The 69,880-nt window shown below is 47.9% G+C and overlaps 3 protein-coding genes across 5 annotated transcripts; 1 reads left to right on the plus strand and 2 right to left on the minus strand.

The window, feature by feature from the left end:
• Nucleotides 1-26,121: 26,121 nt before the first annotated feature.
• Nucleotides 26,122-27,460, minus strand: LOC148054208 (forkhead box protein D1-like). Its single transcript, XM_087770812.1, has one exon. It carries the CDS (start codon nucleotides 27,458-27,460, stop codon nucleotides 26,252-26,254), a length of 1,209 nt encoding a protein of 402 aa, XP_087626938.1. The 3' UTR covers nucleotides 26,122-26,251.
• A 9,294-nt stretch (nucleotides 27,461-36,754) lies between these two features.
• Nucleotides 36,755-43,873, plus strand: LOC104008551 (transcription factor BTF3). Of its 2 annotated transcripts, XM_087770731.1 has the most exons (6): nucleotides 36,755-36,887; nucleotides 37,218-37,286; nucleotides 39,946-40,059; nucleotides 40,267-40,468; nucleotides 42,918-42,983; nucleotides 43,502-43,873. In XM_087770731.1, the coding sequence occupies exons 2-6, from the start codon at nucleotides 37,218-37,220 to the stop codon at nucleotides 43,546-43,548; spliced, it is 498 nt and encodes a 165-aa protein (XP_087626857.1). In that variant the 5' UTR covers nucleotides 36,755-36,887; the 3' UTR covers nucleotides 43,549-43,873. The 2 variants fall into 2 exon arrangements, with proteins under 2 accessions (XP_087626857.1, XP_087626856.1); XM_087770730.1 differs by lacking the exon at nucleotides 43,502-43,873 and having other exon boundaries at nucleotides 42,918-43,365.
• A 14,262-nt stretch (nucleotides 43,874-58,135) lies between these two features.
• On the minus strand, nucleotides 58,136-64,893 carry LOC148054209 (transcription factor BTF3-like). 2 transcript variants are annotated; one of them, XM_087770733.1, is made up of 5 exons: nucleotides 64,723-64,876; nucleotides 61,950-62,063; nucleotides 61,541-61,742; nucleotides 59,026-59,091; nucleotides 58,136-58,507 (listed from the first exon to the last, which is right to left on the minus strand). In XM_087770733.1, the coding sequence occupies exons 1-5, from the start codon at nucleotides 64,789-64,791 to the stop codon at nucleotides 58,461-58,463; spliced, it is 498 nt and encodes a 165-aa protein (XP_087626859.1). In that variant the 5' UTR covers nucleotides 64,792-64,876; the 3' UTR covers nucleotides 58,136-58,460. The 2 variants fall into 2 exon arrangements, with proteins under 2 accessions (XP_087626859.1, XP_087626858.1); XM_087770732.1 differs by lacking the exon at nucleotides 58,136-58,507 and having other exon boundaries at nucleotides 58,526-59,091; nucleotides 64,723-64,893.
• Nucleotides 64,894-69,880: the final 4,987 nt, after the last annotated feature.

The raw sequence follows: 69,880 nt of genomic DNA on the forward strand, positions 1-69,880 counted from the left end.
AAAGAGATTATATTTCTTCCAGTTACAAGAGACTAAAAAAAAAAAGAGTTTTAGTTTCCTTTTTATGGCTATGTAACAAATCTGGACTGGGTAGGTTTTTTTCATTACAGCCTCCTAGAGAATGATTATTTCATGTTGTAGATTAGTCAAGTATAAAGTACTTATAAAGATATTAGCCAGTTCAATATGAATTATTATTGTTCATGCACAAAGAGAACTAAAGACATTTTAGTAAATGAATTTACTGAAAGTTGGATGTGGTGTAATGTGCAACAGACATGATTTATAGAGTTTGGATGAGGAAATCATATAAATCATGTTCTGTGCACAGGTAAATCAAGTACTATATTCAGCAAATTCACACAGTAAAACATTTTAATGTTTCTGTCAGTAAACTTAACTCTAAGCTTAAGCTACAGAAATGGTCTGAGATTATCAACATAAAGTATGCTTAAGGAAATTCATCATCTAATGTAAATTTTAGAAAGGAAGAAAATGTACAGTTGAAGACAAAAACCTCTACCACTTTGTATTGTGGACAACATTTGTAACTTCACTACTTCTTCTCTCTTGCACCTAGAATACCGGAATATTTCTGAAGCCATTTTATTCACTTAATGCATAGGAATTGTATTTTTTTTTTACTAGTGATACCATATGAGAAGATGAAAGGAATTTCAATACAAAGCATCCCTTCTCCTATCCTTTCTTGCTTTGCTCAGAATTCCAACAAAATACTTTCTTCAGCCTGTAGCTGCATACATCTGGCTATAGTCTGAATGATTTGTGGACATGCATGTGTACATGTGTGTGCATAAAAGTGCCCATGCGCACAAAATCATAGAATCATTAAGGTTGGAAAAGACCCTTAAGATCATCAAGTCCAACCGTTAACCTATCACTGCCAAGTCCACCACTAAACCATGTCTCTAAGCACCACATCTACTCTTCTTTTAAATACCTCCAGGGATGGGGACTCAACCACTTCCCTGGGCAGCCTGTTCCAGTGCCTGACTACCCTTTCCGTGAAGAAGTTTTTCCTAATATCCAACCTAAACTTCCCCTGGCTCACCTTGAGGCCGTTTCCCCTCGTCCTATCACTTGTTACTAGGGAGAAGAGACCGACCCCCACCTCACTACAACCTCCTTTCAGGTAGTTGTAGAGAGCAATAAGGTCTCCCCTCAGCCTCCTCTTCTCCAGGCTAAACAACCCCAGGTCCCTCAGCTGCTCCTCATAAGACTTGTGCTCTAGACCCTTCACCAGCTTTGTTGCCCTCCTCTGGACACGCTTCAGCACCTCGATGTCCTTCTTGTAGTGAGGGGGCCCAAAAATGAACACAGTACTCAAGGTGAGGCCTCACCAATGCCGAGTACAGGGGCACTATCACCTCCCTGGTCCTGCTGGCCACACTATTCTTGATACAGGCCAGGGTGCCATTGGCCCTCTTGGCCACCTGGGCACACTGCTGGCTCATGTTCAGGCAGCTGTCAACCAACACCCCCAGGTCCTTTTCCACCAGGCAGCTCTCCAGCCACTCCTCCCCCAGCCTGTAGCGTTGCATGGGGTTGTTGTGACCCAAGTGCAGGACCCGGCACTTAGCCTTGTTGAATCTCATGCAGTTGGCCCCGGCCCATCGATCCAGCCTGTCCAGATCCCTCTGCAGGGCCTTCCTATCCTCCAGCAGATCGACACTTCCACCCAACTTGGTGTCATCTGCAAACTTACTGAGGGTGCACTCGATCCCCTCATCCAGATCATCAGTGAAGATGTTGAACAGGACCGTACACATAATGCTGATCTACACATATGTACATCACATATGATGTACATGTGTACACATATGATGTACACATATGTACACATAATGCTGACTAGAATCTTCTATGGGGCTAAGAGCAATCTATATATAACCCTCTATTGAGTCCTCACAAAATCAGGTTATTTTCACAAACAAGAGGTACTATATTGGGAAAACTATTGACATCTCTGTTTCACAGTTAACAGAAGAAAATACAAGGTGTGTGCTGAAATTATGATGCATATTGTCAGTTGTTGTTTGGTGCTGGCATGGCTAAGTAGTGGAAAAAATATAATCAAGCAATCAGGATACTTCACTGAGAGCTGTGTGACTGTTGCCATCTGCCCTGTGGGGAAGCAGAAAGGGTGAGATTTCAAAATTAAGTCAATAACAAACAAAATGGTAGAGGAGAATCCTTGGGGACTCCATCTTATGACTAGCTAAAACAAGGCAAGCCTGAAACAAAAATGCCCCCCCCAGCTAAGAAGGTCATTCAGATACCAGGATACCTCAGGGTGACCTTCAGAAAAATGGGAACATGGGGCAGAAAAAGGACAGCAGAAAGAACACCCAGGGAAAGGCTGGGATATTACCCTGTGCAAGGGATGCTCTTGGGACTTAGGACCCTGAGAGCCCCTTTGGTGATCCAGTTTCCATCACCTCCTATCTCCAGATATTTTCCAAATTGTCACATATATCTGTTGCTCTACAACTCAAAATGTAAGATAGCTAACTCACCGGCAGTGACTCCAGAGAGAATAAATTCTAGCACTAGTAGTGTTAATACTGTTTAGACTTCTGATCTCAATAAATTAACAGTTGGGCTCCATTTAATATCTCCTGTTGTCTGGAAAACGACCCAACACAATTCCAACTTTATAAATATTATTGCCAAGAGATTCTAGTAAACATATATGCATACACACACACATATATTTATATATACATATATATACACACTATGCTTAGAAAACACTTCAAGTTGGTGTAAACATATACAGAGGATACCCAAATGACAATATACTCTGTAACAATTGGCCATAGGTGTTTATAAAAACCCGTGCTGTCTGAACTAGTCTCCCTGTCTATACTGATCTGTTGCTCTGTCTGTGGGGCTAGAGCCTATCTGAAGGAATTATGGAAGACCCCCCGCAAGACATAAATAATTATCAAAGCAATCTTACTGGGCAAAACTGTTTAACTGATGGCAAGCTGATTCACACTGTGCTACATTATGTTTTACCAAACAAATTCCTCAGTGGTTAAAATTAATTCATTGACCTCCACATGGATTAAACAGGCTAGAGCGTGCTCATCCTCTCCTTACGCAAAAGGAGAAGGTTTGGTTCAAATGTTGATTTGCAACATGTCTGGAAATGTTTTCATCAATTAAGTAATCTCATTTTAAAGTTAGCTCTGTGCCAGAAAAACAAACAGTACAACTTTCCTACATATGCTCAACAGTTACATGCAGGATACAATCTTATGATTTCTGGGAGGCTGCTCTTGAAAGCCAAGGAATTTATATTTATAATGGTCTCAAAACTACAGAAGTATTAGGCAAATTCTACTTTCATTGCATCCGTATACATCTATTGTAGTCAGTGCATTTCCAGTGGATGTACACAGATTTAGTGATCATAATAGAAAGGCTCTAATGCGAACCCACGTATTTCCTATTGGAGCTCTTCAGTAAAGACGAATCAGTCCATAGACTTTTCTTTGCACAACCTTCATTATTTATACTCCTTATATACAGCTTAATTCCTCACAGAAGTTTTTTTCCTCAGCTCAGAAACTAATTGACTGCAATAAAGATAATCAGATAATTATTACTAAAAATAACAATAAACATACCTTTCCCGGTCTTTACTAAGGAGATCAGAGATATAAGATACTCGCACTCCATAAATGGAGCAAAACAAAACAAGAACAGCCCCACTATCAGACAAAAGGAAGCTACAGAAAATTGTGTTCCATCTGGTTTTATCTCAGCTTCAGGCCCAATGACTGGGAGTTGACCACACTCATCCCAAAGTTAATGTAGTTACATCAAAGCTGTTTTTTGGCCTTATGACTGGGAGTTTGGCACAGCTAAACTAGACCAAATGAAAATATTTTCACAGAACTTTGTGATGGCACAGATGATCAAGAATTATTTTATGAATTATTACTACTATTACCCCATCTGAGAGCACAAGCAGCACACTGTTATGCTGCATGCCAGGTCTCCTGGGAACACCGAGGGAAGGGCAGCTTTGCTTCCCATCTTTCCCAGGCCTGGAATTTGCACAGATGCTTTAACATGGACAGGTATTGAACCACTTTGGACAGGAGGCAAATTTGAATTCAAGTGCAGGAGGAGGCTTGCATTCATATGGCAAGCTAGATGTAGTGAAGTAGCCAAGCCATCCTCCAAGAATGAACACAAGTATTAGTGACAGTATCTAATCAATCTAGTTATGACTTTATGTACAATTACTTAATCACAAAATTATAATGGATTTTTTAATGAAAGTTAAAAAATAGTTTTGAAAAAAAGTTTTAGATTTTCCAGACAATGTGGGATCTTTGAATTTTAAAGAGAGGTAATAGCTTCTTCATGGGAAAAAGAATTAGTCCCTGCTGGCTACTCCAGTGAGAACTGGATTCAAGTTGGTACCGCTGCCCTGCACAAGTAATCTGGCTAAAGTAACACCTCTCTTTGATTCTACTTTGCCTCCTATCAGAGGAGGCTGAGCAAAGTCAGTAGACTTTTCTTCCTACCTGTGACTGGCTGTTTGGCTGGAGGTAAAGCCTCATTTTCCCTTCTGTGCATAGGATTTAATTTACTCTAACCTTTCCCACAGAGACGCTGCAAGGGCTAAGTGTTGTTTTGTGCAGCATCACATGAGATCTAAGTAGGATCCAGTTAAGCAGCTGGCAGTGAACAGCGCAGGTAGTGCAAATAAGACAAGGCTGGCTGCCCCCTAGCAACCTCTTTCCCCATCAAATTCCTACGTTTTGTTCCAGACAAGTTGTTGGATGCAGAAGGTACAGTCTTGTGAAGTTCACCACATACACACACATACACTTTCCATTTCATTTGCAACACTGACACTCTATTCCTACAATTTGCAGACTGGGATTTGTTTCAATGGTTTTAACTGGTCCACTGCTTGTTTTCAGTTTCCTGTTCCTTTGATCACAGGTTTCCAGCTCTCCCCGAATAAGTTGTATCCTCCAAGGTGGACTAGATGATCGTTGTAGGTCCCTTCCAACTGAAATATTCTATTCTATTCTATTCTATTCTATTCTATTCTATTCTATTCTATTCTATTCTATTCTATTCTATTCTAAGGTGGATTTTCCCCTTTCCTGTGCTGGGCCAAAGCATCCAAGCAACCTTTGATTTTTTTTTCTTCTTCTCTCTCCTTCTTTTCCATTTGCTTTTGTTTTGATTTGTTTTGTTTTGTTTCTGACTCACAATACGTGAGATAATTGTGCCCACAGGAATTCCTTTCAGAGTGCCTAAGCACAAAAGAAAAACACCCAGCCAGCTATTTTTCTAGAGCAGTAAAAACATTTCCTTAAACCTAAGTGTCTCAGGAGGGGCATTGACAGAAGGCTCCTTTCACCCAGAAGGCCTGCTCTGTGCTGAGCTGCTGGTGAACCCTCAGCCACCTCCTGCATTTTGACGTCACTGATGGAGCAAAAGTTTTGCCAATAAAAGCAGTCGCGTTCTTTTATTCCAGCTTTATGACAATGGAAAGGAGGCCAGAGCCAATCGCTCTGTGGTGGGTTTTATTAATGAAAAAAGGCAGTGAGAGCCAGTAACTCTTTTTGCAACTTTGGTCCTTCGATTGCTGTCCCTCTGCATTGCACTTGGTGGATTGAGAGCTGCAGGCTCTCTTGTGCAGTGATAGCTTTTCCCATGCTAATAAGCTCTGCTGTAAGAAGCCCTAGACTAACATCAGAAACTTACACAGCTTGGGGAGGGCAAAGCGGATCTTAAAATGATCCATGTTATTTGATGGCTGCAAGGAACCATGCTAAGAAAATATCCCTGTACTCTGAATTCACCTTATTAAGGGAATAAATTTTATTTCTTTGAGCTCTCCTCCCCTGGGGACTGAACTGTTAATATCTTGGTTTTAACAGATGAGTTATGTCCCTGGACAACGAAACACAAATTTTAGTCGTATCTTCAGGAGTTTCCGAGAAAATGAATTGTGCTTTCTTCCCAGCATAGCTGTGCTTCAGGCTGCTTCTGCCCTTCACTGCACTAACAAGAGGCGGGGTTGCCAGGTAGCTTATCAGGAGATAATTTTCCCAGGTTCAGCATGGTTGTGTGGTGAGGAAAAGGGCTTTTGAGCCTGAATCCTACTTTGTGGAAGAAGCAGCTAGGCATTGCCCTTTCTCCTTCCCTGCTCTGTTACTGTCACTGCCAGCAAATGCCTGGAACTTGTGCTCCAAAGCAGGAATGATCCCCATTCCACAAACCACTGCATAACGATAGTGACAGGGGGGACACCTTCTGCTTCAGTGGCCAAGGCAGCTTTAGGGAGGAGCAAAATCAAAGTAAGGAGCGAGAGAGCCCAGAGCTTGTCTGTCAGGTGAGAAAGAAGGGGAAAATGCCAGCTCATTGGGAAAGAAGCTGATAGAGGGGCTAAGTGGCTCCTTCTTGCTCCACCAAGCAAGTTGCAGAACAGACTACAGTGCAGAAGCCCTGGGAGCTCCTTCCCTCTCCACTTTGGGATGCGAGGCTCAGCACCAGACACTCTCAGCGCAGTCAGTAGTCACCCAAGTTGGCCAGTTGCTCACGGACCTTTGATAAGCACCAGCGAGGAGGCAAGCACATAAACCATGTCCTGAGCAGTACGCTCCTGAAAGCACCTCCCAAGGAGTCTGTAGCCATAGAGGATAGAGCAAGGTCCCTGTTATTCTTTAACACCAAACCGAGTTAATTGAGTGATTGTGGGATTAGCAACCAGTATATTTAATTTGGCAAGATCTTTGTCAAATTGCCTAATCAAAATTAGATCCAGGACTTTTCTGCTCTCAGACCTCATCTGGACTGTGTAAGAGACCTTCCTGCCTGGCATGGTTCAGAAAATTCATAACATATCTACAGTAAGTTGGTGAGCTTTTATATTGCTTCATCTGGAGTATTTTTTCACTTCAACAACTACCCTCCCACACACACACTTCTATTAATTACCTATCTCTTGGATTTTTACCCATTGCAGAGCAAAAAAAAACCCCATGCTTTAGGACATGCTTTAAGTGTGATGTTTTTATCCCTGTTTGTACAAAAAAGGAAAGATTTCATTTGAGCTAAACATCTCCAATATTTGCAGTTGTAGAAAACAGATTTCAGAAGAATCCTTGCAAAGAGACTTTTCAGATAAGAAAACAGCAATTTATTACTCTCTTTGTCTGAGAAGGAATAAAACATCTCTCTCCCTGAAAGTGTAACACTTCAGATAAGTAAATCTTTTTAAAAGTACATAAAAAACCAACTGCATTGAAATATGATTTATAAATTGGCATTTGCGGGGGGGGGGGGTAAATGTCCAGGGATTTGGAATTTTTATGACATGGAGCCAGATTCATACAGATAAGTTTGATATATGTAGTTTTTATATTGGGGGGGGGGTAAATGCTAATGTTCCCAATATGCCATTCAAGTTAGTTATTGCAATTCAAAACCGGAATTTAGAGAGCTCTATTAAAATGTCTTGGTTGTGTTGGATCTTGATTGCAGCTGGATTCGTCTTTATTTTTTTTTTTATAGGATGAGGAAGAATGTGCCTGTGCATCCCAGCACGTGAGCAAATTTATCAAATACGAGGCAGGAGCCAGAACAACAGGAAATCGTATTAGAGTCCAACTTCTGATTGGCAGAAGCACGTTAACCTCTCATTCATGTCACTGGGTTTAATACTCCAACTTTGTAGTAAAAGCGTCTTCCCCGAGCCCGGGTTCATAAAAGCGTTAGTGGTCCTTGATGTTCCCAGCAGAGGATAGTAAGGAAAACACAGCCCTGAATAGCTCACATTGATTGCAGCAAATACAGAGCAGGAGGGTCAGCACCATTTCCCAGCCCAGAGCCAGTGTTGTAGAACTGAGCAGCTATTCATAGCTACTGGACCCTCTCCAAGTCGTGAGTGTAAATTTACTTGTATCATCTTTGCAGAGAGAAACTGTAGTCCCCAGTGCCTCTCGCTTGATTCGGATAGGCTGTTTATTTGTTTAGTCCTGTAATGATATTATCCACGGGGCTAGAACCACGCAGGGAGGATCAGGAATTCTTGGAGGAGAAGCTGTGTGTTTATTACCGTGACAGCCCTGTGTGACACAAGCCAACAGTTACTTGTATTTGTTCTTACCCTCTCTGAAAACGTGGAGCTTGCAGCCGAGGGGCCAGGGTGTAGGATCGATCTCGCAAAGGCACAAGGCGAAGAAGCTGTTACAGGGAAAGTGGTGGGATTAGTATGCTGGAAACTCCTTCCCTGGCTATCTGCGAACAGCTCTATCTCAGAGTGCTTTCAAATTTAAATGACGGGGGGGGGGGGGGGGAACGACACATCAGCGACTGAAGTCTTTCCAACAGTTCTAACACTCCCAAACCTGTGCGTTTAACCCGCCCTTCAAGAACATTTAACAAGCCATGTAACTGAGATTTTAGCCTTTTCTAAAAGCTCTGTGTTTCTAAATTAAAACACCGGCACAAAAAGCTCTTGCAGGTATGTGCTTCAAGCCCAGCAAAAGGGGAAGAGGGGGAAAGGAGGAGGAAGACTTTTTTCCCTTTTGTTTTCCTATTTTTTTTCTTTTTTTTCTTCTTTTATTTCCTATTTTAATAAATATTTAGCCATGGAAAGGGAGGGAAGGGCCAAAAGTAACAAAGAACCGTAGGTTGTTTAGATTGCTTGGGAACTCCCTCTTTACAGCTGACCATTGCTACATATAGGTTAATTTCCACACGGAGCTGGAGAAACTCTGTCCCCGGTTTGTGAAATATGGGTCAGCCGAAGCATGTTAATCTGTTTAGCACGTGTGCTTCGTGGAGGTGCCAGACCACCACCGTGCAAGAGCAGCAGCCGTGGTCCTTGGGGGGCAGTTAATAAAAACTTTAAGGGAAATAAGTTTATAAAGGTTTCAGTTTGTGTACCATGCCAGCTTTGGACATTTAAGGCTTCCAGCCCTGCGGACCAAAAAGCTCTGGGTTGTTTATAGCAGCCCTGGAAGGGAGAGAGCCGGTGCCGCAGTCTGTTTGGCTGGAGTGCAAGGGGGGACAGCCCGAGTGCTTCTTCCCGGGGGCAGGGGGAAGCGGCATCAGCCGAGCCCGAGCCCTCCTCCCACTCCGGGGGCACCTCGAATCCCCCGTGGCCCTGCACAAAAGGGCATCTTCACCACCTTGGGCAGCCCGAGATGTTTTCGGGACCTTGGTTTTAATCCGCGCCCTTCCCGATGCAGAGCCTCAAAACCAACTGGAGGCTTGGAGCATCGTGCGAGCCGCTAAACGAGATAATAGCAAATAAAACTTTATGAGTTTATTCCTATAGCCCCACACAATGCAGACTAATCAACGTCTCGTCTCTGGCTCGGAGATGAGCTGCGAGGCATGTGGCGCTCGGGCTGATTCTCTGCTTCTCTCATCGTTTTTTTATTTTCTTTTGAAATGCTAGACACTTATTAAAGCATTTTTAAATAATCGAAATATTTGCTGCTCAGTATTTATTTGCTGCTGAGTATTATGGCACAAGGGGTTTGGTTTGGCTTTCGACTTCCTGTTCAACTATATAGACTGCAGTATTAATTTACTATAAAACCAAATGTGGTTGAGATTCTGCCTCGGCTCTGGAGATCAGTCATCCGGGAGAAGTTTCTCTGGTAGATTAAGTGAACAGTCACAAGCACATCTCTTTCCATTTTCCGGTGTGCTTCGCCATGTGTTCCTCAGAGCGAAAGGAAGCTGAACATTGCTTGAGAGGAAAAATGTCCCGCGAACACATACATCCCCTTGTTGTATCCAGAACACAAGGACATACATGCAGTCTGGTTTCCCGATCCTTGCCGTATTTAAAGCACAATGGCCAAGCGGGCGCTGCACGTCGAGGATCAGAAAAAGCCACGAATTGGGATACGGGGGAGGCCCGGTACCGAACTGCTTCGCCCTGGCAGGGTCCCTGCGCGCTCCCCGGGAAGCCGCCTCTTCACTCACCGGGCACTTAGACCCCGGCCCAGGGAACTACCGGGCGGTTTGGGGAATCATTACCGAGCAAGACTTTTTCTTTCCTCCAGACCTGGGAGCTCGTTTCTGTTCTTTAAAACGTTCCCGTCGTTCAGGGTCACAAAGAAGGGGCCGAGGCCAGGAGAAACCGCAATATAACTGAAGCTACCTGGGGAAACGGCTGACGGCTTTCCCGGTGCCGGGCAGAACAGCTCTGGGCCGTCCTTCCAGGAATAAGGACATTCACGATTTTCCTTTTTTCTACCGGGAATTTCTTCTCTAACAGGAGACAATAGCAGTGATCACCCTCGTGTATTTGATCGCACCAGCTCTCTGTCAGGCCGGGGTCTCCCTTCTGAGCAAAAGAGCTCAACATCAAAAGAGCTCAAAATCCGCGACTGCTTAGGCCTCCTGTTAGGTTTCCTGCCCTTTCGTGACATCTGTATTAGGTTACTTTCCCCTGCAAAGTTTTTTCTATAACATTTTGGCCATCTTTTGTTTTGTTGGGGGGTGGGTGTGTGTTTGTTTGGGGTTTTTGTTTGTTTGTTTTAGAACCTTGCATGTATTTTTCTCAGCGCGCTTTTGTATTAATTGATGAAGGAATTATCCGGGATCTAAACCAGGCACTAGCTTATATCCTGGCACTCCTTGCCGCTCATTCTCACCTGTCCTGGAAGACATTTTCCATCATCTTGAAAGGGGTGATGACTCATGCCGTTAAGATCAAGGTTGAAAGCAGTCCAAGACACAAGTAAAACACACTGACACTGAACATCGAGTGGCCTGGGAAGATGTCAACTATTCCAGAACAGGATTTCCCTCCCAGTTTACTCTTGCTGAGCCAACACACGCACACTGACAAATATTTAAAGATTTTACTGGAAAAAGAAATGTGTGTATAAGGCCAAAAGTTTCCGGTACCGAACTGTGCCTCACTCTACTTTCCCCCTTAAAACGTTATACAAAGTGTTATTTTCTTGGGGAGCGTCGGGGGGGACTGTATCCCTGGATTAGCATCATCCCCTAGCATAAGAAGCCCTTTTCTATCTAGGGTGTTTAATGCTCTGAGGTACCCTTAGAAAGCAGTACAGTCCCCCTCGAAGAGGAGACGTCTCCTAAGCAATGTCATTGTTCCCGCCTTCCCGCAGGCCCGCTCTGTCCCTCCCAGCCGGGCACGGCGCACCGGCTGGGGCGACACCCTGTCAGTTCAAGCCATCAAAACCCTCTTTATTGCTATAATGACCTACAGCCTATTTTCTTTCCCCGAAGGATCCAGTCAGAGCTATTTAATTTGAAACAGTCGTTGTATAGCCTGACCGCACGCCAAGTGAGATTCATGTGAAATGAGTTTCGGCGAAATGTGTATTTTTAGCTTGAAATGTGCTCCTGGTCAGAAACCAGGGCATCCCTTACCCGACAGCTCTGCACCCGAACATCTCCGCTTCCTTTGGAGCAAGGCACTACCACTTTCACTTCGGTCAGCAATGCCAAATCAGGAAAATGAGGTGGCGCCTGTACTGGCTCATGCATAATCGCGATAGTTTAATGACGTCTGACTAACAGACCCGTTGTTTCCAACAGCCTGGTCTTTTCGGAGACCAGAAGCGTGGCAGAGTTGCGTGAGGATACCAGGCTGAATTTCCAGTGCTGACGATTAGGGAAGCTCAGCCGCCTTCAAGCAGCGGGTGAGGGCTTCGGCGTGCGCTGGTGAGTACCTGCCATGGGCACCGCCGCTCGCGTTGTGGAAAGGGGAAGCGGCACAAAGCTGCTTAGCGTTAAGAAAAATAATTCCGCGGTGATACTGGGATTTTCGTAAGGTTCCTTGAGAAGTCTGCGGGAAGCGCTGATGTCTGACCCGTCGTATTTCAGAAGGGCGCCAGATCGCCGGTGTATGGGCTGGAGGCTTCCCTGCTGGCGCGGCGAGCGCTGCACGGGCAGGTGAGCGACTGAGTCCTGCCGAGCTGTTCATCGCCGTCGGCGCTGAGGGGAGAGGAGGGGAGCCTGGCTCCCGGAAAGAGGCGGTGGCGGAAGGGCTATCCGTACACTTGGACTTTCAGTACAGTCCGGCAATACGCGGTTTCTGGGCAAACTTCGAGTCGGAGCACTCGAGCGGTGACCGTCTCGCCGGTACGCCCCGCTCCCTGGCGAACAAGGATGTTTGTAAACCGGTGCGGAAAAAAAACCCAACCAACCAACCAACCAAACAAACAAAAACCACCACAAGATCAGGATGTGAAACTAGGATTTCGCCTCAGGCAAGAGGCAGGGCCGCATATAGAGGCTACGAGCCCACGCGCTAGTCGGGGGCCGTTGCAACCCTCACGGGCCTCCCCGCATCCATCGCCCGCGGGGCTCCTGTCTGCCGGTCGGCTCCGCGAGGCTCCGCCCGGGCGCTGCAGGCGGGTCCCCCAATCCTCAGCTCTGCCCGCCGCGGTCAGAGGGCTTCCGTGGCGGGGCGCCTGGGGCGACGCTGCTGGGCGCCATGGGTCCCGCTCCCTCAGCCGCCATGAGGCAGCGCGTGGAGAAGGGCGGGCACGCGCTGCCGGCACCAGGCCAAGAAGCACTTTCCACGGTTTCTTCAAGGATCGGAGGGCAAACGGCATTAGAAAATAAAATGCCCTCGTCCAATAAATTCCCCCAGCGCAACGCGGAGTAGGCTTCCCACCTTAGAAGCTCTCCCCGTGTAAAGAGGTATATGGGTTGTCTCCAAAATAATAAATAAATAAATATAATCCCTGGCACACTAGAACACATGGTTTGCTTCAAACATGTTTCGTTTTGTCATGGCATTGAGTGTACAGTATTTCTCTTTGTGAAAGAGCGATTGATAGCTTTGGAAGAATTGTTTGTAAGAACATGAAAGTTACCAAAGCAAACACGTTGGAGGGAAGTGTGCAGAAGGGAGTAGATTTGGGTTTGGGGAGTTCACACAGAGGTGAGACAGCTAGAAGTAGAAAAAATAAAAACATTCTGCACACTTAATCTAAATAAAGTATATACAAAAAATGCCCTTTTGTAGACGATATCAGCACAATTACCACGCTTCCCTCATGCTCCTATAGAATGTGAGCTGGAAACCAACTTTCTTCAGCTAATGATTTGTAACTTTTGCTCCACTTGAATTAATCTATTGATATTTAGATGTCTCCAATTCTGCTCCATAAGAGCAGTCAGCATTGTTAAACAAAATATCTACGTTCTATTGTACGTGTCCAGCAGTGGCTTGCGTGGCTTGATGATGTACGTTAATAGGTTTTTTTCTTACGCTCCACTGCATCGGCCAAAGGAAAAACATATATTTTTATCTTTCTTTTTTAAAAATAATGCTTGAAAAAACTCATTAGATGGTGCAAACTTTGGGGTGTTAATTTAATAATTTCCATTCCTGAAGGACAAACATTTATTTTAATTCCTCTTTTATCTCTTTCTGCCATCAACATCTGGGGAAAGTCGTTGCTCTTGCTGGTTGAGATAGCCAGATCACAAGGGTACTTTCGCGAAAGATCGCGAGGGATGTCATGTTTTCAGACACGTATTTCCGAGGCAGAAACCCTTGTTTGGGCAGAACTCCGTCCCTCCGAAACTCCCTTTCGTAAAGCCCCTGACCCTCTGCTCCCCAATTTCACAGCGGCAGCCGCCCCCGGGGCCCTGGAAAGAGCCGTCCCCCAGCAGGGCCCCGGGGGGGCGGCGGCCGAGCCCCGTCGGGAGCGCGGAGCCGGGGGGGGGGGGGGGGGGGCCTCCTGCATCAAGCCGCTGCCCAGTCACTTTCTGGCCTGCTTCTATCTGGAGGACCCGGTGGAAAAAAAGCCTACAGCCCCGTACATCCTCAAGAGTTCCCACTTCCCCGGGGCTGAAATTCCCCGGCCGCGTGGTGGCTCTGACCATGCGCCCCCCCGGCGCGGGATTTTCACCGGAGACGGTATTTAGGAGAGGCTTACCCCTTTTCCTCCTCCCCTCAGCCTCCCCCGCTTCAAAGAAACCCACCCCCCCAGCTCTTGTCTTCCTGCCCAGCCCGGGGTGAACAGCACAACTGCACAAGGGATCCCTGGGACAAGGGCAAGGCTAGGACTCGCACGAGTTAAGGAGCCAGGGCACAGGTTTCAGCTAAACCTCTCAACCCGGAGCTTTGACCGGGTTTTTATCCAAATTTTCCATTTGAATAAAAAAAAATATCCCAGTGCTAGCAAGGAAACTTGCCATATAATGCCCACAAGGAAAACAATGTGAAACATGTAAAACGTAGACAAACAGCTAAGCCACCTGTTGATTGCAACGGACTACCAGGCACACAGCTGCAGCTGCCCTTGGATCTAGACAGGGAGCATCCTCAGCCCTCATCTACTTGTTTTCTGAAAGAGAGAGGTCACCAGCATCAGGGCTTCCCCTGGGGCTCCAGAAATGCAGATACTGGCCTTGGGAAGATCCTGCACTCTCTAAAATTAAAAAAAAACTAAAATTGAGCAAAATTCAGCAAACTCTCAACTACCCCTCACGCTGGCCTTTGATCCTGCACCCTCTCTTGACTGGCTATGGGCATCTCCAGAGCTGCGTTTCGTGGTGAAGGGCCCTAAAAGCTGTCCATGCTAGAGGGGTGCGGGCAGGGGCAGGGGCAAGGGACAAGCCCGCTGCTTGTGAGGGAGCCTCCTTTGTTACACCCTCAGCGCACAGGACGGTCCGCCAGACGGGGGGAGGGGAAGAGTAGCCTGCTCGTCCCCCATGGCCTACCCCCCAAACCACGGTTTGTGACCCTAGCCCTGCGGACCTGCAGAGAAGCATCCTCCGGGAGCATTTAATAGAGACATCCGATCTCTGCAGCCGAGCAGATCTGTCCTCTGGGCTGGGCTCGCTTTTGAAGGAAAAAAAAAAAAAAAGTCTATGTTCCTAAGGAAAATATTTGATCGGTTTTGTCCTTCGGACTTGTCCTGTTGAGTTCACTGGGATTAGACGTGATACAACATGAGCAGCTCCCGATCTGGTCGAGGGCAAGGGACAGCACTCCTGGAAGAGCGAGGCAGACCCGGGACGCCTCGGGGGCTGCCCCTCTTCCCACCTGCCTGCTCATCTGGGGCTCAGAGCCAGTCCTTCCCCACCGACTATTGACGTCTGTTTGCAGGGGCAAAGAGGAGCACACGGACCCAACCCTCCTAATTCTCTCCCGTTCCCCTCCCCAGCGGGGGGAGGGGGTCTGGAGAAAGGGGCTCTGGAGGCTTGGAAGAAAAGGGAAGATGCCACTTGTTTTTCCGTGCTTGCCAGTCCCGGGGACATCTCCGGTCTTCCTCCGACGAGATCCCACTCGTCAGAAGCTCAGCAAGGCTCAAAGCGGCCTCTCCTGGGAGAAGGCAGGGAGAACATGACGCAAATACTTTTCCCTGGCAGATACGACTATTTCTCCAGAGGGGTCCATCAGATCGTTCTTAAAACGTCAGCCCACCATACAAAAAAAAAAAAAAAATCATCCCATCTCAACTTTACCCCACCCTACTGACACGTGGTGTGCTGCAAACACCAAATACCCGAGGGGAAGCCTCCGCGCATCCCCGTCCTCGCCTCGGCCCCTCGGGCCGCCGTTCGGCGTCGGCAGGGCCAACGCGGGAGCCCCGGGAGGGATGCGGCCTCGGGATCGGGCCCCGCCGGCGTCAGGTTGAAATCCGCACCGCCAGCCCCAGCCGCCCTCTCGGCGACGGCATCGACGGGGCCGCGAACGCCTCCCGTGCCATTATTTGCGGGCACAACGGGGGTGTGGCCGCCCCGGGTGAGCGCCGTCTTCGGCACTGGCTTTCGGGGGTTCGTCGCCTGCCAAGTCATGAGTACGAGCTTTTTTCAGGCACTTCGGTCATATCTAGTGTGTAAACTAAAGCATATGTGTGTAGCAGACGGGTGTTTCCTCCTCCCTTCCCATGTCAGCACCAATCTTTTATTTGCGTTTATGAAGACAAAATCCCTATATCGTACGGGGAAAAAGCAGCACCGCAGATTTATGAGGTGTGCAGACACCGCAGTGCTCCGCCGGGGCTGGGCATCTCCGGGTGCGGGGCGCCCCGAGGGCTGCCCGCGCCCCCGCGCATCTCCCGCGGGCCGTGCGGCAGGAAACCCGGGTGTGAGCTGCTCCGGAGGATACCGGCCACGCCGGCGCGGAGGCTCGGCGGAAGGCTGGAGGATCTCCATGGGGCTATGAAGGAAGAGGAGCAAAGCGTGTGTGCGTGTTTGGGTGCGCGGGGATGTTACCAGCTCCGAGCTGGAGGCACAGGGAACCCCCAGGGAGAGCTTTCCAGCCGCCCTTCCCTCACCTCGCTCGGCGGCCCGTTGGAAACTGCCGCTCCTCCTGGGCTTCCCGCAGGGAGCGTTTTGGAGTCAGGAGCAGCCCCCCTGGCGGGTCACCTTTCCCCACCCGCCCTCCGCCCCCTTTTTACCCCGCTGGTGCTTTCGGACCTAGGCTGACGTGGCACAGCGGGGAGAGCAGCATAGCAAGGAGGAGAGGCCGGGCTCCGCACCTGCGCAAGGCACCGCGGCGGGGCGCGGGGCTGCGGACACCGGCCGCGGGGGCGCTGGGCTAAGGGGAGGAGGGCGACGGCCTTTTTCCCCTTCTCCGAGCTCCCTCCTCGCTGGCAGCAGCCAGCGGAGCAGGAGCGGGCGGGCCAGTCCAGACTCCCCACCCCTATCGCACTCCGCCGGAGTTGGGTGCAGCCCAGCCGCTGCCACCTCCCCGCCGCCCCGGGAGGGGCACCCAGCACGCCGGCGGCTACGTCGGGTCCCTGCGCGGGGTGTGCAGCCCCCGCCGCACCTGCGCACGCCGGGCACCTGCGACTCTTACTCTCGGCTCCTTCTCACCGCTGAGAAATCAGGCAGAAACCCCGAAGACGAAGAGCCTGGGGCCTGTGAGCAGGAAAGCCGGAACCAAATATAACTCTTAGGAAGGAAGACTTCGGCCTAACGCCATTTTTCTCTCCTCCGTTTTTATAGCTGTGTTATCTCTTTCTCTCCCTTTTTTTCTCCTTCTCTTTTCGAGGTGGAGGCAGGGTAGTGATGGAGAGAAGTTATTCTGCCGAACAGAAAAGCCAGGGCCTGAAAGGAGTTTCTTTTGACCGATCAGGGTGATCTATCCAGGCCCTCTAATTAGAGACGGATCCAGGGTGGCATTAGTTTCCAAACATTTTAATCGAGCTTTAAGCAAAGCTCTTTTCAATGGCAGGAGATAAATGCAGCAACTGTTGCCGCCCCCCTGAATGGTCACCTCCTATGGCGGGCATTCAGCCTTCCTTTCACAAGCCCTAAGCAGTTTAGTCTATGGGCCCAGGAACACTCCACATATCTTCTAATTAGTCTAATTAGAAAGGTGGATTGATAGATGCAAGGAAGACAGAGTTAAGTTAGGAAGATGCTCAATGCTGTCAATCTCCGCTGGGGAGTGGCTTATTCTCTGTGGAAGGAAAAAGAAATAAAGGAAAAGAAAAAAAGAGAAAAGAAGAAAGAGGGAAAGAAATAGAATCCCGGAGACTGACAAGAAGGACAAGTCCCGAGGAATCCGAGAGGCAGATGATTTTTCTTAATTGAGGGGGATACAAAACTCGGAAGGGGGATTGTCTTTCTGGCCGGGTTTTCCCTAGTGGGTTTGATACTTTGCCGCCCCCGGGCTGGAAACGTGCCCTGCAGCACAGCCCCGTGCCGGGCCGCGCCGTCGGGGACACCACTCTGGCTCCCACTAGCTCGCCGCTCGGACGTGGGGACCCGAAATCAACACGCTTAGAAAGGAAGGAAGGGAAAAGGAAAGGCGCGGAAAAGCGGCTTGCTTCCCGGGTCTCCACCTGCTCGGCCCCTCGCCTCCGAGGGAGGACAGCTCTGGAGGGAGCTGTCTCCGTCGGGCTGCACCAACAAACACGTGGTGGCCCCCAGGCTGCAGCCGGGGCTTGCCTCACTGTGGATCCCTGCTCCCCGTCCGGAGACCCAGAATTTACCGCTGAGGATCTGGGGAGGACCATCACACTCCACCCCCCCCTTACGTTGTGCTTTGAGAAAGCCCTCCCCAGACACGATGGAAAAGCCCCGATGTGCGCACGCCGGGGAGCGAGCTCTGGGACTCGCGGAGGCCCTGGCGAGACTGCGTTTGTGCAGAGGCAGGCGGGGGGCAGACGAGGGTCTCCGCTTCACATTCCAGCCCACCACCGCCTCATCGCAGGGAGGAAGGTGCAGAGGGAAGCAGCGCGGGTGGCTTGAGGAAGGCTGAACCTTTAATAAGGCGCTAAATCAAGGAGAGGAGCATGGGGTAGTGTGTGCAGGTGTCAAAACAGAGGAAAACTCCGTCGGCCAACACAGCGGGGCAGGGCCTCCTCGCCCCTTCTTCCGGGGAGGGGAGGAGGGGACAAGGCAGGGCCGGCGTATTGCGCGTCCCTCCGGGCGCAGACTCGGCTCTGCGCCGCGGCGGCGCCCCCGGGCCACGGAGTGGGGGGGGAGGCTGCGCGTGGGGTCCTCTCCCCGCCACGTCCCGGGCGAGCATGTCCAGCGATGGGCTTTCCCCTTCTCTCTCTTCCGTTAGATCGGCACAAAAAACAGCAGGAGAAGCATGGCGGAGGGAAAGGTCCCGATCTCTCATTTCGGCATCCTGCGGCAATTGAGACCCCACTCCTCTCCCCATCCACTCTCCTTTCTCCCTTCCCCCCGCCACCTGCTTTTTCCCCCGCTTGCTCGCTTTCTGGAAGATTTGGATTACAGACCAAATTGTGAGCGATTTCAAATTCAGTACTTCACTCGGGAATGGGAGTGTATGTGTGTGTTAAGACCCAGCCTGTCAAAGTCCCTAATCAAACTGCTAGAGAAAGGGGATTCGCAGACAAAAGGAAACAATGGAAGTCTCGTTAGATCATTTTTTTTTCTGGACATTGTTTATGGTCTGGAAGGGATCAATCGTTTCAAAATGTTACCAGTAAAAATGATCCTGTGTGGAATGCAGCTAATCCTTTTAGGTTCCTGTTAATCGTTTCCACTCAAGGAATTCGATTTTTCAAATCAAAGGTGCAGAACTCAATTGCCGAGGGATTTATAGCGCCGGGACCGGGCCCCTCGCCCCCCCCCCCCCCCCCCCCAGCGCCGCACAGTGTCTCCAAACGCCCCGTGTGGGTGCCGAAGGGCTGGCGCAGACACGGTGGCCGTGGCTTGTTTATCCGTGGAAGGGCCGGCCCTGGGCCACGGGTTGTCCCGGGAAGCAGAGCACCCTCGCACACTGGCCCAGCCCCTCGGGGCTCGCCTAACGCCCTCCGTGGCAAAGGAAAGAAGGGGCAGTGCCGACCTCCGCCGCGGGGCCGAGGGCCGCCCTGTCCCCCGCTGCTCACGAAGGATCCGGGGCAAGGCCTCGGGCATCTAAGCAGGTCTGCCCCAGGGAGCCATGCCCGCCCGCTTCAGCCGTTTTTTCGCCCATGAGGCCGTGCCCACAACCCTTTCCCCTCTGTCCCTTGACGGCCCGAGCGGTGCGCCCGCCAAGAGGCGCGGCCGCGGCCCACACTTGCTCCGCTCTAGGAGGCGCAAACAAGCCATTTCACAGACCGCTTCGATGATGCTCCGACGGTGTCCCGGGTCTGACCCCGCCGGCGGCGCAGCACAGGGTGGCACTGGTCAGCCCGCAACCCGCCCGCAGCCCGCTCCCCTCGCAGTCTGTGTCTGTTATCAACCCAGACGTGCTCCATCGACGGCAGCTGAGATCTGCTCTCCCGGCAGGCGGCCGGATACCAAGCCCGTCCGAGGTAGGCGCGGCAGCGTACCTGGGGCCGGGAGGAGGCACGGAGCATCCGGTCTCCTCCAGCCGGAGCTTGCGTGCTCCCTCCAGCTCCCCGGCTCCGTCCCGCCCGCTGCCCCGCGGAGCCGCGGAGATTTGTGCCTCTCCCCGGGCGAACCGCGCTGTCTCGCATTCGCAAGCGCAGCAGCAGCTCCGGGGCTGGGTTCAAAATCTCCTGTGGGTACGCTGGGTTTGGCCACCCGTGTCTTAGCAAGTTGTTGCGGGCTTCCTCTGGGTGAGGAGGAGGTTGGAGAGGAAAGGAGTCGGTTTAAAAGCAAACACATCCAGGTCGCTTGTCAGTAGCTCCGCTCCGTTGCGCGGGCCGGGGGATCTGCCTTCTGAGCGGCTGAGCGAAATGCCCGAAGGTCGGGCGGGACCAGGACCTCCCTTGCAAAACGTGTCCAGGGCACGGAAAGACAGATGTATTAAAACCTAGGGAAGAGCCATCGCGAGGGGAGTCGTGCTGAAAGCGATCTGAAGAAGTTAATTTCCAGAGCAGGGCCGCCCTTTAACTTCTCGTACAAAAGTGGGAGGCAGAGGGGAGGAGGTCTGTGGTTTGGTGTTACCGGGGCCGTCGGCTGCCGAGCGCTTGCGGGACAGTAAAAGGAGACACATTCGTGTGCGCTGTTTCTCCGTCTGCACGGAAAAAGAGAAGTTAAGGACTTCTAGGAAGGAGGGAGGGGTGGGAGTGTTTGACAGAACCTACCGAACTGCCCTAGACGGGATTTCGTGAAATCAGAGGCAGGTTGGAATTAATATTATAGAATTTTTTCAACGGGCCGTAATTTCCGACCCCATTCAGTTTCGGGCAAGCCCTCCCCCCCCCCCCCCCCCCCGCTCTGCGCTGAACAATTTTTTTCAACAATGGTTCCTTTAATCGTGAACTAGTGATCCGAAGAGACTGCCTTTCTTTACCCCACCCTTTGTGCAACCGACAGGTGGAATTTCACTGTATACACGTATATTAGAAAACTATCAGTTTCATCTAGTGGTTGCTGAATAAGCAGACTTGACAGTGTTTATTTTACGAAAAGAAAACCTGAGGAAGATGCCTCATTTATCTTGATTGTGTGTATTTAATGTATACAGGTATGCATGTGCTCTCCCGTAATGAACGTAAGAGAAGCAGACCCACATCCACCGCGGTAGGAAGAGCTATATGCCCGGGTATTACAAGTACTCTCCAAAGCGTGGGCATTTGCCGGAGCGACTACCGCAGTGCTACAGATGTACGGGCGCGGGTCAGTAACTGCACCGAATCCCAGGCACACATGCCTGAACATGCACACACGTTTCGATGTACACAGATGGTTTTCTGTTGCGCGGAGGGGAGAGAAATACCTTTGGATTAACCGTGGATAAGGCGTTCCCAGACTCAGACAACGAATTAATGCAACAATTGAAATCTCTATCCTTTTGCTTCCAACATAAATTGTATAATTTATCATCTAAATATGGGGCCCCACAGACTTCTGCATGCCGTTTTGCTCCATCAAGGGGAACTTAGAATCAATTCAACAGGTCTCTTGTGGTTTGGAGAAAGGTCAATTTTAAATATTTTGATTAAAAAAAACCCAAACAACTTTCCCGCTGTATTAAATTCAGCGATAGTATTTCTGAAATTGGCTTGGCACTTCATTTAAAAAAAAAGAAGAAAAAAGCCTTCCGTACAGTCCAGTCCATAATTGTTTCTACTTTCTTGGCACTCCGAGGCCTAGCCGGTACGTCTCTCTTCTCTTCCGAGGCGCAGACAGCGAGGTCTGCTCCCTGCCAGTCGGCCGGCGGATGCCCGGCGCGGGGCGTGCAGGGACAGCCGCCAGGAGCCGGCAGCGCGACCGGCTGCGAGCCCCTCTGCCCCTCTCCGCGGCAGTTCGCGGAGCCGGAGCCCTGCACTGAAGGCGCGGTCATACGAGGCACATCTTCCGCAGGGATCCCCGCGGTGATTCCCGCCGAGCCGCCCCCGGGTACCTCCTTGCTCCTACGGGCGGGCTCGGCGCGAAGCACCGTCGCGGCCGCGGAGGATCTGCAACCGCAGCTCTGCCCCGCAACCTTTGCCTCTCTTTTGGGTCGAGCCCGGAGCTGCGCGGCGATCCGGGCCGGGCAGCGGGGAGGGGGCCGCCTGGGCTGCGGGGCAGGCAGCCCGCAGCACCCCTTCTGGGAGGGGACCGACAGCGGGGCACGGCGTTGTTCTGCAAGAGAAAATCAGAAACAAGAGGTTTACCGATCTAAGGCTCGCTTTCTGGTCTCCGCCTCAGCCCAAATCGATGGACACCCATCTATGCAGAGAGACAACGAACGCGTTTGGTGCCGCAGCATGGATCCGAAAGCAGCTAGTTAGCGTTGGGAGTGCCATTTTCCTGCACACACGTACATACACATATGCATGTATCTTTACTCCGTATCTCAGTCGTGCTTTGCAGCGCAGGAAGGCGCAGCGAGCGGCGAGCCCGACGCGGCTGCTCGACGTTGCTTTCACGGTGGGGTTGCGGAGGGGAAAGGACTTACAGAGAAGGGCGCAGAAGCACTGCAGTAACCTGCGGCAGGTCACCAGGGACGTGCGGGTGAGCGGAGAGGTGAGTGAGGGGCGGAGGGCGAGCGGACACCTATCTGCTCGAGAGGTGCCCGGCTGCGGGCACACGGCGCCCGGTCCCTGCCGGGCACTGGGGGCCCGCCAGTGTGTGTGGCCCGACTCTGCGCCGAAAGAGAAGCGGACGAAACTTCGCTGCGGATGGAAGAGCCGCTGGTAACAAGCTGAAAATCGGATCTGCTTTGTTTAGCAAGTTCCAGCGCAGGGAGCGTTTGCCCATGATGATAATTTCCATGATTTCTGTCAAATACAACATTATCAGAGACTACTGAAGTACTTTAAGGGAAATTATTACATACAGAGTGGAGTCTGTGCCAAGGGGCCACCAAACCAGACCCACTTTCCAACAGATTCCCCGCACAGGACTCAGTTTCGGCATGGCTCCGGCCATCGGCCATCCGACCATCGGCCCCGTCTGCACAAGGCGGGAAGAGCGCAGTGTGCGGACGTGCAAACTAATCAGCTCTGAAACGGGGTAGGGAAGGGGAAATTTCTTTTATAGGGGATTTGGGACGGGACCTAACACAGTCCTGCTTGAGAAGAAATAATTTTTTTTTAAAACTAATTAAAAATATATAAATCACCCAACAGAAACAAATAAATATGTGGAAGGAAACGTTTCTGGATAGAGATACTGTGTGTGACATAAAAAGCGATTGAATACATAAGGGCTTCATTAAATTCCCAATAGATAACATTTGGCTAAATCTACCCCTACATTAAAACTCTGCATAATAGCACCATAAACTAAAAAGTTTCTTTTTGTGTGGTCCTTCTGGAGGAACTGATTGAAACATTAGCCCCCATATAGAGCAATCTCCTCCCATTTTAGCTCCTGTAATTCGTCTCTCAGCCCTACGGGGATATGATGAGAAAAGGAGACAGGTTAATGAATCCACACTTCGAAGTTGGGAGAAGGGGGCGACACCATCCTGTTTGTCCCACCAGCTTGTTTATTAAGGCCTAGCTTATTTTGGAGGGATTGTTCAACTAGACTCCATCCCTGCGAGCACTACACGTACCCTCTGTTCGCCTTGAAAGCCGGGGGGGGGGGGGGGGGGCACGGCGGGCCATTTGCATGCGAATGGGGAGCTGCGGCCCGACGGTGCTGCGAGCCCATCAAAGGGCTTTTGTGGTGGCACCTGCTCCGGCGCCGCGGCCGCGCTGCACCGTGCAGCGCAGCGGAGCAGGGTCCCGGGCCCGCCGAGCCCTGGGGCCGAGGCCAGGAGGTTTCTCAGAGGACTCGGAGAAAATAAGTGAAAGGGTGTCCCGCACCGCCCCCCCCCCCCCCCCCTCCCCCACCCCTTTCCTCAGCGCTTAAAAAAAAAAATCACACCACATATTGCAATTTCTTCTGCCGGCAAGTTTCCAGCTTGCCTACCAACTCCCAGGTGAAGGCCCTGTCCACACACGGTGCAGACGACCGGCATAAAACATGGAAGGAACAAGGGGCTTAGCAGTTTCCTTTTCATATACCTTTGAACAAGGTTTGCTTCTTAATAAAGCCGAGGGAAGGACGGCAGGCATGCTCGGACCTCGCCGCCTGCCCGGGCAGGGGACAGCCCACATGCACGGAACATCACCTTGTTCCCCAGGGTTTGCTGCGAGGAAGCCAAGAAAACAAATAACGGGTCGCCGGAACCTGCTCTTTATATTTAACTGCATGGGGGCAGCGCAAAGATTTGCATGGCCTCTCACTCCGAGCTGCTGCTCGAGCAGCCAGAAAACAGACCGACCACAAGCAGCACTCCTCCTTGGGGGAGCCCGGTACCGCCGCGGTCATGGCTAGATCCGCCTTTTCCCTCTCAAAACTTTTTCCTCTCAAAATTTTTCCTTTCTTGATTTTAGCCGTATCTCCGAGGGGTGCCTAAGCCGGGCTCGGTACCCCGCACTGGACCGGCGCGGCAGCCCGGCGCTTTCCCCACGGGCCCCGGCGGGCCTGGGGAAAGCGAGTTAATCGTTCCCTGGTAAATAACGATGCGTTCTCCCCAAAGGGCAAGTATGCGATGTCTCTGGGTTCTTTTCCCTTTTATTCTAAAAATTAAATGGGACTGTATGCAATTGTCCTCTAAGGATACCTAAGGAGGCCCTCCAGATGCATATTGCGAATAGAGCCCAGCAGAGATCATACGTCCAGTCTTTCCGCTTATTGAAAACCATTATTTTAACCCCGCATTGCTACAAACAAAACAGAAAAGCATCACTTTTCTATCCACGAGAATACTTAAAACCAAGGCGACGAGGTACTTCGATATGTAAAAGCATGTAACCACACAGCTTTTCCCTCCCCACTCCAAAGAACACTAAAAGACATCCCTCCTTTTTTTTTCTTTTACAAAAATTCACATAATTTATCTTTGAGTCTACTAAATTGTTATAAAAACAGTCGTATTTGAAAAGCGCCTTCCTGATTTGAAAAACAAGTGTTCCTAGTCCATAACAAGCAACCACTCTTAAAACGTACGATTCTCTTTTCACGTCTAAGCTCCGAATGTTTGAGGCGAACTTTTTGGTTAAAAAATTATTTTAGTCTATGAAATAGATATCATCGAGCTTATGCGTGTTAAGATGAGAGTTCAAAATCAGAAAAGCTCCTTTCACGGTTTGGTTCGTACACTTATCCTTACTTCAATAGCTCGTGCATTTTATCAGCTCATCACACGAGGATATTTCAATGCTCATTTTATATTATATGTATTGAAAAGTAGAAACACATGTCCGTGTTATCGCCATAGAAACATAAGAGGCTAGGACAAATCTCTCTGAAGTTCAGTACATGCCCCTTATTATTATTTTCCTTTGGGCCTCTTGGAAATCAAACTGTGATGCGGTTGTGATTTAGAACTCACCCAAAAGTATAAAAATAGTTTTAAACCGTCTTTTTAATCAATCCCCTGATTGGATCCTTGCAGAACTGGGTGAGAAAGACCTATTTATCTTTATTCCCTCTTTTGTCCTTGCTCTTTTTTTTGTTTGCTTTGGTTTTTTGGGTTTTTTTTGTTTTTTTTTTTCCACTCTCTGCTAGGACTAACAATGGTTTGATTGTGAAGATCATATTCTGATCTTCTTCCCGGTCAAATCCAGTCATAATAAATTTCAAGCTGTAAAATTCCTTGGCTATTGTGCTATTAATACCGAAGGAAAAAAACTATCAATATCGCAAAGAAGGGAGAAGTATTCAGGAGGGAACAGTCCAAAGCCAATTTTTTGGCTAGGCTCCTTTGGTCTTTTGGTTTGGTTGATTTGGTTTTGTTTTTAAATGAAAAAAATTATTTTTGAAAATGTGTAAAAATTTTACATTAAAATGGTACAATAATACTTGCCAGTAATTTTTAACAATAGTCTTTGTAAAGATTACGCATAAAGTACAAAATAAAAGCTCTGTAAGTCTATTATAATACAAAACACAGGTTAAAATAAGAAATTATAATCTTGACTTTCTTCCGTGTAAACATGTTAAACTTTTCTTTTCTTTTATAAAAGTACATGAGACAAGTGTACTAAAATGAAAAAGTATTGCTTTGCTGTCATCCCTCAAGCCTTTTTTTCCCTGTACATTAGTGTTTTTAAGCTCCTAGACCTCAGAATCTCTGAACTTTAACGGTTCAGAGACATGGGGTTTTTTTGTTGTTTGTTTGTTTGCTTTTTAAGGAGTAACGAGTAACTTGCCAATAGCATGACCGTCTGCCCATGCAGCATCTAGACCTGGCTTTGCATAAATATAGGTCCCGGGCGGCCCGCCGGCCGCGGAGGACGGCTCCCGAGCCCACCGCGCAAACTCCGCACAAAGCCCGCAGCTCCACTGCTCGCGCATCTGTCGGGCATCCGAGAAGCGAAGAAAGGAGATAGATAGCCCAGATCCTACCTTCGGAAAGACTCTGAAATCCTTAACTGTTAGAGATCCGGGACGCGAAGCCGGGGACGGCGGGCAGGGCAGTGGCGGGGGGTAGGCCGCCGCCGGCGCTCCCCAGCGAGCGGTCCAGGCCCGGCGCCGCGGTCGACTGCGAGGCGCAGCTGCTGCCCGTGCCGGGGCCGGCCCTGCCCCCGATGATACTCTCGATGGAGAAGGGCGAGCGGGCCAGCGCTGCGCCGTTGCCGGGCTTGGCGGTGTGCAGCGAGGCCGCCAGCGCCGGGCCCAGCGGGTGAGCGTAGCCGAAGGGCGTCCGTGCCAGCTCCGCCGCCGGCAGCAAGGGGCCCGGCGGCGCAGCGGCGGCGGGCAGCGTCGATCCGGGGACGCTGCCGGGGACGGAGGGGGGCTGGCGGGCTGGCGGGGAGGAGTGGTGGAAGGCGAAGAGGGTGGAGTGGGGGTGGTAGGGCTGGAGCTGGAGGCCGTAGCCGCAGCCATAGGGTCCGTAGGCGCAGGGCGGCTGCTGCGGGGGCTGGGGCGGGGGCTGCGGGAGGAAGGCGGTGGGGTCGACGGCGCGCAGCAGCAGCTCGGGCGCCGGGAGCTGCTGCCGCTTGAAGCGCTTTCGGCGGCGCAGGAAACTCCCGTTGTCGAACATATCGGCAGACTCGGGGTCCAGCGTCCAGTAGTTGCCCTTGCCCGGGTTGCCGGGCTCCCGGGGGATCTTGACGAAGCAGTCATTGAGGGAGAGGTTGTGGCGGATGCTGTTCTGCCAGGCGGGGAACTTCTCCCGGTAGTAGGGGAAGCGCCCGCTGATGAACTCGCAGATCTCGCTCAGCGTCATACGCTTCTTGGGGCTCTGCAGGATGGCCATGGTGATCAGGGCGATGTAGGAGTAGGGCGGCTTCACCAGGCTGTTCTTGCCGCCGCGCGCCCCGCCGCCGCCCGCTGCCGCCGCCTTCTGCGGGCCGCCTCGCGAGGGGGGCCGCGAGCCGCCGGGCCCATCCCCGCCACCCGCCCCGCCGCCGCCGCCGCCGCGCACGGGCGACCGCAGTAGCAGGGTGTCGTCGTCGTGGAGGTCGCCCACATCCTCCTCGTCCTCTTCCTCCTCCTCGTCCTCGGCGTAGGAGCGGCGGCGGGGGCGGCAGAGCTGCGGCTCCTCGTCGTCCTCGTCGTCCTCCTCGCCCACCACATCGATGTCGGTCTCCTCAGCCAGCATTGACGCCTCGGACATCTCCGAGCTCAGGGTCATGGCGTGGCGGCGGGGCAGCGCATCGGCGGCGGGCGGGCGGGCGCGCTCCCAGCCGCCGCCAGGCCCCTACGCCGCTCCGCGGAGAGCCGCCCCGTCGCCGCCGCCGCGGGCAGGCGGGCCGCTCCGAGCCGCGCCGGCCCCCAGCGCCGCCGCCGCCGCGCCGCGAAAGCGCTCCTGCCGCCCTCTCGGAGGCGGCGGCTGGTTTGGGTTTTGTTTCGGGGTATTTTTTGCGGCTTTTTAAAATTTATCTCTCTCTCTCCCCCTCCCCCCCCTTTTTTTGTCTTTTGTTTTTTGATTGGGGTTTGGGGGGGAGCGGAGGGGCTGTGCCGCCGCGCCTGGAAGTCGGTTCTCCCTTCTTTCTCCTCACCTCAACCCCCAGACATTAATGGATGCGGGGCAGGAGGGAGCGCGCCTAGTCCTGGGAGGAGGAGAGGGGAGAAGAAGGAGGAGGATGGTGAGGAGGGAGGGCGGAGGTGGGCAGTTTGCCGGGCCTTAGGAAAGACTGTGGCCGAGTCCCAAAGAGGGCGTCCTTCCTCTCCGCCTTATAGCGAGGGGGCCCATCACAGGACTCCCAGCATCAGAGCGCGGCGGGGCGAGCGGCGGTCCCGGGAGGCGTCCTGCCCTCTCCCCCCGCAGGGCGCCTCGTCGCCCGCCCCGGACCCCCACCCTCGCCCCACCAGAATGAGCTGTGCTGGGCCGCGGAGTGACCGGGGCCGTCTTTAGTGGAAAAGGGGGGAAATAAAAACACACACCCCCCGAAAAAAAAAAGTGTAGGTCTGTCCCAAAGTGCTGGAGCATCTCACCAGGAGCCCTCCGAAGGGTGCCGGGAGCTCTGTGTCTTCCTGGGCTGCCCCCGGGGACTGAGTCCTGCTTCCCGTAGGAAGGAAGAAAAGCGCCTTATCGCCGAGATTTCAGCGCCGCGTCGCTGTTTCCTCACCCGGCGCTCCGCGGCGGGGGACGGCGTGGGGCGGCGTGGGGCCGGCCTGAGGCGGGGGCTGCGGGAAAGCCCTGCCGGCGGGGTGCCGGCGGGGGTGGCCGAGAGGTGGCTTGGCGAGAAAAAGTATTTGGCGGGACATGTCTCAAAGCCCTCTAAAAGAAAGTTTTTTTCTCCAAAAAATCAGGCCGGAGAGGCAGGTGGTGATTTAATAAACTTCAGATGAAGACATCTGTCCGCGGGATAGTATAGAAACATCTCTCCCTTCTCCTTCCTCTTCCCCCTCCAGTTTTTAATTCATTTAAGAATGAAATCAAATATCTCTAGATGTCGACCTCGCAAGTTCTCAAAGAACCGCCTCCAAAGCACGCCACTAATATCACAGTTTATCTGTAAGGCTATTGTTTTTAACAGGAGAGAAGCAGCTCCCTCCATTATGGGAAACACTAACATAAGAATTAGCGTTACCTCTTTCTTATGCAAAGGAAAACAATCCACCGGCCTTTAAAATGCCGATTCTGCTTTGAGTGCAGGAGCAACAACCCAAAGAAAGAGACACAAAGGGTTACTTACTAATTATGCCTCACCGTTCCTAGTTTCAGGTGATACATACGAGGACAGCAGAAGACCAGGGACCCCCTTTATGCGAGGGCTCGCAGAGGAAAAAATTACCTTAGACATAAATATAATCACCGTGGTCTTAAAAAGAAACGTTTGAAAATTCCCATCGCTCCTAGTTCTGGCAGAATAACCCACAATCAGAATCCGATTAGAATCGGAGCAGCAGAAGAGCATTTCGTGCTCCGACGGAAATCGTCGTGAGAAGGGCAGACCGATGCCTAGCGTCCTTACTTCTCAAATCTCACTTCTCAAACAACTGAAACACACCATTTTCTTGAAATGCGTTTTCTATATATCGTCCTAATTCAAAGCTTCAAGCCACCCCGTTTCAAACCCAGTTTCATAGATTTACAACATAACCCTTTCTACTATTTCCAAATAATCCTATTTACATTTTGTTCACTACTAAGGCGCCTGCAGAATACCACCAAAAGTTACAAAAGCGAAAAAAAAAAAAAGAGCCCCCAAACCCAGTAACTCGCTACTATTTTTTCCTGTGGAAAGACTGATAATGTCACTCGAGAATTACAGCTCATAGGAAGTCAAATGCCCTTTTGAATTAGTTTTGGGATCCTAGGGCACGTTAGTAAAAGGATGGCAGGATGGTTCCTCTCTGAGAGGTTTTTCCTCTTTACAAAGAGTTAGTATTTTTCCTTTTTATGCTCTTTCTGTTCTTTTTATTCTTGCTCTTCTCCTGGTACTTGTTGATGTGTCCTGACGTTTAAAACCATCTTAAAAACAAAACCCCAAGCTCTAAATAGGAAGAACGGTGGACTTTAAAAATTTATAGGGAAGAACTGATGTAGCAACAAAGCAGAACCAGAAGAGTCGAATCTGCCCGTGATCTCCTGCTAAAACCCACACAGGACGCACGGGTGTTTCACTGAGCGTGTGACACCGGCAGCTCTTTCGCAGCACCGGGTCCCCGGGAGCACCGCGGCCCCGGCGTGCCGGGAGGGTCCCGACTGGGACGCGGGTCCTCCTGGACGTGGCCGGCCGGGGTGGCGGGACCCTCGGGGGGGCTGGGGACCCCCCTTGCAGACTTGGGCAATACTGGAAGCCCTAGTCCGTCGCTGCGGGGGAGGCCGAGGGGCTTGCTTTCTACAGGGCAGCTGAGCCAGCCCCCAGTGGGGACAATTAAGACCTAGTGTTATTGCAGCCTCTACGTGTCCCTGGAGATCGCGACTTGTCTTTGCGCTGCCAGCATAGCATCTTCCGCTTGTTCCCTTCCCAACCTGGCAGGTGCCTTCTTAAAAGGGAAAGAAAGAAAAGAAGAAAGGCGAGCAACGGCGGCACAGCCATGAGCGGCGGCAGACGCGTTTCCCGAGGTAGGACACCGGCGCCCGGCGCCCGCCGCCCGCGTCCCCCGCCCCGCCCCGCGGCCGGCCCCACTCCGCTCCGCTCCGGGAGATGTTCTCCGTGGACGGGGGATGCCACCTACCGGCAAGGAGGGCCAAGCGAAGGCGGGTTGGCCGGCTCCGGGCCGCCGTGTGCCGGGGCAGGGTGTCCGGCGTGGGCCCCCGACCAAAGCAGCTCCCGGGAAGGACAGGGCAGGACAGGATCACCCCGCCCGGAGATTGAGCGGGACCTCGAGACCCTAAGGAACAGCAGCGTTTTGGAGGGACCTGAGAACCCCCCCATCAGAGAAGCGGCCATGGGGCCGCTTTCTGAGCACAAAGGCTGAAACTGCCCCGACTGCCTCCCCCCGCACCCCCCCGGGGCTCCGCCGCCCCGCAGTCCTCCCCGGGGGAGCGGGAAATGGGGCTGCCCCTCTCTTGGGCGACACACCCACCCGCGAAACGGCCATCCCGGGCCTGAGACCTCGGGGGCTGTCTTCTGTGATTTCCTGCCTGTTGTGAATGATGTAACATAACATGCACCTAAAACCACAGTAGCAGAGAAGTGAGATGTGAAATATAGGTATGCAGGTAGGGTTTATTAATATTCATTATAAACTTTAACTATATAATATACACACAATTCCTGCATGCATATACAGAAAATTCCACATTTTATCAGTGTGGTGCATGCATGGGATCAAACCACTCTGGTAATCCATACAAGCAGTCCTGGTGGCTCCTGCCCTTTACCCGAGCCCATGTCCCTCTCCAGCACCAAGGCTGGGCCCCTGGTGTCCACAGCTCCTGCAGGGCAGTGAGGACAGGAGCTTCCCCCCAAGCCTCATCCCTCAGATCCAAACCTGAGAAGGGGTTGGGTATTTTGGCAGCTCTCCGCTGCTGGAGGTGGCCGGAGACCCCAGCAAGCCAGGGCATCCTGGCTCAGATGGTGCCTCCAAGGACTCTGGGCAGGAGCCAGACTGGATGAACCCACCATCACCTCCCTGTGATGGGCTCTGGGGGACATTGCCCCTTGGGACCCCTGCAGTGCCCCGGGGCACACACCCTTCCTACAGTTGGGGTGCCTGTGCTTGAGCAGGGCACCCAGGAGCCCATGTTGGGACAAGGGATAAATGAGCCTACAGAACCCCCCTGGCCCTTTATTCAAAACAAAAAAACACCCTGGGCACAGTTTGGGGCACTTTCATGCAGCCACACTGGCACACTGGCTGAGGTGCTGTGGGTTTTCTGGGGCTGCCCCTGACCATGCAGCAGGATGCCAGAGCCTTCTCCAGCACCACATGGGTTAGGTGTCTGGTGGTGGTGTGCATTCCTGGGTGATTTGTTGAATGTTTAGCTAGGTGCAGCCTGCGGAAAATGAGGTAGAGCCTAGCTACCAGCTATATGTGCTGGAGCTGAAGAGCCCGCTCTAGGCCTGCTGCACCTTGCAAAACTCCAACCTCATGTTGTAGAAGTCACTTTTTAGCTCAAATAAGGATCCAAAGACCTGTTGAAGCCTTAGACTGCAAGCTGTGAACTTTCACCTAGATACACTGACTGTATGCTGAACTCCTGCCTAGCTACATAAAGGAAGGCCCTGAAACCGGTGCAAACCAGGAAGATAAGGGAGCCACAACCATCAGCAGAAGCTGTAGCTAATCAAGATAAGAAAAAGAATTACCTGCCTGGAGACTGGGAAAGGATCCAATGAGGAACAAGAAGACCCCAGACCCAAGTATTACTATTGGACCGAACCGTTGCCTGAGGGGAAGGGAACATAGACTGTAAGGGTATAATTGCCCAGGGATTTCTTTGTTCAGGGTCCCTCTCCAGAGGCACCCAGCTCGAGCTGCTCTTCACTGCTGTACCACTCAATAAATTCACCTGGCATACGTCATGTCGGAGACTCTGCTTCGGGGAAACCTAGGGTCGAGCCTGAGGGGAGAGAAAGCACCCAAGGGTGAGCGTGTGTGTGAGCAAGGAGTCGAAAAGGGGCACCCGTCAGCTCAGTGGAGCTGCCCACTGCGAAGGGACTCCAGTCCTAGCAGTTAAAGTCTCAGGTGGTGTGTGTGCGACTCCCTGAATGGTGTGTGAATGCTCGGGTGGCTGCTGCTCCTTTAACACTCAAAGGCTGCGCTTTTTTTTTGCACAGCTTTGTACATCTCCACACCCAGATCCAAGTCTTACCTGCAGAACCAGACTTTCCATTATTGAAATAAAACCATTTCCTGAATAATTTACACTTTCTATCAATGTAGTTCCTTGGGCCAAAGATTGGACTGGATTCTGCGCTGCTTGCTTCATGGAAAGAAAAAATCCTCCAGCAATGACCCTGTAACAGGATGGTGGTGTCCATGACAGGGACCATTGCAGTCATAGCTGTGGCCTCCATTGTCCAATATCACAGTGACCATCAGTTTAGCCCCACATTTTTGTGGGTTTATCCCCCTCTTCCCTTGCTGTGTAGTTCTGGGGGAAGGTAACACTTCCCTTAAGCCTCCTGCAGAGGCTGGGTTTACAAACAGGGTCTGTGTGACCAGGCCAAAAAGCAATGCATTGGTGAGGGGCTGCATCTGAGAAGCTGAAGAAGGCTGAAGGAAAATCTGGGGCTTCCTGCCATACCTACTGCTGAAAAAAGTTTGTCACCCTTGGAGATGACCCTACTCCCCCCCCCCCAAACTTTGTTTTTTTCCTTTTTGACCAAGTTCATGTTTTGTTTTTGTTTTTTTTTTGTTTTTTTTTCTTCTCTTCCTTTCTTCTCCCCCCCCCCCCCCCTTTGTTCTATAATTCTTACAGGGCAGATACATTTGCTGTGACTGGTGAAAGTCACTTCCTTTAAGACCCTTTTGAGCCTTTACTTTCTGTAAAAATTGATTAAATGTTCTCAGGACCCTTCTGCACTTCTTGTTTAACAGAACACAAGGAGAGTTTATACCAGGTTACACCAAGACCCATCTAGCAGCATAAGCTGTCTTCAACAGCAGCCAATATCAGATGTTTAGGGAAGAATATAGAAACAGGACAAGTGTGTAAAATTGTTTCCCAGCTGCCAGAAATCTAGGTTTCAGGATTTTTTAAAGTAATATATGAGATGAAAACAGCACTGTATTTTGATCTTCCTGGGCTCCCATTCAATGTTTATATATTTAGTATCTCTTCAAAAGTTAAGAATTCTTTAGTAAGTCTTATGCCTAGACTTTCAGAGATGGTTTCTTTTCCATTCATCTCTCTCACAACACCTTTGCTCCTGTACCCCGTAATGCTGCTATTTTCCTTCATTAGATTACTAATATATATGAATATTTTTCCAAATAACTTAGTGTTTTCCCCCTAATGCCCTGGAGCATCTATATTGGGAATGATAACATTATTATTCCCTGTGGTACCCTGTTGATGTGCCATATACTTCTGCTTTCTTGACTGTTGAATACAGCATTCTTTTGAACAAACGTTTCCTAAAGAGACTCTGAATACCAGGCACATTTCCCTCACTGCCTGAAAATACATTGAATATGTGCTCTTTGTGGTCACTGGCAATCAGGACAAATATTACTTCACTTTAACCTGATCGCTTATGTTTATGACCTGTGATTTGTTTCCTGAATATGATACTAACTTAACACCTCTTCTCAAGGTACACTGTCATTATTTACGCAGCCCTGGCCATGTCTTTCAGGAGAGCTTTTCCACTGGCACTTCCACAACAACTTTTGTCATTCTTCTGCCTTTAAGCTTTCACATAATTTAGGAGACAATTTTTATGAGTAACCATTTTAATGGTCTTTTTCCATTCCTGTGCTGCTTCTGTGCAGCTAATGAACTTTGCTTTAGCAATGTATGTTCTTTGATGATTCTGAGATCCTAAGTTTCACCCTTTTTCAGAACTGAAAGGATGCTCGCTGAGCTCACACTCTGTTTCAGTACTACAGGCTTTGGATCTGTTTCATTTCTCAACAGAAGTTCTTCAGTTACAAGTAAATCCAGTTTTAGGTTTATGCTTCCCATGATACAATTACACAAAAAGGACTAGAGAAAACAAGCCAATAGTATTGTAGCATTCTAAAATACTTTTTCTCCGATGCAAAGTTTGTTTTTTGAAGGTCTGCTGTTTGTTCCAGGAAATGTAACCAAATCTTACAGAGTCCCTTAAACTGTAGTTCTTGAACTGCTTCAGTTGATTCCTGATACAACTTAGTGATGTGGTTTTCAGCATAATTTGTCTTCAAAATCTCACATGAGGGAATATGAGATCATACCTCCAGCCCAGTTAATCCTAGACTGACAGCTGGGACCGCACTTTCTACAACTTCTATCTTGGAATAATCTTTCAGTGATTCATTTTCACTTCAGTATTTCAGCCTATTAAAACATTTTGCATGTTTGTAATCATCAATTGGCCTCGTAATTCTGAAATCTTTCTTCTATATTGATGGCAGACTGATAAATCTGAAGCTGAAGTATTGATTGCTTTTACTTTCAACAGCCCACAGTGACTCAGTTGTTTTTTTTTTTTTTTTTCCATCTTGGCTCTATTCCCTCTTGTTACAGGTACATTGCCAATTTCATCCTGCAATAAATTTATAAGCTTTCTTTTTAGTTCAGAATGAACTCTGTCCTCCCCAAATCCCTCCCCAGATTCCCCCTCCCCCCCCGAATCTGGTTTGTTCCTTTCCTTCTGAATTAGATACTGGGTTTACTTGTTCAGATACAGTAATACAGGCTTTTTCTCATTCTTCTCTGAGCAAACCGATTCACTCTTCCAATTTTACAGCTATGCTGGACCAAATTTCCGCAGCCCCCCCCCCCCCATCCTTTATAACTGTTTGATCATCCTCTAATTTTCAGCTGTGATGCTAGTTTGCTGGGAGGCACAGGCTTCAGCAACACCTTTTTAATCATCACCTCTCTGAAACTTATCACCACCAGATGGAGTAATTTCGGGTTTATCATTCATTCTCACTAATTACAAAAGTCTCAATTTTAATAACAAACAAAATCTTCTGTATAAATTAACACTCAGCTCTGGTGTAGTGAAGAGATATCATGAGAGCAAATCAAATTTAAACACACACAAAAAGCACAGCCTTGGCAAAGCCTTGGCTCTGGAAATTACTAACATGGGAGCCTTAACATTAATGAATACAGAAGGATAAATTAAGTATTTACATAGTCTTACAGAAACAAGAACAAAGGGAATAGTTTATTGAGGATATTCCAGAGAAGAACCAATTTAAAAGGCATTAAAATACAGGATGAGATGGCAAGGTCAGTAATATTTATACTGATGCCAGGAGGCCCATTCCATTTGGTTGCAGTGATGATGGGGGCAGGATTGTGGAGCAACATGGCTTCTCCTCTCTTATGTCACTTAGTGAGCACATGCAGCACTGGGAGCACCAAGATGTCTCCCCCATAAATCTGCTTCTGCACCCTGTTATGCAACACAGGTCCAAACCCTGCAAAGACTGCTCAGCTTTCTGCACGGCAAAAGCGATCACTGGAGCCAGACACACAAGTTCCCAATAACCATGAGATTAGTCCCACAAGACTCCTCAGAGTGAGCAAAACATCACTACAGGAGAAAAGCTCTGACAGAACCAAAGAGAGCACAGAGTGTGTTCAACAGTGAGCAGAAAGCAGTTCCACGTGGGTGCCTGATAACATAAAAAAAGATGCAAAGTCAAAGCAAAAAAAACCAAAACCGAGGTGGAAGAGCAAAAGGAAACATGAACTACCATATAGGCTATAGTTATACATGGCCTTGCAAAAAAAAAAAAAAAACAACACAAAAAACCAAAACAAACCTCAGCAGTTTTGCATTGACAACGACGGCCTTGTAGAGTTTCACCTGAAAAGCCACGTTGCAGAGCTGGTGCAATACAGTATTGCCCGAGATAGATCAGAGGGAGAAAGGAGGAGACACACACAGGGGGCGGGGTGGAGCTGAAAGAAGAAAAATCATGGATATGGGGACGAGGTTTGAGTTCCATAAACAAGAAAGAAAATACAACGTTTAAATGTTTTCTAGAAAAAAAAAAAATGCCAGAACAGGGACGGAACCAAAAAAATACTGCCAGGTGAGGCTGCAAATGATGGAAATGATGCAAATGATGGAAAGAAAGGGAAGGTGGAGGGAGCAGAGACGGGCCACACAAAGAACTAGATCGCGAAAAGGACCAAGCCCGCCCTGGGGGAACGCAGGCTTTACCTTACACCTTACACAAATAAATCGGTTTTGTAGACGACAACGTACTTCTAGGAGTCCAGCACCCCCTACAAACAGAGCAACTTCTACTCACCTTACACCCCCGACTCCTCCCGCGGTGGCGGCTCCGCCCGGAGGAGGCTCTACTCCTCCAAGTCCCGCCCACCCAGGTCCCGCTGCAGCGGAGGGCGCCCCCTCCTGGCCGAGACAGCAGCAGTGCAGCGTGCCTCCTTTCTGGCCGCCATCTCGCTCCACCCGGCGTGCTGTGCCCGGTCCCGGTCCCGGAGCTTTCCCTCCCCTGTCCAGTACCGCTGCTTCTGCTCCAAGAAGGTACAAGGGAGATGGTGGGGGGCGACTGGGGAGGAATTTGTTGCGCGGCCGAGGGCTGCTGGTCGGTGGTTGGGGGAGGGCAAGGCCAGGCAAGGCGGTTACGGGCTGGGCCCGAGGGGAGCTGAGCTGAGCTTCGGCGGCGCTGCATGCGAGCAGACTTCCCTCCCGGCAGGGCTGGGGTATCCTCCCGCCGGGGGTGTGAGTGTGGTGAGGGGTAGCTGCAGAGCCCCTTGTGCACACCCACCCTACTGCCGGGCCCGGGTTGTTGTGGCCTGCGCCGCCGAGTGCTTCCTGACGCGCTTTCCATGGGCGTTCTTGTTGCTTCCGCAGATGAAAGAAACGATCATGAACCAAGAAAAGCTCGCTAAGCTCCAGGCCCAAGTGCGCATCGGTGGCAAGGTAGGAGTCGTCTCCCCTCCCTGCCTCAGGATTGTGCGTCTCTGCCCACACACTGGGCCTAGGACGCGGGATCCTGAAAACTCGGGTGGGGAGCAGCCCTAAGGGTTCTCAGCTTGGCTGGACCGTCCTGGGGGAAGCTGCACTGCTACAGGGATCTCTAGTCAGTTCAGTAGAAGCAGGATGTAGGAGCTGAACCTCCAGCCTTTTCTGTTTGGGTTTGTTATGTTATAGCTGACTTGTAGCCTATATTCTTGTATAGGCTATATTAGAAGGCACTTAAGATTTGAAGTAAGTAGACCTTACAGCATGTGATCTTGGGTATAGTTTTCATAACAGATTAGAGAGGGCTATGTTCCAAATTCTTGTCGCAAATCTTTAAGATGCCCATGGCTGTTTTCTTGCTCTTTAGGACAAAGCTGGAGTTTCTGTACTTGTCATACTCTTATTGTAGAATAACATGCTCGGAAGGCCTTTTTATTTTGACATCTGAATATATGTAGCTGTGTGATTCTTATAATCTGAAAATAAAAAAGTACGTTGAATATAGTTGTATGCTAGTAAACATTTTAATTACACTTTCAGTTTTAAGGCAAGAATTTGTTAGTAATTTTTTTTTTTATACCTGAGGAAACGTACACACAATATTTTAGAATACAAGCTATTCAACAGAACTCTTGCTGAGAGAGTTTCCAGTAGCTTTCATTCCTCTGTTGAAGTTTTTGCCTTTAGCTGGAGATTTAGGCAGCCTTAAATCAGTGTTAATCCAGTAATTAACTGGCTTGGTGATTTTGTGTATTCTTTGTATGAGTTACTAGTTAAGCAGAGAACTGCTGTATTATATTGATGATTATGTGCATGTTACCAGCGTGTGTGTATTGACTATAGAGGTTTTTAACATTTGTCACTGTACTGGGTTTTTTTCTGCCTTGTGAGAAAAGGTTGCACATTGCCTCTGCTGGAAGATTTTCATGACACTGCAAGGCTGCAGATCTTAAAAACAAGCTAAATATTATATTTAGGTGGAGGGCTATTGTACTACTTTTTATATGAAATTTGATATTTTTGTGTAGGATGTTGATACAGCTAAATGTCATTTTGTTTCTTCCAAACCTTTTTAGAACACTGGCAGATGAGTCTGTAGCATTCCGTTTGTGGCCTGCTGTACCCACTTCCCTTTAATATAAAGGTAGAGGGGTGTGAACAGCGTGTCTCAACATGATCAGGATGGAATTTGCTTTCTAAAACCCTGTAATCTTTAGAAGCTTAAATCTGTGGGGATGAAAGCAACAGCTGTTCATTTAAATTAAATTCATATTTCCTGGTTCGATATCCATACTTAATATGGGTAAAAAGGGGATACATGTTCCTATATAGCCTTTGATTCAAGACATCCTTTTTTGAAATTGGAGAGGTCTTTTGTCCAGAGAGACTTAACATAACCCTTATGCGGCTCAGTTCCTGGGTAGCCAAGGTACTTAATTTAAGCCATTTCTGTAATTTTAGTAGTTTTCAAATTGCTGTGTGTGCTAACCTGACAGTAGCAGGGAACGAACATCAGGCTTTCTAGACAAACAACTAAACTTTTGAGCTGTAGTCTTCCAAGTGTTAGTTTCATGTGAATTTGTCTATTAACATTTCTTGTTGTTTGTAACTGGATTATGTTAGAGGTGTTAGTGTCCGGCTAGTTTTCTGACTTCTACCAGTGGACTCAAAAGGTATTGCAGCCATTTATACAGCTGGGCAGCAACACATTTTCTTATTGCTAGCATGTAGCAGATGGGCAACTGGAGTAGGAGAACTTAGATTAGTAGTTATAGTGTGTCAAAAAGGAGCTTAGCTTCACCTATTCCTACACATTTTAATGTCAAATTTTACTGAAGCCTTATGATTGTGCGAGGAAGTATAAAATGACACTTTCTTCTTTTTCGTAGTTATAGATATCTTCTAATATGGGACAATTATTTCCCTGGAGAAATCTAGAGCTCTGTGACTGTAGGGGAACTTAACCTTTGCTTTTTTTGCTTTCTAAACAGGAGTGGTCTGGAATACTATGTAGAAGTATTTTTAAAAAATATATTTATAAAGTATTTTGGGAAAATAAGTGTTCTTCAAATTTGTATGTGCAAGTCCATCAGATGGAGATGTCTATTTGGAATAAAAAAATGAGTGTTTTGGGTTTTCTCATATTCATTTGTTAATGATATGTTGATAACTTTATGGTCTCTGACTCTTTATTATAAAAATTTGGCTACAACTTGAGAAAGATGATCTAAGGAAAAATTAATGGGCTTCAGAAATTACTGAAAACTGTGCTCAGTCTTCAGTTTTATGCCTATGGTAACAGACAAGGATAAGCTTGCAATTTTTCTTTTTGAAGTAGGATGCTGCAGAATCCCCATGAGAATTGTGGAATAAAGGTTCTCTGGTGCCTTGCTTCCTAAAATCTCACGCTTCTGACAAATGTGCAAAGCTTGCTTTATAGCAAGGGAAAGACTGCTGCAGTGCAGTTGGAGGGGTGGGGTTGTGTGTGCTGTAACACAGAAATAGAACTTTGTATACAAAGTTGATTTGTAGATGGCTGCAGAGTAGTTATACGGCCATGAGGATTAGAGTTTGTGAAGAACTATTTAAATATTAATTTATAAATTTTTTTGCAAAGGGTACTGCCCGCAGAAAGAAGAAGGTTGTCCACAGAACAGCTACAGCAGATGACAAGAAACTTCAGTTTTCTTTGAAGAAACTGGGTGTCAACAATATTTCTGGAATTGAAGAGGTAATTGCTTCAAAGGGAAAAATGCTTTTCTATATATAAATATAAAATGTATCAAACAATTTCCTGGTAAGTAGCATCTTAAACTTGCCTGTAAATTATCAATAGGTCTTTATTGGGCTTTAGGAACTTCAGGTAGTTTCCTGTTAAATTGAAAAATCATGCTAAACTGCTTGAAATACCGGATTTTTATTTTTTCTTCCCCTGCAGGTAAATATGTTTACCAACCAAGGAACAGTCGTTCACTTCAATAACCCTAAAGTTCAGGCATCTCTGGCTGCTAACACTTTCACTATCACCGGCCATGCTGAGACAAAGCAGCTGACAGAAATGCTTCCTAGCATCTTAAATCAGCTCGGAGCTGACAGTTTGACCAGCCTGAGGAGATTAGCAGAAGCCCTACCCAAGCAACGTAAGTTGAAACTTGAATGCATTTCATGCTGGCAGCTATGTGGCTTATTTGTATAGCTGCAGTGAAATTCAGTGCACTCTTACTGTCTGCAAGCATATTATAAAATGCTTATAAAGAAATGGAACTCTTAGGTCTTATTTATAACTCAAGTCCAGCAATGAATATAACAGAATAAAGCAGAGGCACCTGTCTCTCAGCATATCTTGCAGCTGGTCTAGGACTAGAAAGTTGTGGCCAGACTTGATTTCGTGGTAGTTTACTTCTTGGTGTGGCTACCGTATTTTGGCATACCTAGTTCATTAAAGCTAGGTAGAGTTACTCTAGGAGAGTTAGGTTTTAAAAAAAGATATACTTTGAGTATGTCTGTTTTGACACTTTCAATGGAAACATAAACAACAGGGAGAGGGACTTGAGGACAGACATCTTGCTACTGCGTTGCTCCCTCGCAGGTGTAGTGAAGGTATTTCTTCTTGCATGGGCTTTTTGATAGCTAAGAGGGAATTATACAGTATTTGTAAGGAAATATGTTATAATTTCTGTGTGTGTAGAACAGTGTAGAGAACAGGACTGGCATGATCGTTAAGCTAGATACACCAACTTCCTATTCCATCCTTAAATTAGTAAAAGAACCTGAACACTTGTTCTCCCTAAAACTGTGTGGGAAAAGTAGAGGAGGAACTTAAGTATGTGGTGTTTGGAAAAGGTGCTTCTGCTACAGGGTGAGAATTGGGAGTGAAAGACAGGCTTGTTGACACTGGGAACATTCTTAGTGTCCTGCATGTAGGGTCTTCCTACTTACTTCCTACTTCTTCTGGTAGTTATGAACTTGATTGTTACGTTTTTTTCTTTCTGTGCTTTGCTGCCAGCAAAGATAGCCTCTGTTTCCATTCCTAAAGCTGATGATGCTTCCCTTCTGTCAACTTCCCACTGAAAAAAATCCTGCTAGAAGTAGTCTTCAGGAGGTGAGGTAAACTGCTTCTTTCCCCATGAAGCTCAGGTCCCTCCTTCCTAGTGTCACCTGTGTGGCTTCCTTGTGGTAGTAGTGGGGCTTGAAAGAAAGAAAACTTGAAGGATTTAAAATGATCCCTTAAGATCTCTCTTCTTATAGCAAGGTGAGTATATTCTGGATAAGCTAAATTGCACAGTTTTGATATTAGGGAAGCTTGTTTAAAGTGCTTGCTTTGTATGACCTGGTAAATGGCTATTTCTTTCCACTTTGGGTGGATGCCAGAGTAGTTGCACAAACCTTTCCATTCAGCATTGTCTGCTAGATTTGGAAGTCTGACATCAGAGTGAAGTATCTGTGATGATTGCATTTGCAGGTGCTAAAGTAAACTTAGTCTGGTCTGGGGGATGAGAGAGAATGCAGACAATTTAGGAGGAAATAACATGGTTTGCTTTTAAAATGTTGTATTTGTCACTAAGATGCACTCAAGCTGTAACAGCTTTCTGCTGTTAAAAAAACAAAAGGAGGGTTAGCGGTGACCTTGTCCCAAGCCCTTTCAGAACAAAGTTTATGCATTCATCTATTTTGGTTCTCTAGAAATCAGGGTACAGCAATTTCAGAAGTCTAATATAAACCCATCTCTTTCCTCATGCTTTTCTTGAAAACTGAGAAGGATTAATTAGGATAAAACAGAGGTGATAGGCTAAGCTGTCTCATACTCTCTAGGTAGTACAGCTAAGAATAGCAGTAAAAGTAGTGGCACAGGCACCCAGGGACCTGAGATATCTATTCTTAGCGTTATACTGCTGCAGTTTCACAGATGCTCATTGGTCTGCTACAATGGACATGGTTAAGTCTTGCTAGCTCTGGCAAATAGAATGGGAATAGTTAAGAAATTACTGAGTCAGCAGAGATGTGGACCAGGACATGTGGTTACCTCAGCCACCTAAGTATAAAATTGTGCGTCCAGTTCCATATTCCTCTGACTTTGCCAGGGAACAGTAATATCTTTAAGTGCCTCTAGTCATGTGTGTCTACCTGCAGCTTCACAATTACACCTTAGTTTTCCTTGAAGGCCTGGGATCATAAGATCCTAAGATTTCCTTATAACTTGCTAATGTTGTAAAATATGTAAGCCTCAAGAACCACTGAGTAGTCAATAAACCAAGCTGTTTTTAAGAGAAATGGGTAAAAAAATCAGTCTCTCTGCTTTTAGCTGAAAATGATTACCATGTAAGGCGCTCTATATATCTAGAACCAAGATGGTGACTAGTAAACTGGTTTAGCATGCATCTTCTCATTTTCCAGCTGGGCTGTTTGAGCATTATCAGTAACAAAGGGTTAGTTGTAGATTTCTATTCAGCAGAGGAACTGGATAGAGCATTGCAGTTTAGCTCAGACTCTTTGATAATGTTTTCAAAAAACACAAAGCAAAACAGCTTTGTAATCAAGATGCTTATGTGGTGAGCTTGACTGATGCTTTTGAACTGCTTCCTCTTGCAGCTGTGGATGGAAAAGCACCACTTGCTACTGGTGATGATGATGATGATGATGATGATGAAGTTCCAGGTAAGAACAAGCATGCAATGGAGGAAAAGGAAGTGAATTTTGCTGAGAGGTAACATGTGCGGCATAAGATTGAGCCAAGGACGGTAAGAGTATTGACTAGTCACTCGCTGTTCTAGAATTTCTGTGGGCACTGTTTTCAGACGCCATGTGAGACTTAGATGGACCATTGGTTTGAGCTAGCGTTTTTGTCCTGTGTAGGAGTAATAGCTATGGCTAAGATAATTAATATTCATTAAGAAGAGTGGTAAGAAACTACCTTTTCAGTATCACTTTGCCCAGTTGTGAGTATGGTGAAGTTAAATGCTCTTAGAATTGTGCTTTATAATGAACCATCTAAAACTTACTTGTTTAAACAAGAAGAATGAACCATGAAGCTCTTAAATGTTATTTGGTCTGTATTTTATAAGCTGAATTTTTTTTGCCTTGTAAGCACTTGACATGGAGTAGAACTTTGGGGGGGGGGGATTGGCAAAGCAGAAGTGGGTCAAACTTTAATTTCAACGTTTTTCTTTTTGTAGATCTTGTCGAAAACTTTGATGAAGCTTCAAAGAATGAGGCAAACTGAACTAAGTGACACTTTCTGAATAAAGTTAAAACTTGAAAAAGCTACATGGAGCTGCTATTTTATATTGTGACTGCTTTTATTTGATTTTATGTTTATTTCCTGATGAGGTCTCAAGATTTGTAATATTTGGAAACTCCTTGAACCTGCATCTCATTTTCAGTTATTGCTTGTACACAATATTATTTTTGTGGCCTGGTTGAACAAGCCTATGCTTTGAAATAAGTCAGATTGCTAATGAATCTCTGCCTAGACGCAATTTTTGAGTAACTTGTATACAAGCAAAACCCCATCTTTAATGAACTTTGGCATACAATAAAAAATATAAAATAAACTTTCTGGTGTGGCTTTTTGTCAGAAAAGCAGGAAAAAAAATTGGCCATAACTCCTAAACAATCATAAAAGGTCTTGCTTTTCTGCAGAGCATCTTCCTTTTGCTGTGTTAGAAAAATGGCTTCTAAAAAAAATTTTGGTGCATAATGGAGCATTTTAGACTTAATCGGTGAATTCCCAGTGTTTGCAGGTCAGAGCACATACACTGTGTTCCTAAGACACTTTGTAATCTACTGAATTTAAGAACTAGACCTGTATTCTAAGATTACTTTATGGTGGTATTGGGTTTACGTGGCAACGTTGGGGGGGCTGCAGGGGCGGCTTCTGTGAGAAGCTGCTAGAAGCTGCGCCCGTGTCGGACAGAGCCAATGCCAGCCGGCTCCAAGACAGACCCGCTGCTGGCCAAAGCTGAGCCCATCAGCGACGGTGGTAGCGCCTCTGTGATAACATATTTAAGAAGGGGGTAGAAACTGCTGTGCAACAGCAGCTGGGAGAGAGGAGTGAGAATATGTGAGAGAAACAGCCCTGAAGACACCAAGGTCGGTGAAGAAGGAGGGGGAGGAGGTGCTCCAGGCGCCGGAGCAAAGATTCCCCTGCAGCCTGTGGTGAAGACCATGGTGAGGCAGGCTGTCCCCCTGCAGCCCATGGAGGTCCATGGTGGAGCAGATATCCACCTGCAGCCCGTGGAGGACCCCACTCCAGAGCAGGTGGATGCGCCTGAAGGAGGCTGTGACCCCGTGGAGAGCCCGTGCTGGAGCAGGCTCCTGGCAGGACCTGTGACCCCGTGGAGAGGAGCCCATGCTGGAGCAGGTTTTCTGGCAGGACCTGTGGCCCCGTGGGGGACCCATGCTGGAGCAGTCCGTTCCTGAAGGACTGCACCTCGTGGAAAGGACCCACATTGGAGAAGTTTGTGAAGGACTGTCTCCTGTGGGTGGGACCCCACGCTGGAGCAGGGGAAGAGCGCGAGGAGGAAGGAGCAGCAGAGACAAAGCGTTAGGAACTGACCGCAACCCCCATTCCCCGTCCCCCTGCGCCACTCGGGGGAGGAGGCAGAGAAGTCAAGAGTGAAGTTGAGCCTGGGAAGAAGGGAGGGGTGGGGGAAGGTGCTTTAAGATTTGTTCTTATTTTTCCTTATCCTACTCTGTTGTTAATTGGCAATAAATGAAATTCATTTCATAGAATCATGGAACAGTTTGCGTTGGAAGGGACCTTTAAAGGTCATCTAGTCCAACTCCCCCTGCAATGAGCAGGGACATCTTCAACTAGATCAGGTTGCTCAGAGCCCCGTCCAACCTGACCTTGAATGTTTCCAGGGATGGGGCATCTACCACCTCTCTGGGCAACCCGTTCCAGTGTTTCACCACCCTCATTGTAAAAAATTTCTTCCTTATATCTAGTCTGAATCTACCCTCTTTTAGTTTAAAACCATTACCCCTTGCCCTATCGCTACAGGCCCTACTAAAAAGTCTGTCCCCATCTTTCTTATAAGCCCCCTTTAAGTATTGAAAGGCCACAAGAAGGTCTCCCCGCAGCCGTCTCTTCTCCAGGCTGAACAACCCCAACTCTCTCAGCCTTTCCTCATAGGAGAGGTGTTCCAGCCCTCTGATCATTTCTGTGGCCCTCCTCTGGACCCGCTCCAACAGGTCCGTGTCCTTTCTGTGCTGAGGACTCCAGAGCTGGACACAGTGCTCCAGGTGGGGTCTTGCCAGCGTGGAGCAGAGGGGCAGAATCACCTCCCTCGACCTGCTGGCCACGCTTCTTTTGATGCAGCCCAGGATACGGTTGGCTTTCTGGGCTGCGAGCACACATTGCCTGCTCACGTCCAGCTTTTCATCTACCAGTACTCCCCAAGTCCTTCTCCTCAGGGCTGCTCTCAATCCCTTCATCCCCCAGCCTGTATTGATACTGGGGGTTGTCCCGACCCAGGTGCAGGACCTTGCACTTGGCCTTGTTGAACCTCATGAGGTTCCCATGGGCCCGCTTCTCGAGCTTGTCCAGGTCCCTCTGGGTGGCATCCCGTCCCTCAGGCGTGTCACCTGCACCACTCAGCTTGGTGTCATCTGCAAACTTGTTGAGAGTGCACTCGACCCCACTGTCTGTGTCATTGGTGAAGGCATTAAACAGTACTGGTCCCAATACAGACCCCTGAGGGACACCACTCATCACTGATCTCCATCCGGACATTGAGCCGTTGGCCACTACTCTCTGGATGCAGCCATCCAATCAATTCCTCATCCACCGAACAGTCCACCCGTCAAATCCATATCTCTCCAATTTAGAGAGAAGGATGTTGTGGGGGACCGTGTCAAAGGCCTTACAGAAGTCCAGATAGATGACATCCGTAGCTCTTCCCTCATCCACTGATGCAGTCACTCCATCATAGAAGGCCACTAGGTTGGTCAGGCAGGACTTGCCCTTGGTGAAGCCGTGCTGGCTGTCTCGAATCACCTCCCTGTCCTCCATGTGCCTTAGCATAGCTTCTAGGAGGATCTGTTCCATGATCTTCCCAGGCACAGAGGTGAGGCTGACAGGTCGGTAGTTCCCAGGGTCCTCCTTTTTACCCTTTTTAAAAACGGATGCAATGCTTCCCTTTTTCCAGTCCCCAGGGACTTCACCTGACTGCCATGACTTTTCAAATATCCTGGAGAGTGGCTTGGTAACTACATCTGTTTGCAAACAGAGAAGGACTTATGGATGATTTGACGGTTGGAGGCCATCTTGGGCACAGCGATCATGAAATGATAGAGTTCTCAGTTCTTGGAGAAGTAAGGAGGGGGTTAGCAGAACTGCTGCCTTGGACTTCCAGAGGGCAGACTTTGGCCTGTTTAGTGGCCTGGTTGACAGAGTCCCTTGGGAGGCAGTCCTGAAAGGCAAAGGAGTCCAGGAAGGCTGGACATTCTTCAAGAAGGAAGTCTTAAAGGTGCAGGAGCAGGCTGTCCCCATGTGCTGAAAGACGAGCCGGCGGGGGAGAAGACCAGCCTGGCTGAACAGAGAGCTTTGGCTGGAACTCAGGACAAAAAAGAGAATTTACGACCTTTGGAAGAAGGGGCAGGCATCTCAGGAGGACTACAAGGATGTCGTGAGGTTATGCAGGGAGAAAATTAGAAGGGCCAAAGCTCAACTAGAACTTAATCTGACTACTGCAGTAAAAGACAATAAAAAATGTTTCTATCAATACATTAACAACAAAAGGAGGGCTAAGGAGAATCTCCATCCAGTTTTTCTCGGGGTACCCAGCCCCCTGAGCTGGAAGACAGGGACAGGTAGCAGAATGAAGCCCCCATAATCCAAGGGGAAATGGTTAGCAACCTCCTACACCACGTAGACACACACAAGTCTATGGGGCCAGATGGGATCCACCCAAGGGTACTGAAGGAGCTGGCGGAAGCGCTCACCAAGCCACTTTCAATCCTTTATCAGCAGTCCTGGCTGAACCGGGGAGGTCCCAGTCGACTGGAGGTTAGCAAATGTGACGCCCATCTACAAGAAGGGCCGGAAGGAGGATCTGGGGCAGGCCTGTCAGCCTGACCTCGGTGCCAGGGAAGGTTATGGAGCAGATCATCCTGAGTGCCATCACGCGGCACGTACGGGACACCCAGGGGATCAGGTCCACTCAGCGTGGGTTTATGAAAGGCAGGTCCTGCTTGACTAACCTGATCTCCTCCTATGACAAGGTGACCCACTTAGTGGATGAGGGAAAGGCTGTGGATGTTGTCTACCTGGACTTTAGTAAGGCCTTTGACACTGTCTCCCACAGCATTTCCCTGGAGAAACTGGCTGCTCATGGCTTGGACGGGTGTACGCTTCGCTGGGTAAAATCTGGCTGGATGGCCGGGCCCAAAGAGTTGTGGTGAATGGAGTCAAATCCAGTTGGTGGCCGGTCAGAAGTGGTGTTCCCCAGGGCTCAGTATTGGGGCCAGTTCTGTTTAATATCTTTATCAATGATTGGGATGAGGGGATCGAGTGCACCCTCAGGAAGTTTGCAGACAACACCAAGTTGGGCGGGAGTGTTGATCTGCTGGAGGGTAGGAAGGCTCTACAGAGGGATCTGGGCAGGCTGGATCGATGGGCCGAGGGCAATTGTATGAGGTTCAACAAGGCTAAGTGCCGGGTCCTGCACTTGGGTCACAACAACCCCATGCAACGCTACAGGCTTGGGGAGGAGTGGCTGGAGAGCTGCCTGGCGGAAAAGGACCTGGGGGTGTTGGTCGACAGCCAGCTGAATATGAGCCAGCAGTGTGCCCAGGTGGCCAAGAGGGCCAATGGCATCCTGGCTTGTATCAGAAATAGCGTGGCCAGCAGGACCAGGGAACTGATCGTCCCCCTGTACTCGGCACTGGTAAGGCCACACCTCGAGTACTGTGTTTGTTTTTTGGCCCCTCACTACAAGGAAGACATTGAGGTGCTGGAGCGTGTCCAGAGGAGGGCAACGAAGCTGCTGAAGGGTCTAGAGCACAAGTCTTATGAGGGGCGGCTGAGGGAACTGGGGTTGTTTAGCCTGGAGAAAAGGAGGCTGAGGGGAGACCTTATTGCTCTCTACAACTACCTGAAAGGAGGTTGTAGTGAGGTGGGGGTCGGTCTCATCTCCCAAGTAACAAGTGATAGAATGAGAGGAAACGGCCTCAAGTTGCCCCAGGGGAGGTTTAGATTGGATATTAGGAAAAATTTCTTCAGGGAAAGGGTAGTCAGGCACTGGAACAGGCTGCCCAGGGAAGTGGTTGAGTCCCCATCCCTGGAGGTATTTAAAAGACATCTAGATGTGGTGCTTAGGGACATGGTTTAGTGATGGACTTGGCAGTGCTAGGTTACCGGTTTGACTTGATGTTAAAGGTTTTTTCCAACCTAAATGATTCTATGATTCTATTCTATGATTCTGTGATCAGCCAGTTCCCCCAGGACTCTGGGATGCATCTCATTGGGTCCCATAGACTTATGAATGTACAGGTTCATCAGGTGGTCTTGAACCTAATCTTCTCTTACAGTGGGAGGGACTTTGCTCCCCCAGTCCCTGCCTTGCAGTCCATCCACTCAAGAGGTGTGGGAAGAGAGGTTGCCGGTGAAGACTGAGGCAAAAAAGTTATAGAATCATAGCATCGTCAAGGTTGGAAAAGACCCTTAAGATCATCGAGTCCAACCGTCAACCTGTCACTGCCAAGTCCATCTATACCATGTCTTCAAGCACCGTATCTATCCGTTCTTTAAATACCTCCAGGGATGGAGACTCAACCACTTCCCTGGGCAGCCTGTTCCAGTGCTTGACCACCCTCTTGGTGAAGAAGTTTTCCCTAATGTCTAACCTAAACCTCCCCTGGCGCAGCTTGAGGCCGTTTCCTCTCGTTCAATCACTTGTTACTAGGGAGAAGAGGCCGACCCCCACCTCGCTACAACCTCCTTTCAGGTAGTTGTAGAGAGCAATAAGGTCTCCCCTCAGCCTCCTCTTCTCCAGGCTAAACAATCCCAGCTCCCTCAGACGCTCCTCATAAGACTTGTGCTCTAGACCCTTCAGCAGCTTCGTTGCCCTCCTCTGGACACGCTCCAGCACCTCAATGTCCTTCTTGTAATGAGGGGCCCAAAAATGAACACAGTACTCGAGGTGTGGCCTCACCAGTGCTGAGTACAGGGGGACGATCAGTTCCCTGGTCCTGCTGGCCACGCTATTCTTGATACAGGCCAGGATGCCATTGGCCCTCTTGGCCACCTGGGCACACTGCTGGCTCATGTTCAGGCAGCTGTCAACCAACACCCCAGGACCTTTTCTGCCAGGCAGCTCTCCAGCCACTCCTCCCCAAGCCTGTAGTGTTGCATGGGGTTGTTGTGACCCAAGTGCAGGACCCGGCACTTAGCCTTGTTGAATCTCATGCAGTTGGCCCCCGCCCAATGATCCAGCCTGCCCAGGTCCCTCTGTAGGGCCTTCCTACCCTCCAGCAGATCAACACTTCCACCCAACTTGGTGTCATCTGCAAACTTCCTGAGGGTGCACTCAATCCCCTCATCCACATCATCAATGAAGATGTTGAACAGGACTGGCCCCAATACTGAGCCCTGGGGAACACCACTCGTGACCGGCCACCAACTGGATTTGACTCCATTCACCACCACTCTCTGGGCTCGGCCATCCAGCCAGTTTTTAACCCAGCGCAGAGTGCACCCATCTAAGCCGTGTGCAGCCAGCTTCTCCAGGAGAATGCTGTGGGAGATAGTGTCAAAGGCCTTCCTAAAGTCCAAGTAGACAACATCCACAGCCTTCCCCTCATCCACTAAGCGGGGCACCTTGTCATAGAAGGAGACCAGGTTAGTGAAACAGGATCTCCCTTTCATAAACCCATGCTGGCTGGGCCTGATCCCTCGGTTGTCCCGCACTTGCTGCATAATGGCACTCAAGATGACCTGCTCCATGACCTTCCCCGGCACCGAGGTCAGGCTGACAGGCCTGTAGTTCCCGGGATCCTCCTTCCGACCCTTCTTGTAGAGGGGCGTCACGTTTGCTAGCTTCCAGTCATCCGGGACCTCCCCGGTTGACCAGGACTGCTGATAAATAATGGAGAGTGGCTTGGCCAGCTCCTCTGCCAGCTCCCTCAGTATCCTCGGGTGGATCCCATCTGGCCCCATGGACTTGTGCGCATCCAGGTGGAGGAGCAGGTCAGTGACTGCCACCTCTTCGACAACTGGGACTTCACTCTGAGTCCTATCTCCGTCTCCCAGCTCAGGGGCCTGAAAAACCCTAGGATGACTAGCTTGACTATTAAAGACTGAGGCAAAGAAGGCATTAAGTACCTCTGCCTTCTCCTCATCCTTTGTGGCCAGGTTACCTTCTGCATCCAACAAAGGAGGGAGATTCTCCCTGGCCCTCCTTTTGTCACTGACATATTTATAAAAACTTTTTTTGTTGTCTTTAACGGCGGTGGCCAGTTTAAGTTCTAGCTGGGCCTTCGCCTTTCTGATCTTCTCCCTGCCTATCCTCACAACATCCTTGTAGTCCCCCTGAGCCGCCTGCCCCTTCTTCCAAAGGCAGTAGGCTCTCCTTTTTTTTCTGAGTTCCAGCCAAAGCTCTCCGTCCAGCCAGGCCAGTCTTCTCCCCCGCCTGCTCGACTTGCGGCACATGGGGACGGCCTGCTCCTGCGCCTTTAAGATTTCCTCCTTGAATAACGTCCGGCCTTCCTGGACTCCTTTGCCCTTCAGGACTGCTTCCCAAGGGACTCTGTTAACCAAACTCCCGAACAGCCCAAAGTCCGCCCTTCTAAAGTTCGGGTAGCGGTCTTGCTGACCCCCTTCCTTACCTCTCCTAGAATTGAAAACTCTATCATTTCATGGTCGCTGAGCCCAAGACAGCCTCCGACCACCACATCGCCCACCAGGCCCTCTCTGTTCGTGAACAGCAGATCCAGCAGGGCACCTCCCCTGGTTGGCTCGCTTACCAGCTGTGTCAGGAAGTTATCATCTCCCACACACTCCAGGAACCTGCTAGACTGCTTCCTCTCTGCTGTGTTGTATTTCCAGCAGATATCTGGTAAGTTGAAGTCTCCCACGAGAACAATGGCTAGGGATTGTGAGACTTCAGACAACCGCTTGTAGAATACTTCATCCGTTTCCTCGTCCTGGTTGGGCGATCTGTAACAGACTCCCACCACAATATCTGCCTTGTTAGCCTTCCCCCTGATCTTTACCCATAAGCACTCAACCTTATCATTACTGTTGTTAAGCTCTAGACAGTCAAAACACTCTCTAACATACAGGGCTACCCCTCCCCCTCTCTTTCCTAGCCTGTCCCTTCTAAAGAGCTTGTAGCCATCCATTGCAGCACTCCAGTTATGTGAGTCATCCCACCATGTTTCCGTGATGGCGATCACATCATAGTTTTCCTGCCGCACAGTGGCTTCCAGCTCCTCCTGTTTATTGCCCGTGCTGCGTGCATTGGTGTAAATGCACTTCAGTTGGGCTATAGATCTCTTCTCCAACACAGGCATGCCACCCCTAGGCTCATCCCAAGCAAGCCAGGTTTTATCCCCTTGAGTACCTCAGCCTTCTCCTCATCCGTTATTACCAGTTTGCCAGTCGTGTTCATCGGGAGGGGTACGCTTTCTTTGACCTTCCTTTTCTGGCTGACATACCTGTAGAAGCCCTTCTTATTATTCTTTGCGTCCCTTGCCAAGTTCAGCTCCAGCCACGCCTTGGCCTTCCTGACTCCATCCCTACACATCCGGGCAACATCCCTATACTCTTCCCAGGATACCTGTCCGTGTTTCCACTGCCTGTGCATTTCCTTCTTTCCCTTTAGTTTGACCAGCAGGTCTTGACTCAGCCATGCTGGTCTCTTGTCTTCCTTTCCTGATTTCTTACACCTGGGGATCGAGAGCTCTTGCGCTCTATGGAAAGCGTCCTTAAAGCTCTGCCAGCTCTGTTCTGCTCCCTTGTCCCTGAGGGCAGTTTCCCAGGGGGTCCCACTGACTAACTCCTTGAACAGTTGGAAGTTTTCTTTCCTAAAATTCAGGGTCCTGACTTTACTCTTTGCCTGTCCCATATCCCTCAGGACTGAGAACTCCACCAGTGCATGATTGCTGCAGCCCAGGCTGCCTCCAATCTTGATGTCTCCAATTACCTCACTTGCATTGGTGACCAACAGGTCCAGTATCGCATCCCCTCTGGTAGGGCTGTCTACTACCTGGCCTAAGAAGTTATCCTCGATGCACTCCAGGAGTCTCCTGGATTGCCTACAGCTCACCGTGCTATTTTTCCAGCAGATGTTGAGGTGGTTGAAGTCCCCCAGCAGGACGAGAGCCTGCAAGCACTATGCCTCCTGTAGCTGGAGTAAGAAGGCTTCGTCAATAGGCTCCCCTTGATTGGGTGGCCTGTAGTGAACACCAACCACAAGGTTCCCTTTGTTGCCTCGGTCTCTAATTCTTACCCATAAGCTTTCAACCTGCTCATGGCTATTCTTCAGAGACAGCTCTTCACATTCTATCCATTTCTTGATGTAGAGGGCAACCCCTCCACCCCTCCTACCTTGCCTGTCCCTTCTGAACAGCCTGTAGCCATCGATAGCCACACTCCAGTCATGGGATGCGTCCCACCAAGTTTCAGTAATGGCAACTAGGTCGTAGCTTTCTAGCAGCACGGTAGCTTCCAACTTCTCCTGTTTGTTGCCCATGCTGTGTGCATTGGTGTAGAGGCACTTCAGCTGGGCTGTTGGCCGTGTCACCTTCTTAGAGGAACACACCTTAATTCCTTTGAGGTATTTCACTGGTGTTTCCCTGTTGGCTCCTATTACCTCAGGAGCCCCTGGCTCATCTCCAGCCTTCTTGGCTGCAGCAGCACACTGTTCACTCATATTGAGCGTCCTGTCCACCAGGACCCCCAGGTCCCTTTCCACAGAGCTGCTCTCTAGCCAGGTGGATCCCATTCTGAGCTTCACTCCTGGATTGTGTTTTCCCAGGTGCAAGACCTTACACTTGTCCTTGTTAAACTTCATAAGGTTCATGTTAGCCCACTCTTCCAGCCTATCCAGATCTTCCTGCAGGGTGGCTCTCCCTTCCAGAGTGTCTACTTCCCCACTCAGTTTGGTGTCATCTGCAAACTTCATCAGGCTACACTTGATCCCGATATCCAGATCACTTATGAAGATATTGAATAACGTTGGGCCCAATATCGATCCCTGGGGGACCCCACTTGTGACGGGTTGCCAGTTTGAAAAAGAGCTATTTACTACCACCCTTTGGGTGCGGCCCACCAGCCAATTCCTCACCCACCACACAGACCACTTGTCCAGGCCATAACACATCAATTTCTCCAGGAGGAGGCCGTGGGGAACCGTATCGAAAGCCTTGGAGAAGTCCAGGTAGACGACGTCCACCGCTCGCCCCATGTCAACCGAGCAGGTCACTTTATCATACAAGGCCACCAGATTTCAACTCACCAGTGCCGAGTACAGGGGGACGATCAGTTCCCTGGTCCTGCTGGCCACGCTATTTCTGATACAAGCCAGGATGCCATTGGCCCTCTTGGCCACCTGGGCACACTGCTGGCTCATATTCAGCTGGCTGTCGACCAACACCCCCAGGTCCTTTTCCGCCAGGCAGCTCTCCAGCCACTCCTCCCCAAGCCTGTAGCGTTGCATGGGGTTGTTGTGACCCAAGTGCAGGACCCGGCACTTAGCCTTGTTGAACCTCATACAATTGCCCTCGGCCCATCGATCCAGCCTGCCCAGATCCCTCTGTAGAGCCTTCCTACCCTCCAGCAGATCAACACTCCCGCCCAACTTGGTGTTGTCTGCAAACTTCCTGAGGGTGCACTCGATCCCCTCATCCCAATCATTGATAAAGATATTAAACAGAACTGGCCCCAATACTGAGCCCTGGGGAACACCACTTCTGACCGGCCACCAACTGGATTTGACTCCATTCACCACAACTCTTTGGGCCCGGCCATCCAGCCAGATTTTACCCAGCGAAGCGTACACCCGTCCAAGCCATGAGCAGCCAGTTTCTCCAGGGAAATGCTGTGGGAGACAGTGTCAAAGGCCTTACTAAAGTCCAGGTAGACAACATCCACAGCCTTTCCCTCATCCACTAAGTGGGTCACCTTGTCATAGGAGGAGATCAGGTTAGTCAAGCAGGACCTGCCTTTCATAAACCCACGCTGAGTGGACCTGATCCCCTGGGTGTCCCGTACGTGCCGCGTGATGGCACTCAGGATGATCTGCTCCATAACCTTCCCTGGCACCGAGGTCAGGCTGACAGGCCTGCCCCAGATCCTCCTTCCGGCCCTTCTTGTAGATGGGCGTCACATTTGCTAACCTCCAGTCGACTGGGACCTCCCCGGTTCAGCCAGGACTGCTGATAAAGGATTGAAAGTGGCTTGGTGAGCGCTTCCGCCAGCTCCTTCAGTACCCTTGGGTGGATCCCATCTGGCCCCATAGACTTGTGTGTGTCTACGTGGTGTAGGAGGTTGCTAACCATTTCCCCTTGGATTATGGGGGCTTCATTCTGCTACCTGTCCCTGTCTTCCAGCTCAGGGGGCTGGGTACCCCGAGAAAAACTGGATGGAGATTCTCCTTAGCCCTCCTTTTGTTGTTAATGTATTGATAGAAACATTTTTTATTGTCTTTTACTGCAGTAGTCAGATTAAGTTCTAGTTGAGCTTTGGCCCTTCTAATTTTCTCCCTGCATAACCTCACGACATCCTTGTAGTCCTCCTGAGATGCCTGCCCCTTCTTCCAAAGGTCGTAAATTCTCTTTTTTGTCCTGAGTTCCAGCCAAAGCTCTCTGTTCAGCCAGGCTGGTCTTCTCCCCCGCCGGCTCGTCTTTCAGCACATGGGGACAGCCTGCTCCTGCACCTTTAAGACTTCCTTCTTGAAGAATGTCCAGCCTTCCTGGACTCCTTTGCCTTTCAGGACTGCCTCCCAAGGGACTCTGTCAACCAGGCCACTAAACAGGCCAAAGTCTGCCCTCTGGAAGTCCAAGGCAGCAGTTCTGCTAACCCCCCTCCTTACTTCTCCAAGAACTGAGAACTCTATCATTTCATGATCGCTGTGCCCAAGATGGCCTCCAACCGTCAAATCATCCATAAGTCCTTCTCTGTTTGCAAACAGATGTAGTTACCAAGCCACTCTCCAGGATATTTGAAAAGTCATGGCAGTCAGGTGAAGTCCCTGGGGACTGGAAAAAGGGAAGCATTGCATCCGTTTTTAAAAAGGGTAAAAAGGAGGACCCTGGGAACTACCGACCTGTCAGCCTCACCTCTGTGCCTGGGAAGATCATGGAACAGATCCTCCTAGAAGCTATGCTAAGGCACATGGAGGACAGGGAGGTGATTCGAGACAGCCAGCACGGCTTCACCAAGGGCAAGTCCTGCCTGACCAACCTAGTGGCCTTCTATGATGGAGTGACTGCATCAGTGGATGAGGGAAGAGCTACGGATGTCATCTATCTGGACTTCTGTAAGGCCTTTGACACGGTCCCCCACAACATCCTTCTCTCTAAATTGGAGAGATATGGATTTGACGGGTGGACTGTTCGGTGGATGAGGAATTGATTGGATGGCTGCATCCAGAGAGTAGTGGCCAACGGCTCAATGTCCGGATGGAGATCAGTGATGAGTGGTGTCCCTCAGGGGTCTGTATTGGGACCAGTACTGTTTAATGCCTTCACCAATGACACAGACAGTGGGGTCGAGTGCACTCTCAACAAGTTTGCAGATGACACCAAGCTGAGTGGTGCAGGTGACACGCCTGAGGGACGGGATGCCACCCAGAGGGACCTGGACAAGCTCGAGAAGCGGGCCCATGGGAACCTCATGAGGTTCAACAAGGCCAAGTGCAAGGTCCTGCACCTGGGTCGGGACAACCCCCAGTATCAATACAGGCTGGGGGATGAAGGGATTGAGAGCAGCCCTGAGGAGAAGGACTTGGGGAGTACTGGTAGATGAAAAGCTGGACGTGAGCAGGCAATGTGTGCTCGCAGCCCAGAAAGCCAACCGTATCCTGGGCTGCATCAAAAGAAGCGTGGCCAGCAGGTCGAGGGAGGTGATTCTGCCCCTCTGCTCCACGCTGGCAAGACCCCACCTGGAGCACTGTGTCCAGCTCTGGAGTCCTCAGCACAGAAAGGACACGGACCTGTTGGAGCGGGTCCAGAGGAGGGCCACAGAAATGATCAGAGGGCTGGAACACCTCTCCTATGAGGAAAGGCTGAGAGAGTTGGGGTTGTTCAGCCTGGAGAAGAGACGGCTGCGGGGAGACCTTCTTGTGGCCTTTCAATACTTAAAGGGGGCTTATAAGAAAGATGGGGACAGACTTTTTAGTAGGGCCTGTAGCGATAGGGCAAGGGGTAATGGTTTTAAACTAAAAGAGGGTAGATTCAGACTAGATATAAGGAAGAAATTTTTTACAATGAGGGTGGTGAAACACTGGAACGGGTTGCCCAGAGAGGTGGTAGATGCCCCATCCCTGGAAACATTCAAGGTCAGGTTGGACGGGGCTCTGAGCAACCTGATCTAGTTGAAGATGTCCCTGCTCATTGCAGGGGGAGTTGGACTAGATGACCTTTAAAGGTCCCTTCCAACGCAAACTGTTCCATGATTCTATGAAATGAATTTCATTTATTGCCAATTAACAACAGAGTAGGATAAGGAAAAATAAGAACAAATCTTAAAGCACCTTCCCCCCACCCCTCCCTTCTTCCCAGGCTCAACTTCACTCTTGACTTCTCTGCCTCCTCCCCCCGAGTGGCGCAGGGGGACGGGGAATGGGGGTTGCGGTCAGTTCCTAACGCTTTGTCTCTGCTGCTCCTTCCTCCTCGCGCTCTTCCCCTGCTCCAGCGTGGGGTCCCACCCACAGGAGACAGTCCTTCACAAACTTCTCCAATGTGGGTCCTTTCCACGAGGTGCAGTCCTTCAGGAACGGACTGCTCCAGCATGGGTCCCCCACGGGGCCACAGGTCCTGCCAGAAAACCTGCTCCAGCATGGGCTCCTCTCCACGGGGTCACAGGTCCTGCCAGGAGCCTGCTCCAGCACGGGCTCTCCACGGGGTCACAGCCTCCTTCAGGCGCATCCACCTGCTCTGGAGTGGGGTCCTCCACGGGCTGCAGGTGGATATCTGCTCCACCATGGACCTCCATGGGCTGCAGGGGGACAGCCTGCCTCACCATGGTCTTCACCACAGGCTGCAGGGGAATCTTTGCTCCGGCGCCTGGAGCACCTCCTCCCCCTCCTTCTTCACCGACCTTGGTGTCTTCAGGGCTGTTTCTCTCACATATTCTCACTCCTCTCTCCCAGCTGCTGTTGCACAGCAGTTTCTACCCCCTTCTTAAATATGTTATCACAGAGGCGCTACCACCGTCGCTGATGGGCTCAGCTTTGGCCAGCAGCGGGTCTGTCTTGGAGCCGGCTGGCATTGGCTCTGTCCGACACGGGCGCAGCTTCTAGCAGCTTCTCACAGAAGCCGCCCCTGCAGCCCCCCCAACGTTGCCACGTAAACCCAATACCACCATAAAGTAATCTTAGAATACAGGTCTAGTTCTTAAATTCAGTAGATTACAAAGTGTCTTAGGAACACAGTGTATGTGCTCTGACCTGCAAACACTGGGAATTCACCGATTAAGTCTAAAATGCTCCATTATGCACCAAAATTTTTTTAGAAGCCATTTTTCTAACACAGCAAAAGGAAGATGCTCTGCAGAAAAGCAAGACCTTTTATGATTGTTTAGGAGTTATGGCCAATTTTTTTTCCTGCTTTTCTGACAAAAAGCCACACCAGAAAAGTTTATTTTATATTTTTTATTGTATGCCAAAGTTCATTAAAGATGGGGTTTTGCTTGTATACAAGTTACTCAAAAATTGCGTCTAGGCAGAGATTCATTAGCAATCTGACTTATTTCAAAGCATAGGCTTGTTCAACCAGGCCACAAAAATAATATTGTGTACAAGCAATAACTGAAAATGAGATGCAGGTTCAAGGAGTTTCCAAATATTACAAATCTTGAGACCTCATCAGGAAATAAACATAAAATCAAATAAAAGCAGTCACAATATAAAATAGCAGCTCCATGTAGCTTTTTCAAGTTTTAACTTTATTCAGAAAGTGTCACTTAGTTCAGTTTGCCTCATTCTTTGAAGCTTCATCAAAGTTTTCGACAAGATCTACAAAAAGAAAAACGTTGAAATTAAAGTTTGACCCACTTCTGCTTTGCCAATTCCCCCCCCCCAAAGTTCTACTCCATGTCAAGTGCTTACAAGGCAAAAAAAATTCAGCTTATAAAATACAGACCAAATAACATTTAAGAGCTTCATGGTTCATTCTTCTTGTTTAAACAAGTAAGTTTTAGATGGTTCATTATAAAGCACAATTCTAAGAGCATTTAACTTCACCATACTCACAACTGGGCAAAGTGATACTGAAAAGGTAGTTTCTTACCACTCTTCTTAATGAATATTAATTATCTTAGCCATAGCTATTACTCCTACACAGGACAAAAACGCTAGCTCAAACCAATGGTCCATCTAAGTCTCACATGGCGTCTGAAAACAGTGCCCACAGAAATTCTAGAACAGCGAGTGACTAGTCAATACTCTTACCGTCCTTGGCTCAATCTTATGCCGCACATGTTACCTCTCAGCAAAATTCACTTCCTTTTCCTCCATTGCATGCTTGTTCTTACCTGGAACTTCATCATCATCATCATCATCATCATCACCAGTAGCAAGTGGTGCTTTTCCATCCACAGCTGCAAGAGGAAGCAGTTCAAAAGCATCAGTCAAGCTCACCACATAAGCATCTTGATTACAAAGCTGTTTTGCTTTGTGTTTTTTGAAAACATTATCAAAGAGTCTGAGCTAAACTGCAATGCTCTATCCAGTTCCTCTGCTGAATAGAAATCTACAACTAACCCTTTGTTACTGATAATGCTCAAACAGCCCAGCTGGAAAATGAGAAGATGCATGCTAAACCAGTTTACTAGTCACCATCTTGGTTCTAGATATATAGAGCGCCTTACATGGTAATCATTTTCAGCTAAAAGCAGAGAGACTGATTTTTTTACCCATTTCTCTTAAAAACAGCTTGGTTTATTGACTACTCAGTGGTTCTTGAGGCTTACATATTTTACAACATTAGCAAGTTATAAGGAAATCTTAGGATCTTATGATCCCAGGCCTTCAAGGAAAACTAAGGTGTAATTGTGAAGCTGCAGGTAGACACACATGACTAGAGGCACTTAAAGATATTACTGTTCCCTGGCAAAGTCAGAGGAATATGGAACTGGACGCACAATTTTATACTTAGGTGGCTGAGGTAACCACATGTCCTGGTCCACATCTCTGCTGACTCAGTAATTTCTTAACTATTCCCATTCTATTTGCCAGAGCTAGCAAGACTTAACCATGTCCATTGTAGCAGACCAATGAGCATCTGTGAAACTGCAGCAGTATAACGCTAAGAATAGATATCTCAGGTCCCTGGGTGCCTGTGCCACTACTTTTACTGCTATTCTTAGCTGTACTACCTAGAGAGTATGAGACAGCTTAGCCTATCACCTCTGTTTTATCCTAATTAATCCTTCTCAGTTTTCAAGAAAAGCATGAGGAAAGAGATGGGTTTATATTAGACTTCTGAAATTGCTGTACCCTGATTTCTAGAGAACCAAAATAGATGAATGCATAAACTTTGTTCTGAAAGGGCTTGGGACAAGGTCACCGCTAACCCTCCTTTTGTTTTTTTAACAGCAGAAAGCTGTTACAGCTTGAGTGCATCTTAGTGACAAATACAACATTTTAAAAGCAAACCATGTTATTTCCTCCTAAATTGTCTGCATTCTCTCTCATCCCCCAGACCAGACTAAGTTTACTTTAGCACCTGCAAATGCAATCATCACAGATACTTCACTCTGATGTCAGACTTCCAAATCTAGCAGACAATGCTGAATGGAAAGGTTTGTGCAACTACTCTGGCATCCACCCAAAGTGGAAAGAAATAGCCATTTACCAGGTCATACAAAGCAAGCACTTTAAACAAGCTTCCCTAATATCAAAACTGTGCAATTTAGCTTATCCAGAATATACTCACCTTGCTATAAGAAGAGAGATCTTAAGGGATCATTTTAAATCCTTCAAGTTTTCTTTCTTTCAAGCCCCACTACTACCACAAGGAAGCCACACAGGTGACACTAGGAAGGAGGGACCTGAGCTTCATGGGGAAATAAGCAGTTTACCTCACCTCCTGAAGACTACTTCTAGCAGGATTTTTTTCAGTGGGAAGTTGACAGAAGGGAAGCATCATCAGCTTTAGGAATGGAAACAGAGGCTATCTTTGCTGGCAGCAAAGCACAGAAAGAAAAAAACGTAACAATCAAGTTCATAACTACCAGAAGAAGTAGGAAGTAAGTAGGAAGACCCTACATGCAGGACACTAAGAATGTTCCCAGTGTCAACAAGCCTGTCTTTCACTCCCAATTCTCACCCTGTAGCAGAAGCACCTTTTCCAAACACCACATACTTAAGTTCCTCCTCTACTTTTCCCACACAGTTTTAGGGAGAACAAGTGTTCAGGTTCTTTTACTAATTTAAGGATGGAATAGGAAGTTGGTGTATCTAGCTTAACGATCATGCCAGTCCTGTTCTCTACACTGTTCTACACACACAGAAATTATAACATATTTCCTTACAAATACTGTATAATTCCCTCTTAGCTATCAAAAAGCCCATGCAAGAAGAAATACCTTCACTACACCTGCGAGGGAGCAACGCAGTAGCAAGATGTCTGTCCTCAAGTCCCTCTCCCTGTTGTTTATGTTTCCATTGAAAGTGTCAAAACAGACATACTCAAAGTATATCTTTTTTTAAAACCTAACTCTCCTAGAGTAACTCTACCTAGCTTTAATGAACTAGGTATGCCAAAATACGGTAGCCACACCAAGAAGTAAACTACCACGAAATCAAGTCTGGCCACAACTTTCTAGTCCTAGACCAGCTGCAAGATATGCTGAGAGACAGGTGCCTCTGCTTTATTCTGTTATATTCATTGCTGGACTTGAGTTATAAATAAGACCTAAGAGTTCCATTTCTTTATAAGCATTTTATAATATGCTTGCAGACAGTAAGAGTGCACTGAATTTCACTGCAGCTATACAAATAAGCCACATAGCTGCCAGCATGAAATGCATTCAAGTTTCAACTTACGTTGCTTGGGTAGGGCTTCTGCTAATCTCCTCAGGCTGGTCAAACTGTCAGCTCCGAGCTGATTTAAGATGCTAGGAAGCATTTCTGTCAGCTGCTTTGTCTCAGCACGGCCGGTGATAGTGAAAGTGTTAGCAGCCAGAGATGCCTGAACTTTAGGGTTATTGAAGTGAACGACTGTTCCTTGGTTGGTAAACATATTTACCTGCAGGGGAAGAAAAAATAAAAATCCGGTATTTCAAGCAGTTTAGCATGATTTTTCAATTTAACAGGAAACTACCTGAAGTTCCTAAAGCCCAATAAAGACCTATTGATAATTTACAGGCAAGTTTAAGATGCTACTTACCAGGAAATTGTTTGATACATTTTATATTTATATATAGAAAAGCATTTTTCCCTTTGAAGCAATTACCTCTTCAATTCCAGAAATATTGTTGACACCCAGTTTCTTCAAAGAAAACTGAAGTTTCTTGTCATCTGCTGTAGCTGTTCTGTGGACAACCTTCTTCTTTCTGCGGGCAGTACCCTTTGCAAAAAAATTTATAAATTAATATTTAAATAGTTCTTCACAAACTCTAATCCTCATGGCCGTATAACTACTCTGCAGCCATCTACAAATCAACTTTGTATACAAAGTTCTATTTCTGTGTTACAGCACACACAACCCCACCCCTCCAACTGCACTGCAGCAGTCTTTCCCTTGCTATAAAGCAAGCTTTGCACATTTGTCAGAAGCGTGAGATTTTAGGAAGCAAGGCACCAGAGAACCTTTATTCCACAATTCTCATGGGGATTCTGCAGCATCCTACTTCAAAAAGAAAAATTGCAAGCTTATCCTTGTCTGTTACCATAGGCATAAAACTGAAGACTGAGCACAGTTTTCAGTAATTTCTGAAGCCCATTAATTTTTCCTTAGATCATCTTTCTCAAGTTGTAGCCAAATTTTTATAATAAAGAGTCAGAGACCATAAAGTTATCAACATATCATTAACAAATGAATATGAGAAAACCCAAAACACTCATTTTTTTATTCCAAATAGACATCTCCATCTGATGGACTTGCACATACAAATTTGAAGAACACTTATTTTCCCAAAATACTTTATAAATATATTTTTTAAAAATACTTCTACATAGTATTCCAGACCACTCCTGTTTAGAAAGCAAAAAAAGCAAAGGTTAAGTTCCCCTACAGTCACAGAGCTCTAGATTTCTCCAGGGAAATAATTGTCCCATATTAGAAGATATCTATAACTACGAAAAAGAAGAAAGTGTCATTTTATACTTCCTCGCACAATCATAAGGCTTCAGTAAAATTTGACATTAAAATGTGTAGGAATAGGTGAAGCTAAGCTCCTTTTTGACACACTATAACTACTAATCTAAGTTCTCCTACTCCAGTTGCCCATCTGCTACATGCTAGCAATAAGAAAATGTGTTGCTGCCCAGCTGTATAAATGGCTGCAATACCTTTTGAGTCCACTGGTAGAAGTCAGAAAACTAGCCGGACACTAACACCTCTAACATAATCCAGTTACAAACAACAAGAAATGTTAATAGACAAATTCACATGAAACTAACACTTGGAAGACTACAGCTCAAAAGTTTAGTTGTTTGTCTAGAAAGCCTGATGTTCGTTCCCTGCTACTGTCAGGTTAGCACACACAGCAATTTGAAAACTACTAAAATTACAGAAATGGCTTAAATTAAGTACCTTGGCTACCCAGGAACTGAGCCGCATAAGGGTTATGTTAAGTCTCTCTGGACAAAAGACCTCTCCAATTTCAAAAAAGGATGTCTTGAATCAAAGGCTATATAGGAACATGTATCCCCTTTTTACCCATATTAAGTATGGATATCGAACCAGGAAATATGAATTTAATTTAAATGAACAGCTGTTGCTTTCATCCCCACAGATTTAAGCTTCTAAAGATTACAGGGTTTTAGAAAGCAAATTCCATCCTGATCATGTTGAGACACGCTGTTCACACCCCTCTACCTTTATATTAAAGGGAAGTGGGTACAGCAGGCCACAAACGGAATGCTACAGACTCATCTGCCAGTGTTCTAAAAAGGTTTGGAAGAAACAAAATGACATTTAGCTGTATCAACATCCTACACAAAAATATCAAATTTCATATAAAAAGTAGTACAATAGCCCTCCACCTAAATATAATATTTAGCTTGTTTTTAAGATCTGCAGCCTTGCAGTGTCATGAAAATCTTCCAGCAGAGGCAATGTGCAACCTTTTCTCACAAGGCAGAAAAAAACCCAGTACAGTGACAAATGTTAAAAACCTCTATAGTCAATACACACACGCTGGTAACATGCACATAATCATCAATATAATACAGCAGTTCTCTGCTTAACTAGTAACTCATACAAAGAATACACAAAATCACCAAGCCAGTTAATTACTGGATTAACACTGATTTAAGGCTGCCTAAATCTCCAGCTAAAGGCAAAAACTTCAACAGAGGAATGAAAGCTACTGGAAACTCTCTCAGCAAGAGTTCTGTTGAATAGCTTGTATTCTAAAATATTGTGTGTACGTTTCCTCAGGTATAAAAAAAAAAATTACTAACAAATTCTTGCCTTAAAACTGAAAGTGTAATTAAAATGTTTACTAGCATACAACTATATTCAACGTACTTTTTTATTTTCAGATTATAAGAATCACACAGCTACATATATTCAGATGTCAAAATAAAAAGGCCTTCCGAGCATGTTATTCTACAATAAGAGTATGACAAGTACAGAAACTCCAGCTTTGTCCTAAAGAGCAAGAAAACAGCCATGGGCATCTTAAAGATTTGCGACAAGAATTTGGAACATAGCCCTCTCTAATCTGTTATGAAAACTATACCCAAGATCACATGCTGTAAGGTCTACTTACTTCAAATCTTAAGTGCCTTCTAATATAGCCTATACAAGAATATAGGCTACAAGTCAGCTATAACATAACAAACCCAAACAGAAAAGGCTGGAGGTTCAGCTCCTACATCCTGCTTCTACTGAACTGACTAGAGATCCCTGTAGCAGTGCAGCTTCCCCCAGGACGGTCCAGCCAAGCTGAGAACCCTTAGGGCTGCTCCCCACCCGAGTTTTCAGGATCCCGCGTCCTAGGCCCAGTGTGTGGGCAGAGACGCACAATCCTGAGGCAGGGAGGGGAGACGACTCCTACCTTGCCACCGATGCGCACTTGGGCCTGGAGCTTAGCGAGCTTTTCTTGGTTCATGATCGTTTCTTTCATCTGCGGAAGCAACAAGAACGCCCATGGAAAGCGCGTCAGGAAGCACTCGGCGGCGCAGGCCACAACAACCCGGGCCCGGCAGTAGGGTGGGTGTGCACAAGGGGCTCTGCAGCTACCCCTCACCACACTCACACCCCCGGCGGGAGGATACCCCAGCCCTGCCGGGAGGGAAGTCTGCTCGCATGCAGCGCCGCCGAAGCTCAGCTCAGCTCCCCTCGGGCCCAGCCCGTAACCGCCTTGCCTGGCCTTGCCCTCCCCCAACCACCGACCCGCAGCCCTGGAGTTGCATCTGGTTTGTTCTAGGGATTATCTAGAGCTGTGAATGCAAACACCTTAGGTGGAACAAGTTACATAGAATTAGGATAAACTTTCATGGTTGCTCTACTTCTGACATTTTTGTTCCAAGAAATTATAAAGCAGTTGTGGAAAATAAGTAGCAGTTCTGGCCATAGTTTACATCTGTCTCTTTAGGCTGCGACTTAAGTAGCATCATCTGGGTTTAAAGAAGTGAGCTTCAAGATTACTTGAAGGTTACTGGAAGACTGTAAGACTAAGGCACAATAAAACAGCTTTGGAAATCCAAAATTGGTGCATGCCATGAGTAGAAGTTTGGCTATGTTGTTTCTCAGCCAAGTAAGAATAAGGTTGAACGGCTGATTTCCATCTCCTTGGACTTGAGTAACAGAGTATTTCTTTCTGCAGAAATAGCATCAGTATACCAACTACTGAGTTCTTGCTGAAAAAAAGAGTGCCACAGGGGAAACCTTGCATCATAGCCCCGGGACAGAGTTTGCCTCTGGTACCACAGGGGGGAGCTGTGATCACCTAGCATGGATCTTGGAAAAGGTGGAGCAAAAGCCCTGTCCTCGATCCCTTGGCTCCCCGCTGTGGGCACCAGCTCCCTGTGTGGCATGAGGAGGAAGTGTAGGATACTGATTTTTTTTTTTTTTTTTTTTTTAAACCGAGGGAAAACCCACAGGAGGCTGAAGGAAATGAGGCTCAACTCTGGGAAGGTCTGTCAGGAGGTTGCTGCTTTCTGAAACTATCTCAGAAATTCAAGTGGGGAATTCAAAGTACAAGATAGCCAAACAAAGAAGGCAACAGAGTGGAACTAGTAACAGGCCCCAAGGAAAACCAGAACAGACAGGGAAGAACAAAGTGCTCATCAAATTTACATGCAAATAGCAATGCTGATATTGCACATGATTAACTCCTCACTTGACTGAATCCTGTCTGGATGGTTATGTTCCTTTAAGAATTGCTTTAAAGACAGCATCCTAACTTCTTTTAATCAAATATTAACAATCTATTTATGGTTGTTCTTCACTGTCTTTGTTGGTCCAGTCTCTTATCTCAGCCATTGCCTAACTGTGAAAAAGCAGAATTTGAGCAATTAGAAAGTGGATGTGTAAAGTTTTGTTTTCTCCTTGGCAGAATTATTTCCCATCTATATTATTGCCCTCTATGAACAGAGTTGCTTGTTTCTTTAGTTTTCATTTACCTCCCTGCCAGACTGTCGTGGTTTAACCCCAGCCAGCAACTAAGCACCACACAGCCGCTCGCTCACTTCCCTCCAGTTGGATGGGGGAGAGAATTGGAAGGGTAAAAGTGTGAAAACTCATGGGTTGAGATAAAAACAGTTGTTTAATAATAATAATAATAATAGTAGCAGTAGTAGTAGTAAGGAAAAGGAAAAGGAAAAAAATAACAGAGAGAGAGAAATAAAACCCAAGACAGACAAATGATGTAAATGAAAACAATTGATCACCACCAACCGACCGATGCCCAGCCAGTCCCCAAGCAGCAGCCCCCCCTGCCAACCCCTGCCCAGTTTTATTGCTGAGCATGACATCATATGGTCCAGAATATTCCTTTGGTCAGTTGGGGTCAGCTGTCCCAGCTGTGTCCCCTCCCAACTTCTTGTGCAATCCCAGCCTACTCACTGGTGGGGTGGGGTGAGGAGCAGAAAAGGCCTTGACTCTGTGTAAGCACTGCTCAGCAATAACAAAGACATCCCTGTATTATCAACGCTGTTTCCAGCACAAATCCAGAACATAGCCCCATACTAGCTACTGTGAAGAAAATTAACTCTATCCCAGCCAAAACCAGCACACAGATAGATAAAGGCTGTCTGTCTTGCACTGTAAGGTTTCCAAGCTGTTGCAGCCACTAGCAGCTGTAAATGAATGTTAGGTCTGACAAACATTCTACCTACTGCATTGCAGTCAAGAGTTCATTTGTTGTGTTCTCCCTCTGTTAAATAGACCAGGATACCCTGCAAAGTCAAACATGAGTGAATGAGACAAAGACTTTGTGCAGCTCTGAAGCATTTGGCTATTATTACTACATCAAACTGTGCCAGGCAATCTGCTTTGTGAGGCAGAGTTCATGACATCTGTGATTACATGCTGCACAGTCAATTTGGCAAAAATAATTTAGTTAATCAGAAAAAGCAACTTGTTTGCTAACAGACTGAAATACAGTATACTTTCATTGAAATTCAAGAGTAAAATATTTTATTAACACTCCCATAAGAAATTACATTGGCAAGTGCTTTTGTCAAAAGGCTTGGAGAGAGTCAACTTGGAGTTAGATTTTGATCACAGAATTTTCAAATTCCTCAGGTCCCGTGGCATGCTGTGGCAAGGAAACACTGTGCTGCCTTCAGACCCATGGGCGTGGTTCAAAGGTAACTCCTAGTACCTTCTCCCTGCCATCAGAGGCCAAAGAAATTGTTCACTCAAACAAAATCAGCAGGCTGACATTTCAAAACATTTATCAACCCTGAATGAGGGGCTTTAAAATTTTTACCACTATAAACAAAGAAAACTGTGACATGGGGTTGGGGTCTTTTACTCATAGAACTTTTATACTGAGAAGTATTTATACCAAGAGAAACAAAAATCCATCGTTGTGCTTCAGAGAAATACAAAGTATGCGAAACATGCTGTTAATATTGCATAATCATCAGTTGTCTGTGCTTTCTTGATGCTGATTTTTCCAGTGAGTAAAGCTTTTTCTTTGCAGAGATTCACCCCCCCCAGTTTGCTAGCTCTAAGTTTTCCTCAGGGTGCCTGAATCATAGCTTAAGAAATACTGCTGGCTGGTCCCTGTAAGGCACTCGAGCCACAGAAAACTTCAGTTCCATGTGCATTGCTTTAGCAGCATAAGGTTATGCTATAGAAAGGGCTCTTAATGCAGGAAACAGCTTCTGAAAGATGATCATCTTCACCTTTGTACTCATTTTTGTGGGATGCATGGTGATGACTATCTGACAATTGCTTGAAATTCTATAGCAAAAAGATGGAAGAAACTTTACATTTTGCTGTCTTAATCTATGTCCCTCTATTTTTCCATCTTCCCATATAATCTGAAAATGCATTTTCTAGAGTACATTTTCAGGTAATATATAGGAAACAAATGGACTAATTCTTATCTATTAACTCAATGCTGACTGAAGTTCAAGACAAAATATGAAGCAGATATTGAATGTTCATCATTTAGAACAAGTACTTTACTGTAACACAAATAATACAGAAAAGGGAAATTTTGTTTCTTATGCATATTTATATAGCATGTTTTTACGTAGGGTATCTTAAAAATTAATCAGAAATAGCTCAGGTTATATTTCTTCAAGAAAACACAGTTTGCATTTTATATTTTCAACAAACATGGAAGTTCAACATTTGTTTTTACAAAGGCCATTAGATCTCAGTATTTCCAATATGCAACTTTACAATAATTGCCATTTTATATTCTGTTATTTTCAAATTACTTATAGTAAGACATGGTTTTGGTTTTTTTCCTAGATTTTGATTATGAAACAATTTCCCTCTCTGCTTCCAAGGCATGTCAGATTTACTGTTTCTTTCATCTGATTCAATCATACCTAGAAGCATGAGACAATAAAACTGGGGTAAACTCTACATAAAAACAGGAAGTGTCAAAGTCTAAAAGACAGGTAATACTCACTTAAATGTAGCAAGGATTTCACCAACACCTGCAAGATCAGTTACTTTTTTTTTTTTTTTCTTCAAAGTGCCTCCCTTAAGGTTCATTCCATTTAAGACTTCAGCTTCCTGAAAGGAATGGATCTGCTGCCTGGCCCTCACATAAACCACCTTTCAGAGGTTAATTCTGACCCAATTTATACCTTTTATACAAAACGGAAGTTTCAGTACAAAGTCAGAGAGAAATTTGGCCGTGAATTCAGGTCTAATCCATGTAGGTTTGGATTTTTTTTCCTACATTTTCCCCTATTGTATATTCAGTCACTTTGAAATAACATAGTTAGCATTTTGAATTCATTATTTCTCTGGCTCTGACCCAAAGAAGTCAGCTGGATTATTCCCAGCCTTACAGTACCTTTGGCCAGGATCACAGCGCATGTACTTTAAGCAGTATTAATTTCCTTTGTGTATGGAATGATTTTCAAATAGAAAAATTAAACATGGTAGAGACACAATACTAGAAAGATGTCTAGTAACTTACCTGGGTCAACTCTAGTGGACACAATGGCTAAATGCTTAGGGAAACACATGTGAACACCATATGTACTGTCAGGGGAAAAACAAACTTCTGAAAAATCTGTTTCAAAAGCTTAGCTATTATTTGTGTAAAACTATCACCTGTCCCATCACTCAGTGTAGTTTTGATTAAGTGCAGGAGTCCCAGGAAACCAGTTAACATTGCCCAATTTTTCAACTATTTCAAAATCATAATTGGTGTTCTAACAGCTGCACTGGGACATCCAAAGGACCACATTTCAGCTGAAGAAGGCTGGAATGCAGTAGGCTCTGGCTTCTCTTCCCACACTGCTGATATCTGCTTTTCAGCCACTGCAAGGAAGATATTTAGGAGCTAGGTATTCTGCACTTGGATTCCTTATACCAGAGAAATTTTTACTTAGGACATGCTGGGCCCAGTTGCTTCAGGACTACAACAGGAAGGCAGAGGCATGTGGAAAGAAATCTGATAAGGATTAAAATACGATCAAAAAGTCCTTCAATTTATTATTAACTTCTTAAAAATAAGACAAAGCCAAAAGCTAACACGATAACATTAACTGAAGATCTTGAAAACAATCACA

The sequence above is a fragment of the Nipponia nippon genome, unplaced genomic scaffold, assembly GCF_047370975.1.
Source record: "Nipponia nippon isolate SJK-2023a ecotype South Korea unplaced genomic scaffold, ASM4737097v1 scaffold_33, whole genome shotgun sequence".
Classification (NCBI taxonomy): domain Eukaryota; kingdom Metazoa; phylum Chordata; class Aves; order Pelecaniformes; family Threskiornithidae; genus Nipponia; species Nipponia nippon.

Coding starts and splice junctions, on each gene's coding strand:
- LOC148054208 (XM_087770812.1), bottom strand. CDS start 27,460: ATGACCCTGAGCTCGGAGATGTCCGAGGCGTCAATGCTGGCTGAGGAG.
- LOC104008551 (XM_087770730.1), top strand. CDS start 37,218: ATGAAAGAAACGATCATGAACCAAGAAAAGCTCGCTAAGCTCCAGGCC. Junction 40,060..40,266: donor ATATTTCTGGAATTGAAGAG/GTAATTGCTTCA, acceptor CTTCCCCTGCAG/GTAAATATGTTTACCAACCA. Junction 40,469..42,917: donor AGAAGCCCTACCCAAGCAAC/GTAAGTTGAAAC, acceptor TTCCTCTTGCAG/CTGTGGATGGAAAAGCACCA.
- LOC148054209 (XM_087770732.1), bottom strand. CDS start 64,791: ATGAAAGAAACGATCATGAACCAAGAAAAGCTCGCTAAGCTCCAGGCC. Junction 62,064..64,722: donor AAGTGCGCATCGGTGGCAAG/GTAGGAGTCGTC, acceptor TTTTTTGCAAAG/GGTACTGCCCGCAGAAAGAA. Junction 61,743..61,949: donor ATATTTCTGGAATTGAAGAG/GTAATTGCTTCA, acceptor CTTCCCCTGCAG/GTAAATATGTTTACCAACCA.